General features: G+C 42.1%; 2 protein-coding genes and 1 long non-coding RNA gene across 4 annotated transcripts; 2 read left to right on the top strand and 1 right to left on the bottom strand.

Moving 5' to 3' along the window:
- Positions 1–4,453: 4,453 nt before the first annotated feature.
- LOC122225539 lies at positions 4,454–13,180 on the top strand. Its single transcript, XR_006205234.1, has 3 exons — positions 4,454–4,527; positions 8,080–8,294; positions 12,409–13,180. It is a non-coding gene; the product is annotated as an uncharacterized LOC122225539 (long non-coding RNA).
- Positions 13,181–13,623: 443 nt separating this feature from the next.
- Positions 13,624–21,733, top strand: FGF23 (fibroblast growth factor 23). Its single transcript, XM_042948392.1, has 3 exons — positions 13,624–13,819; positions 19,901–20,004; positions 21,209–21,733. Exons 1-3 carry the CDS (start codon positions 13,624–13,626, stop codon positions 21,644–21,646), a joined length of 738 nt encoding a protein of 245 aa, XP_042804326.1. The 3' UTR covers positions 21,647–21,733.
- A 13,705-nt stretch (positions 21,734–35,438) lies between these two features.
- Positions 35,439–61,499, bottom strand: TIGAR (TP53 induced glycolysis regulatory phosphatase). Of its 2 annotated transcripts, XM_042945557.1 has the most exons (6): positions 61,013–61,281; positions 53,507–53,544; positions 48,968–49,089; positions 41,559–41,636; positions 38,352–38,462; positions 35,439–37,497 (listed from the first exon to the last, which is right to left on the bottom strand). In XM_042945557.1, the coding sequence occupies exons 1-6, from the start codon at positions 61,189–61,191 to the stop codon at positions 37,066–37,068; spliced, it is 960 nt and encodes a 319-aa protein (XP_042801491.1). In that variant the 5' UTR covers positions 61,192–61,281; the 3' UTR covers positions 35,439–37,065. The 2 variants fall into 2 exon arrangements, with proteins under 2 accessions (XP_042801491.1, XP_042801492.1); XM_042945558.1 differs by lacking the exon at positions 38,352–38,462 and having other exon boundaries at positions 61,013–61,499.
- Between the last annotated feature and the right edge of the window lie 10,590 nt (positions 61,500–72,089).

The raw sequence follows: 72,089 nt of genomic DNA, 5'->3' as shown, positions 1-72,089 counted from the left end.
TGATCTCTCTCCCTAGAGCCATACATCTCCTGATGTATCCAAACCCAAGACCACACTCATCATCTCTCCTACCAAGACTTTGTAGTGTTTTCTTAGTCTGGTGATGATGCCATCAGCCCCTGGAGGCACTCAACTCAGAAAACCTGGGATGATCCTTGGCTCCTTCATTTCTCTGACCCCCAAGTACAATCATTTATTTCTTTCAGTTCTTCTTTCTACATTTTTCATAACCTTATTTTGTCTAGCCCCAAATGGCCTCTGCCTTAGTTCAGCCTGTTATCATTTCTCATCTAGAATATTCTGAAAATTTTCTGACTCCCTACATGTTGAGTTGTTTCCCTCAAATCTATTCATCACACTGCTACCAGAGTGATCATCATGAAACACAGGTTTGACTATGCTGATTCCCTTCCCAAAATTGCCAGAGTGTCACCATAGGCTGAAGTTACGCTCAGAATGCTTTAATGTGTCACAAAAGTCCATTTGTAATCCAACTGTGCCCTCCTTTCGCCTTATTTATCAATACTTCACACCTTCTTTTATGTTGTGGTCATTGCAATTCTCATAGCTCCCAAGGATGTTGTGTTCTTTTATCACTCTGTCCTTTCAATGTGATCTCCCCTTTAAAAATAATCTCCTTTGGGGGCACCTGGATGGTTCAGTCGGCTGAGAGTCCAACTTCAGCTCAGGTCATGATCTCACAGTTTGTGGGTTCGAGCGCCACGTCGGTTCAGAGCCTGGAGCCTGCTTCAGATTCTGTGTCTCCCTCTCTCTCTGCCTCTCTCTCTCTCTCTCTCTCTCTCTCAAAAATAAAGACATTAAAAATTTTTTTTAATAAAATAAAATAATCTCCTTTCTATCACACCTTGCCCACATGGCTAATTCTTACTCCTTTAAAACTCTGCTCAGCTGTCGCCCCTTCTGTGAAGCCCAACTTGACTTCCCCTGGCCAGTTTTGAGGATCTTCCTCTTGGCTCCCAGAGATCTTTGAACACACTTCTTTCATGACACAAATCACAGTAGCTTTCTCTCTAGCAGGTGACTGTCTTCACTATACTGTGGGCTTCTTAAAGGCAAGGATAATATCTCTTCACCCATTTATCTCTGAATCTAGCACAATGTCTATATAAGGCATTTACTATATATTCATTGAATAATTGGATAAATATACAGTTCATCTCACCTTGACATATCTTTATGGGGTAGGAACAGAAATATAACATGCACACACTTATCAGAGGCTGTTGGGTACTTTGAGGAAATACAAGGAATTAAAGGGAATGTTGAGAACCAACTGTGGGTCAAGTACTTCACGTATGAGGTCGATAGTATATCCCAATTTTACAGACATGTTAACTAAGCACAGAGAGTCCAAGTTACTTGTCCAATATGGCAGCCAGTAACAGGGCAGGCAAAGATTGAATACCTCCTGTCTATAAGACATAAAGTCAGAGCTCTCATGCCACATGGCCCATCAGAAGAACCCCAGTAATACCGCCTTGCCTTCAGGATTCGCCACTGTAATACTAAGAAGACTGAAGAACTGGGTACAACTCATTGGCTGACAATGAGACCTTGAGTCAGTCAATTGTCTTTTTCAGGTCTCAAGTTTCTCATCTATAAAATGAAGGTAATAACCCGTCTCTCCTCCCTCACAAAGCTGAGAGAGCTGAGATGAAGTTAAAGTGAGGTCATATGGCCTTGTTTGAAAGACACCAAGGGAGTGAGCGTTACCTCGATGGTTGCCATAAAGTCATAATGAATGAATTCCTCAAAAATATGAAAACAAGCCCAAAGGAAAAGGCTATGTCCTAACCAATGCCTCTCTTCAGGGAGCGTTGCAGTGCTGTGTGGAAGGAAGCCCTTGAGTGTGGACAAGGCTGGTGGGGATGGCTTCCTCCATGAGGTGAGTCGCCCCCGTTCTGAAGGAGGGGAGTCCCATGTTTTGAAAGACAGAAGGGAAAAGGAAGGGAGAGACTATGGCACAGCTAAGGCAAACCTCAGCCCCAGGAACATGGTAATGTAAAAGGGAGTTGAGTAGAACAAATCTGTCTTCCTGGAGTGGGAAATCTGAAATAACTGGAGACAAAGAGTAATCTGCGTGGAACCACACAGCCTCTCGCTGCTTCCGATGCCATTTCACACCCTTTGCGCATCTGTCCCAACCTTGGGAAGGAGACTGGGCAGGAGCCATTATTCCCACTGACAAGTAGGGGACTGGAGGATGTGGGGAATGAGTGTCCAAGCTTAGCTGGTCAGGTCACAATGCTAGCAATGGGCTGCGGCTGGGATTTGAACCCAGGTTTTTTGTTTGTTTGTTTGATTTCTGTTTGCATCCCAAGGTCATTGTCAAGCTGAGGAGGAATTGGTTCCTTCATTCAGTAAAAACTTCTTAAACACCTAAAATATACCAGGCATCAGAAATAGCTCAGAAATAACAGTAACTCCGAAAGTCCCCCGTAGGGAATTCTGATAGCAAGTGAGAGCCACGTAGGAAATACCTGATGCTGTGGCAGGAGGTTGGGGTTTGGAAAAGAAATAATGACAGTAAACATTTACCATATTGCCAAGCAGGGCTACGTGACCACTTGACATGAGATTATTGTATGTGTCATATGATTAAATCCTGTCAGTGACCTGAGGCAGGTACAATGATTATCTCCTCTTTCCATATGAGGACACAGAGGCCCCACAAAGTGCAGGAACAACAAAAACGGCAGGCCCGGTGTGGGGCATAGCTGGGCTCCTGACCCCGCCATCTAACCCAGGGCTTGCATTAGCTCCACACCTCCGCTGTCGACAGGGGACGGGCTGTGGTGGCCAGAGAACAGAGAGCAAGGGCTGGAGGTGTGAGGCTGAGCTCTCGCTCACTCTCCCCTACACACCCAGCTCCTCCCAATCAGGCAGCCAGAGCATCCTGTCTGCCCCCCACCCCCACATCTCAGCAACCATGACCTCCAGCAGGCTGAGGGGATGCCTGCCTCCGGAAGCCCCAACATCCTGCGTTCTGCTGAACCCACAACGTGTCAGGCCACTCGTCCCAGCTGCAGCACACAGACTGGCCTGACAGGCTGGGGCTGAATTACAGCCCCTCGGCTAGAAATAGCCCTCTGAGAAGTGCGTGGTGGCTACGTGTCCACAGGGAGGGAAGGAGGCAGGGCAGGGGAGCCAAGGAGTCCCAGGATCCTGAGATAACACAGGTCCGGATGTGCAAAGTCCCAAACACGGTGGGCTGGCCTGGGTCACAGGCTCAAAAGAGGTGAGTGGGAACCAGGATGTCTGCTCCCCGACGTGGGCTGCGTGACAAGCCCCAGGCATCCTGCGAGGGTGGGCTGGGTTCCGCCAGGCAGCCTTTGAGCACCAATCAAATCAGTCAGACTCTGTGTGTCTATGTGTGTGTGTGTGTGTGCATGTGGGTGCATGCAACAAATGTGCACACATGCACACACGGACACACACACACGCACAGCTCCTCTGCAGCCAAAGTTTCTATTGTCCCTTCCCTGGACAGAATCCTCGCTTTAGAAGCATCACTGTCTTCTCTCTGGTTTTGATCAAAGGTACAAAGTGGGATGACAGAAGACAGCTACCTGGCAAAGCCCTGCAGGCAAAGTAACCAGGGGCTCTAGACATTGTCCCTTCTTCCCTCATCTAGAAAAGAACAACTGTCTTCTGGTTGAATCCCTTTATTCAACGAGGAACAGAAATGAGGTCCCTAACAGTTAAGATGAGCTTGCCAGAGGCACACTTCCCTGACGCCTGCCTCCAAGGTCCGCTCTTCCCACCACATGACATGAGTCAGTAAGTATAACACCAGGGCTGGAGACAAAATAGTTGTGCAAGGAATGATTCCAAAGCCTTCACTGTTAACACTAAGAAGAATTAATGTCCCTGAGCTGGAGGAAAGTGAAACTATGGGAAACCACACTCTCCTACCGCTGGGCCAGCACCAGCACTATGGAAGGAAGGGTGGATCCGTTTGCAAATGGCTCATCCAGTGACCAAATGCAATTTCCTCTATTTCCACAGCATCTCCCCCTCTGAGGGCACACACAGCCACCACACCTTTCTCCACAGCTCCCTGGGTGGCCAGTGGCATGGACAGGGCATGAAATACCTGTGCAAAGGAGATGAAAAGAATCACCAGCTACTCATAAGGCAGCCTTGGAATCTAGATGGCCTAATCCCCTTCCAATCAATTTATTCCAATGAATAAATGTAGATGTGCTGTGGTGGAAGAGAGTCTTGCTGAGAGAGTCAGAAGCCTGATCTTAACCCTGAGCTCAGGCACTAATGCAGCCATGTGACCTTGGGCAAGTCATCTCCAGGCCTCAGTTTTCCTCATTGTAGAAAAAGGCTACAGTGAGGATCTCCAAGGCTCCCAACATCCATTATGAAGTCCTATGTTTCTATGACCCACATAAAGAGGAAAGTGGGGGAAACTAGTAGGGGAGGGAGGGGAAGAAAATGATGTGGAAAAAGAATAGATTGAGAATTCACAAAACTCTTAGGCTCAGAAAACTCCAGGTGAGCTTCTGATTCAGAAAGACATGAAGAGGAAACATGTGGGGGTGCCTAGGTGGGGAGAGCTCATGGGGGAGGGCTCACGGGGAGAGCTCAGTCACTCGGGCAAGAACTTCACTCCATGACATCTGGCCAGCCAAAGAGAGACCTGCTTTCCTACTGACTTGTAGCAATAGACAAAGTAGATGTTTCTAAAAGGGACAAGTCAGATACCCATTATGAAAGTAGTTTTGAAAAGGTTTAAAGTTCTATTTAAACATGAAGCAAAAAAAGAAAAAGAAAAAAGATTTTCTTGGAGGGTAAGGAGTGATAAAGAGAAAGAGAGTCGAGAAGGCCCCTGGAAGTGTGAATATATGCAGGATTTGGCAAGGGGGGAGTACAAATGGACAGATTTTATGCCGAGAATCCTTATTTCAAAAGCTGTGTCTCCCACACTTCCCAGCTCCTCTGTCTGACCTAAGTCTTTGGCTTTGCCCGGAGTGGAACAAACATAACCCTGTGCTTATCACTCAAAGTGAACCTTTTTTGAAATCATTTCACACAGTCTGGGCCTCTCCCAACCCAGAACACATGATGTCTTATCTCCCTCAGTGGAGGTGGAGGCCAGGAGAGGGTTTCCAGTAAGAAGAAGGGCGGTAGCGGAAAGGAGGAGGGGTGAGGAGTGGGGAGGGAAGGAAAAGGGTCTGGAAGCTGCAGCTACTGCCCCTCTGTTCCCTGGTCTCAAGCTGTTCTCCGACCTCCCGGTCACTGGGGCTCCCCGGGGAAGGCACTTTCACCTCCTCTGACCTGCCGCCTAAGCTTCTTGTTCGGGCACCAGTGGCGAGGTGGCACAGCATGGATTCGGGTCATCTTACAGAAGGCATCTGTATTTCTTTCTGGATGGAGCGTATAATGATTCTATTTATATATTGAGATTTACATTTGAGTACATCTGTTGCGCTGAGACTGCTGTAATAGTGACCCATGCTATAAATTATAAAATATGTATCATCATATTATGATATTAAATATTAGATTAAAGCATTTGCCTCCCCTGAGTTTATACCTAATCTGTCCACCGACAGAGAATTTAAACCCCTCCCATCCCCATCCGCAGGTAGATGGTCAAGTGTAGCAGGTGACACAGCAGACAATTTGTGGAGGGCTAGGGACTGGAAGACAAGACCCTGTCCTTCCTCCCAGAGAAACCCCCAGACATCCCACATCCCACCTCCCCAGTTTACAGCTAGAGAAACTTAGGTGCAGAGAGAGGAAGTGATGTCCCTAAGGTCATACAGATTTAAAAAGAAATGAGTTCTAGTTCTGATAGGGAAGCTTGCTCCATGTGACAGGGATGGCTGAGAGATTTGCTTGTGTCTTATTTAAATAAATTAAAGTTAACTAACTAGCTGGGCACAGTGAAATACTTGTTGTTTTAGCGAATTTCGTGGATCTGATCCTGGAATGAATTTTTAGTGCATTTCACCGATCTGATCCTGGAATGACTCGTTCCAGGTAGTGACTAAATTTTATCACCTGTGGAGACACCATTGCTGGCCATTTTGAAATTTTTTAACGTTTATTTATTTATTTTGAGGGACAGGGAGAGCAGAGCAAGAGAATCCCAAGCAGGCCCTGTGCTGTCAACACAGAGCCTGAGGCCGGGCTCCATCTCATGAACAATGAGATCATGACCTGAACTGAAATCAGGAGTCAGAGGTTTAACAAACTGAGCCACACAGGCACCCTGGTCATTTTTTAAAATATACTTTATTTTTTAGAGCAGTTATAGGTTAACAAAAAAACTGAGCAAAAAGTACAGGGTTCCCCTATACTTTCTTCTCCTCTCCCCCACCTTGCACACAATTTTCCCTATCATCCACATCTGTCATTAGGGTGCTACATCTGTTACAGTTGATGAACCAATACTGACACATGATTATAAACCCAAGTCTGTAGTTTACATTAGGGTTCCTGCTCTTTATGTTGCACATTCTACCGGTCTTGGCAAATGGTCATATCCTATGTCCACCATTACGGCATCATACAGAGGATTTTCACTACCCTAAAGATCCCCTGTGTTCCAGTTCTTTGTTTTATGTGCCCTCCCAGTGCCCAGCTCCCCTGACCGTGTAGTGGCTCACACAGGGCACCACGTGACTCCTACCCACACAACAGCACAGAGGCCCCGTTGTATGTGGTCAGCTCTGGGCCCTTGCAGCCTACGGAGCCCCACTCACCATGAAAAGCCTTGGCTCCTGAGGGATGCTCCTGGCTGTAATGGTCCTGAGGCTTTCTTGCTTCTTCTCATCCTCAGTGTATCTTCTGTCAACTGTCACTGAGCTCTGTCTTCCAATTCTTCTCTCTTTAGAATTCTGATACTCAGTATGGTTGTCGTATACTCTTGAAAAGCTTCAAACTTCTAAGTAAACAAGTACCCATATATGCTTAATGGGAGCATATTTTTAATTAGATATATGCTTATGTTTTCATTCAATACTCTCAAGCATTTGCTATTCTTATGAAAGATTTTCATACTGGGGCACCCGTGTGAGTCAGTCGGTTGAGCGTCCAACTTTCGCTCGGGACGTGATCTCACGGTTCATGAGTTCAAGCCCCACATCAGACTCTCTGCTGTTAGTGCAGAGCCCACTTCAGGTCCTCTGTCTCCCTCTCTGTGCCCATCCCCCACTCTTGCTCTCTTTCTCAAAAATAAATAAAAACATTTAAAAACTACTTTAGGTGTAATAAGTTCAAAATTATTGGTGGTGAAATTTATTATTTATTATAGGTGGTGAAATTTATTGTCATGCATTTGAAAATCGAGGCTTATTTTCAAAAAGATCAAGTAAATAGCACTCAGGTGCCTATACTTCTCATCAACAGTCACTACCGAGCCATCAATGTCAATATTTATAAATTTACAAGGTCACTGGAAGCTTGGGGGTTTCTTTGGCAAGAGTGGCAGGAGAGGAGGCCATTGCCAGCTGAAACTTCTAGAAAAGCACGTCAACATTTTCTATGGTTTTGAACTCCTTTCCAGGCCTTGATGTTTCACTCTTGAGCTCTAGGCACCCTTGGAAAAGGGCCTGCCCTGAAGACACATCCTTCCAGGGGCCTTTGTTCTAGAAATGCTACCATGACAAAAGTAAGCTGGAAATTTTGTCTTGAGGAGGAGAAACTGAAACAAGTCATCTGGAAGGGAAGAAGGGAAGGGGAGGAGATTGGCCCCATGTGGCAAACCAGTTCTGGACTCTCCTGCAGTGACCAGCTGGTCTACCTCACAGGACTGTCGTGACTATCAGATGAGACATTAGATGTGAATGTGCAGGTTGCAGGTTGTCAAGTGCTGGAAAAATACGAACTATATTCTGCTCAGTGCGTTGTAAGCTCCTTGAAGATCAGGACTGTAATTTTTCCATTCTTAGGCTCCCCTAAAGATTTTCTACATAGCACTAGCCATAAAATTGGCTTTCAAACATTTATGTGTTGACTGAATGGATACATTAGAACAAGAGAGAATCTGCACCCTCTAGATGCAAAGACTTATGCAAGGCTCTTTCCTCACCCTCTCAGGCTCCTAAGGAAGCTTCTAAGGAAGAACAAGATGCGGGAATGGTACTTTTATGAAGACTTTTATGTGGCTCCTCCACACACAACTTTGAGAAGAAACAACCATTTGTCCAGGATGACTTGGATATCCATCTGTCCGAACCCACGGAGTGAACAAGAAGAAAATGGTGAAACCATTCCCGCAATGATGGAGACGAAGTCATGAAGAGGCAGGAATGGTGAGGGAGCAGCAGCCTATGGTCCTACCATCTATAGATGGAGTCTTTAGACAGAGTATCAAAAAAAAAAAAAAAAGGGAAAACACTGAGTCACCCTGAGATTACTCCTCAGCTCCTGCTCTTCCTTCACCTTGATTCCTCCAACATTTTTTTCTTCATAGCCTAGTAAACAGGATAATGTTTTCTGAAAATTTTTGCCGAGTCTTCGCATTGAGAGAGATATGATCTTGGCAAGATACTCCTCTTTAGTGCCTTCTCAGAGGGCTCTGAGAAAAAGAAGTCAGAAGATATGGGAATAGAATGAACTTGTGGGAGTAGAGTCCCCAATTCATATTTAAGCCTTTTCTTTTAAAGTTTAGTTATTTATTTTGAGAAGGGAGTCGGGGAGGGGCAGAGAGAGAGGGAGAAAGAGAATCCCAAGCAGGCTTCACCTTGTCAGTGCACAGCCCAATGCAGGGCAGGGTTTATGATCCCATAAACCTTAGATCCCACAAAATCTTAACCAGAGCCAAAATCAAAAGTTGGACACTTAACCGACTGAGCCACCCAGGCACCCCTGTACTTAGAGCCTAGATCCTATGATTGTGAATGCAGGGACTGGGACAAAAGGCCCCCACAAAGTCCCCAGGGCAAGTTCTACTGAAGGCAGAGCAGGGGCTTCTAGAGTGAGCCAGAGAAGAGCAGGTGTGTCCCTACCTGCTTCTTTCCAGGCAGCTACCTGGGAACCAAGGACAGTGATACTCAAAACCACAAAGTGCTGGCCTCCTCCCTGATCTCCCTGCTCCCATCTGGTATCAGTGTTTCACATTTGGCTCCCAAGGTCACAGTAGCTCCCAGATTCTCCGACCTGAGCTGTGACAGCTGAGTCCCCCTTAGGTGGAAGGAACAGGAACCAACTTACTCTGGACTCACATCTCACCCTCTGAAACTTCTAAGGAGATGTCACACATATCAGGCTCAGGAAAAAGGCTGCTCAGGGTCACAGTGTGCTAATGTGGTGTTCGTTACTAAAATTTCCTAGAGAGGCCCATTTACATCTTAAACTGCGCAGTTAGGCTGGAAATCCTGAAAGGAAATAAAAACTGAGCAAGCCACTGAAGGGGGGCTTGGTCTCTGTGCACTAATTCCAGTGTATGGCTGGGACTCAAAGCAATGCTTTGGATGTATCAAGTATATCCAGATTTAGTACAGATTTCTGCCATTATTGGACTCAAACTTGGCTTCCCAAATGTTGATTCCTGAATCCTACTACATATCTTTGAGTTCTGGAACCTGCTTGCCATTTGGAGAGAACTTTGGTCCCTCCTCTCAACTCCTGCCACCATCCACTGAACACCTGAAGAGTTGTGCATGACTGGGTTTGCATGTGTATACTTGCTACAGCTTTCAAGACCTTTGATTCCACAAAGCAAGGCCACAGAAAATTATCAATGAATTCATTACAACAATAGGGCAAATCATTATTCCTATAAGAAGTTTCCTTTCATTGAACAGAAACTGTGATTGCTCTGCACTGAATCTGCTTGCATTCTCCTGAATCCTGAGTGTAATTTCCCCATGTTCTCCTAAAATAGACCTTGTCTTTTTCAATATGCATCCCCCCTCCCAGCCCAGCATCCCCTATATAGGTGCACGCAAAGGGACCCTCATTTGAAGCATAACTAATTGATCAACTGTTTGTGGATTGTGATCCACCTTGTCACAAACCTAACCTTTAAGATCATCCCAGTAGCCTCATGTTGCCAAGAAGTTCCCAACTAGCTTGATTGCTACTGAGCAGACCTTTCAGCTCCACAGAGAGGAGTCACCAACTGATACCAAACTGGGTACCTCTGAAGCCCCTAGTAAATATGTTTGGTGCATGGGTGTATGGGTGCATGGATGCATGCATGGATCCATGCATGGATGGTTCATGCACTTGGTCAGACCCACCAAGACAACATACCTGGGCAGTCTGTCTTTAATACATTTTTCTGAGAAGTTTTATAAGGCCAGAATATTAGAAGCTCAGAGTTTGAAAGAGTCTCTGAGTTCATCTATTCCAATCCTCTGTCTGATATAGGAATCTTCTTGACAACCTCTTATTTCTTGAAAAGTCCTTCAGTATCATTAACATCAATGAGGGTGGCAGGATCTCCCAGGTAGCTTTGGGGAAAAGTTCAATAGTTGGGCTTCACATTCAGTATGTCTAAGGTTAGTGTTGGGGTAGTTATGGTGATTCTAATGGGCAGGCACTTTTGAAACACACTGGTAGGGAATTCAGCCAGAAGCTGCCATGTGTGCACACAAATGAATAAATCCTCTCCTCCACTCTCAATGTTTCCATATCTCAATGGAAAGGATTATTCTAAGATTCTTGTACCCCCCTTTGCTTTTGCCAAGTGGAGAATGCTTCTTATTCCTGTACCCCACACCCCATTCCCATCAGAAATAAACTTATCATCCTCGGCTGTCTTCTACCTTCAGATCCAGTTGCTAGGCATTCAAGGCTTCTTCTTGGAGGGAAGTATGGAAATGGATTAAGTTGCCCCATCAATTCTCTTTCCTAATAAGACAAATTGAATCAGCCAGGGAGGTGCCCCCTCTGATCACTGCAGGAACAGAGTGAATAACCACGTACTCTTCCTGAGACACCTGCAATTGTCTTCCCACCGTGCTCTGGCAGATGTTGGCAAGTGCCCCTTCCCTGTCATCCTATCAGGCCCCCTCAAGTCTCATTTCCCTCAAAGCCCTCCTTGGCCACAGCATCCACCCACTGTGCTCTCACCCTTTTCTGAAAGTCATTAGCATTTCCCTCACATCCTGGTAATTTAGCTCTTCTCCCACAGTGCTTTGTATTGAGCAAGGTTTTCCTCTACTCAGTTATACTGTAAGCTCTTCAAGGATGTTTGTTCTGTTTTTTATTCCTGGAACTCCTTCCTTTCTTCTCTCTTGCACAGAGAAGATTCCCAGTATCTGCTGATTGTTTCACAGGTACTTCCCTTCTCTACATCTTGCAACCAAGAAAGGAAATATGGGGTTATCAATTAGCAAGTGTTCCTGAATGATCTGTATTTCAATTCTGAAACTTTACTATTCCTTCAATTCGCTAAGATGTGGTACTCTAGTTATGAATCATTCTGTTGCCGTTATTAAAGAAAGCTGTCTTATATGGCCTAGATCATCTACCTAACTTGGGGAGATAGCACGCCGTATCCTGGAGACACATCCTGGGTAAAGGCCTGTATTTACTAGAGAAATTGCTATTTGCACTTTCTTACCCAGTCCTGGTTCTTGTCACCTTTGCTCTAACATGTTGTGTGGGTTTGTACATCTAGCAAAGTCCTTAGGAGGTCTGGGTCTGGGGTCAGACTTCCCAGATTCAAATCCAACCCCTTCCACACACTGGCTGTACATCTTTGGGCACGTTACTCAAACCACATGCATGAGTTTCCTCATGTGTGTAAAAGGAGGTAACAGCATCTCCTCAAAGAGTTATGAAGACGGAATGAGTTGTTACAAGTAAAGCCCTTAGTAAGCTCTCAAGAAGTGTTGGTCATTGCTGGAGAAGCAGTCTAGGGAAACACATGGCCTTATCCTAGCTCTCCCATTTATCTGCTTTGTGACTTTGATTTTTAATTTTTTTAAATGTTTGTTTATTTCTGAGAAAAATAGAGAAGGAGAGAGACAGAGCACAAGCAGGGGAGGGGCAGAGAGGGAGAGAGAGAGGGAGACACAGAATCTGAAGCAGGCTCCAGGCTCTGAGCTGTCAGCACAGAGCCCACTACAAGGCTCAAACTCATGGACCATGAGATCATGACCTGAGCTGAAGTCAGAGACTTAACCAACTGAGCCACCCAGGCTCTCCCTTATCTGCTTTGTGACTTTGGACATATGAACCCATGATTGCCATTTCACCATCTATACAATCAAAATATTGATAATGCCTGGTGGAACTATCTCACAGGGTTGCAGTGAGATTCAAATGAGCTAATACATATCAAAATATCTTATAAACTATCAAAACTTACACAAACGTAGGATAACAAATGGCATCTCTTTTGCCTGCACCTGTATGATTGTACATCCTATTATGCTTTGTGTGATACCTTCTTGTTTCTGCCTCCTCCATTAGCTTGTGAGCTCCCTGAGGCAGAGACCACACCTTGCTCTCTCATCTATCAACCATGAAGTCCAGCCTGACACCAACATGCATTCAGTGAATGGAAAATTGGAAGAGGAGCAGTCTCCTTGTGGGTTTATTTTTCTGATATGTGTTCCAGAAGTTTGCTCCCCATTGGACCGCAGGTGCTGCCACTATCGCCTCACATCAAATGTAGCTTCCCAGAGGGCACACCTGTGAGCAGGGTCTGCAGGGAAGTGTCCAGTGTCCAGTGTCCAGGAGCCAGGCACCCAGGAGACACTAACTGCAAGGACACCCTGTCCACTCTGCTCCTGATACCTTTCTGGGTTCCAATCCCCTGTGCTCAGTCCCCAGTCTTCCCAGCTTCATGAGGTCTCTGATTTAGTCTGTGTGTTGTTGGAGGGAACATAATACCAGTTTAGTTGCCCTTAGGCAGTCCAAACCAGGAAAACTGAGAAATCAAACCTCAGAATTTCATAGAGTAGTGGTGACCTCAAGGCCTGGTTTCCTTTCTTCCTATTTTGAAATCTTCCCAAGGTGGCAAGTTTGGTTTTTGCACCTCTGTTCCCAGCTCCCATATCTTCATGAGGAGGGGTCTCAGAGGGTGCCCTCTGCCTGATGGTTTCCTGTATTATTTTTGCAACTTCAAAACACCCACCTGGTGCTGTGCAGGGAGAAAGCCCCGGATACATAGCTGCTGATTGGAATTAAAAGGACGGAGAAAACCAAAATGAGTAGACTCAATGGGAGATTAATTGCATAGGAGTCTGTTGACTGCATGACTGAAGCTGGATTTTTTTCGGAACCGCTGACTGCCTTCACATTTCCTGGTGGAAGTGGGGCAGGTCAACAGACAACCCAGAGTCGTAGATAACTTTTGCCCACACATCATTCACTTTTTGGAGCGTTGGCTTGAAATTGAGGGGTGTGTGTGTGTGTGTGTGTCTGGAACGACGTGCCTTCCGTGAGCCTCCGAGGTCTCTGCCTTCTCTTCCAATGGGCTGGTTACAACACAGAGGATGTGGACAGTGGAGTTTTTCCTGTTTGATGTCACACATCTACCCTTTAAAAATCCGAGGGAAAAAAGGAGGGAATCCAGCCTAGGATCCTCACGCCAGATACCCACAAAGAAGAGGAGAAAAAGACCAGGGAGTCAGGGAGGCAGTGTCAGGTTTCAAACTCTAGTCAGCCATTCAGAGCTCCGTGATGTCAGGGACCCGCCTTGGGCTCCTGGTCTCTGTCCTGTGCTGGGTAGTCAGAGCCTATCCTAACACCTCCCCGCTGCTGGGCTCCAGCTGGGGTGGCCTGACCCACCTGTACACGGCCACAGCCAGGAACAGCTACCACCTGCAGATACACAAGGACGGCCATGTGGATGGCACACCCCATCAGACCATCTACAGTGAGTAGGGGTTTCATCTGTGCTGGAAAGAAGGGGGAGCTCCTCTGTCCACCCACCTCCAAGGGGCCTGGGGAGGTCTTGGGCTAGACCAGAGGACTAATCCAGCCTCCTAGCTTCTTGCCTAGAATCTACGTGTGTGTGTGTGTGTGTGTGTGTGTGTGTGTGTGTGTGTGTGTTTAAACCTGGGGAGAAGATTCTGCCACCTCCCCAATTAGTGTTTACTTGTTTCTCCCAATAATTTACTTTTTTTTGAGAAAGAGAGAGGGTGCAAGTGAGCAAGGGGCAAGGGGGGTGGGGGGAGAGAAAATCCCATAAGGCGCAAAGAGAGAGAGAGAGAGAGAAGAGGGGCTCATGCTCACCCAAAGTGGGACTCGAACTCACAAAACCGTGAGATCATGACCTGAGCCAAAGTCAGATGCATAACCAACTGAGGCACCCAGGCACCCATAAATAATGTCTTAACTATAATCCCTCTTCCCACAAGGGCAGCTACTCTTGCTTTGTCCTACCCAAAGAGTCCAAAAGTGTACAGAAAGAAAGGCAACAAAGTGGAGAGGGAAAAAGCCAGACAGGCCATTGACATCGAGTTTGGCTCATAAACTTTGGACAGGGCTAACAACAGAGGTTGTCAAGAAGATTCTTGTATCAGACCAAGGATTGGAATAGAGGAACCCAGGGGTTCTTTCCAATTCTGAGCTTCTAATAGTCAGGCCTTATAAAACTTCTCAGAAAAATGTATTAAAGACAGACTGCCCAGGTATGTTGTCTTGGTGGGTCTGACCAAGTGCATGAACCATCCATCCATCCATGCACCCATGCACCCATGCACCAAACATATTTACTAGGGGCTTCAGAGGTACCCAGTTTGGTATCAGTTGGTGACTCCTCTCTGTGGAGCTGAAAGGTCTGCTCAGTAGCAATCAAGCTAGTTGGGAACTTCTTGGCAACATGAGGCTACTGGGATGATCTTAAAGGTTAGGTTTGTGACAAGGTGGATCACAATCCACAAACAGTTGATCAATTAGTTATGCTTCAAATGAGGGTCCCTTTGCGTGCACCTATATAGGGGATGCTGGGCTGGGAGGGGGGATGCATATTGAAAAAGACAAGGTCTATTTTAGGAGAACATGGGGAAATTACACTCAGGATTCAGGAGAATGCAAGCAGATTCAGTGCAGAGCAATCACAGTTTCTGTTCAATGAAAGGAAACTTTAAAAAAAATTTTTTTAAACGTTTATTTATTATTGAGAGACAGAGAGAGACAGAGCATGAGCATGGGAGAGGCAGAGAAAGGAGGAGACACAGAATCCAAAGCAGGCTCCAGGCTCTGAGCTGTCAGCACAGAGCCCGACACGGGGCTCGAACTCACAAACCGCGAGATCATGACCTGAGCCGAAGTCGGACGCTCAACCAACCGACTGAGCCACCCAGGCGCCCCAGTGAAAGGAAACTTCTTATAGGAATAATTATTTGCCCTATTGTTGTAATGAATTCATCAATAATTTTGCTCTGGCCTTGCTTTGTGGAATCAAAGGTCTTGAAAGCTGTAGCAAGATACATGCACATGCAAAGCCAGCTGGGCACACCTCTTCAGGTGCTCAGTGGAGATGAAAGGAGGGATCAAAGTTCTCTCCACATAGCAGGCAGGTTCCAGAACTCAAGGATATGTAGTAGGATTCAGGAGTCAACATTTGGGAAGCCAAGTTTGAGTCCAATAATGGCAGAAATCTGAATAAATCTGGATACACTTGATGTGTATTCATTTTTTTTGATGTGTACTCATTTTTTTTGCTCGTTTTTTTTTCAATGGATATTTAACAGAATCTTTCACTGAAGGGAACCCCAAAAACATGTCCTTTGGAGCATGACATGGAGTAGACAGTGTTCACCGGCTGTGGTGAGCCATGTGAGGTACAGTGTGTGTTGCTCAGCCTATGTCATGAAGCAGACAGCCTGAGTTGTAGAACTCAGCCCCAGAGAAGGCACTGATACTAGTTGGGAATGAATTAAAATGACTGGGAAGAAGCAAAATGAATGGAACTGATTTCAGATTTTTTTTAAAAATAGAAATTGGTTTTTGTTTTGCTAGATGTAGATGGTGTCTAAGCATGTGTCTCTAGAAATTGACACAAAGCTGCGTGGGGGCGGGGGGTCAGGGGGGTGGGAGGGAGACTTACTTTTCCCAGTTTATATAACTCTCTGTACTATTCAAATCAGTTACTGTGTGTATTATAAAAATAAATGTAGACACTAAGATCAAAAGTAACTTAAAAAGTTAAGGGGAAACACAGAGACATGCAGATAGGTAGCACAGGTAATTCACAGACTGGTGAAGGATTTGCTTTCACCCTGCTGGAAGGTGTGTGGTGTTTCCCCCTCCTAATTATTACATATTTCTGGTGAAATCTGATTCATTTGATTATTGTGCTTTAGTAAATTCCTGATTAATAGTTGAGTGTCCAACCCATCTTTGAGTTGCTGGTCATCGTGAAATTACCTGCCCTATAAGATTCTATAACTTCCCTTGGGACTCACAGCACTGATGTCAGGGAGACTCTCTGACCTCTATGTCTCCTGTCCCACTAAGAAGAGGGCCACCTTCTCACTCCTCACCAGCCTTGCTTCGTAGAAACAGCAGAAGAGATGCTTAGTACCCCTGGTTAATATCACTCCAGAACTCCTGGTATATTTCCTTCTTCTGTCTTCCCCACTGGCACTTTTCTTTACCCAAAGCTGAATTATCCTCGGGCTCTTTATTTATTTATTATTATTTTTTTTAAAGTTTATTTATTTTTGAGACAGAGAGAGACAGAGCATGAACGGGGGAGGGTCAGAGAGAGAGGGAGACACAGAATCGGAAGCAGGCTCCAGGCTCTGAGCCATCAGCCCAGAGCCCAACGCGGGGCTTGAGCTCACGGACCGCAAGATCGTGACCTGAGCCGAAGTCGGACGTTCAACCGACTGAGCCACCCAGGCGCCCCATCCTCGGGCTCTTTAAACTTACAAACTCTTCTCTTTCTTTTGGGGAGCTCGAAGCACTTTACATCTATCATCTCATTTATCATTTACTGGCTATGAGAATAGAACAGAGCCAATAATTTTCTACTTATAGAGCAGAGTGGAGGCAAGTGGCAGTAGTAAAATTACTAGCATTTAGAAATGTTTTTATTGTGGATAAGAATATTATCTCATGACATCCTCAAGATGACCAAATGAGATAAATGAATTCCCTACATATGAAAAACAAAGGTTAAAGAACTACACTGGCTTAAGTTCACCTTGAGGACACCCTGACCCCAACCCCATGCTTCTTCCACATGCCAGTCCATTGATCCCACCTGGCTGCAACAGGTAGTGGTTCCAGTAGCCAGTGATTTGTGCCTTCCTTCTGCCAAATTCTGCTCTAGAATCTGTGCAGCCTGTGAAAACCTGCTTTCTGAATGGGCAAAGGGAAGGCAATCTGTCTCTAACATTTTCTGCACTTTCTCGCTAGCTCATGTTGGTTTGATTCAAGTCTGTGCATCCTTTGTGGTGGTTGCTTGCTGTTCCCCTGCAGGCGGTTTCCTACTAGGACCAGCCCTGGAGCTCAGGAGCACAGGTGGCATGCACACTGCCCCCACTGCCCCCAGCATGAAGCCCTCGTGGCTGCCAGAGCTCCCGAGTGTCATAAATGGTAGACCAGCACATGCCACGTAATGCCTGCCATTTCCCAACGCTTTTTGAAGAAAGTCCCTTTTCCAACCATGATAGCATTTGATTCTGACTGGAACCCCACAAAGTAGGCAGGACCACTACTATTATTCTCTTTACCCAACTGAGCAACCCAAGGCTAGAGCAATGACTTGTCCAAGACTACCAAGTCAGTAAGTAGCATAGGTGGGACCAGAATCCAGGTACCCCCGTTCCTGGGTCAGCGACCCTGCCCGGACACACTCAGGGGCAGCGTGACTTGGGGTTCCCATGGGTCACAGCATGTGTCTGGCACTTGGTTTCATCTTCTCAGGCTTGTGATGATTCCTGTTGGAGGCAAGCTGCAGGGTCATGGAAAGAGGATGTTAGAGTCACCATCCTGTGCTTGAATCCTGCCCTTAGTTCCCTTTTCACATAAATTGGGATGCTGCTACAAACCATGTTAATGCTAACATCAACAACATCATAGTTGTTCTGAGAATTTAAAATATGTAGAGTACCTAAAAAGTGCAACACTAAGTCTATTTTTTTCCCAAAGTGGGTGGGGCAAAAGCTTATATTTTACACATTCCTTTTGTTTCCCTCAGGGCTTGCCATAGAGTTAGCCATATATTTGAGACACATAGGCAGTCCTTGTTATGGAGCAATTTAAATACCCCCGGCACTTCCCATACCCCACCCCGCTTCCAGAAACTTCCCTCAAGGCTAACCCTTAGCAAAGCTTGAAAACAAATTAACATTTCTCCTCAACCATCTTGCTTTCTCTTTTTTCTGGGCTTGCTCCTGCCCTCTTTCCTTCTGTCCCACATCATTCTAATTTCTGTCCACATGAGGCTCTATACTCAGCTAGTGTCTAAGTATTGTTTGCTACTCTCCTCAGAAGTCTCTGTATTGAGCCGACACAGGGTAAGAGGGGGAGACATAGGTGTAAGTCATCCCATGAGGCTCCACCACTTACTGGGCACAGGTGCTGGACATTTACAATATCTCCACATGACATTTCTGAAAAAGAAACTTGAATACCTGCCTGGGGGCTGTGAGGCCAAAGGAGAACCATATGGGAATTCTGCAGTAGGCAAATGCAAGTGACCCCAAAGACTTAAAGAAATGATTTCTAAGCAGAAGATGTCAGGTAATTAAAAAGTATTTGGGGTGGAAGTCTTGTTGAATTGTACTCTTGCCACAAAACAGAAAGCTTTAGATCATACTTAATCAGTCCTTGCTACAATGCATCGCAAATGGTTAAAATTGCAAGTCCCAATGAGGGCAGGGCGTCATCAGTTATTGAAAACATAGGTAGTACATGTGGATGTCAAGCTCTTGTTGGAGCCTGGTTGTTGAGTGGGGGCATGGAAAGACCATGAAGGACAGCACTGGAGGGGACACCACCAAATAAGAAAAGGACACAGAACAGCAATGAAGATCCAAGAAGAAATCACATTCATCCGTGGTATCTATTCGACATAGAAAGATAAACCCTCGGCTCCTAAACAGCTCACTCATAGGGAAGCACTTAGTAAACATGGCTAAGGCAAGGTGAATGAAATGCATGCTGTAATAAAGGTGTGGGCATTAGTTCTGATTAGGGAGACTAGGAAAGTCTTCATAGAAAGTGACATCTGAGCTTGGCCTTGAAAGATGAATGACTTCAATAAGCAGAGAAGGGAGGGACAGATCGGTTCTAATACAGTTCTTGACACATAATGGGTGCTGGGTGATGTGTCACTGACTACTGTATACTTTCCTGGGTGGAGCTCAGGCTCTACATGCAAGCCAGATCCTTGAAAGACATCGCAGCATAGACTTAAAAATTACAAAAGCCCAGAAGGCATGGGAGAATGTGATGACCACCACAAACATTAAGAGGTATTAACCAGGCAATGGGGAAAATAAAGAAACATGTGTCCAGCACAGGAGTTTGGAGTGCTCTGTACAGACAAGAGGAGAAAGTAGGAGGCAAAGAGTGGGGGCGGGTAGTTTGGAGGGGAGAATCCAAAGAAACGAAGCTGAACAAGTAAGTGCAAGAGGAGTGAAGTGAAAGGAAATCATCACCACCCTTAAAATCAATCAAGGGAGGGGCACCTGGGTGGTTCAGTTGGTTGAGCATCTGGCTGTTGGTTTTGACTCAGATCATGACCTCATGGTTCATGGGTTTGAGCTGCATTGAGCTCTATGCTGACAGTGTACAGCCTGCTTGGGATTCTCTCTCACTCGCTTCCTCTCACACACATGTGCATGTCTTCTCTCTCTCTCTCTCTCTCTCTCAAAATAAATTTTTAAAAAATTAAAGTCAATCAAGGGAGGTTTCATGGAGGTGGGTTTTCAAGAAGTGCCTGGAGATAGGAATTGGATGTGCAGCCAGGTTTCGACCTGGATGGTTTTCTCCACAGGTGCCCTGATGATCAGATCGGAGGATGCCGGCTTTGTGGTGATAACAGGTGTGATGAGTCAGAGGTACCTCTGTATGGACTTCAGAGGCAATATCTTTGGATCGGTGAGTTTCTTTTTGTGCTGGTCGCCATTTAGAGATAATTCATTTCTTCACCAGAACATAAAATCTTACAGCTTAAAGATTCCATTTTCAGTGCTTGGTGATATTGCCACCGAGTGATGTAGTCAATCTAAGTAGGAGATGCTCAGGTTTATACATGGGGGTTTGAACCCAGATAGTCTGGTTCTGGAGCCCGGGCTCTTGGCCTCTAGAGTGACTGCCTGTTGGCACCCACTTTTGTACCTTCACAGCACCTTGTGCGTAGTGAGAAGCCTACTCTAGTGAGAAGCTATTGGCGTCTTCCCGATTCTTTCACTAGACCTTCTTGACCTTAGGCGGGTCCCCTCTCTTCTCTGAATGTCAGTTTCCTCACCTGGAAAAAGTGAAGTGGGATCTCTCTGCAGTTAAAGATCTCTCATTAAGGATCTCTGTCTGCCCCAACTGTGGTTGCTGGTGGGTCAGATCGGCAAGCAAAGGATTTCCCAAACTACCGGTTGCAGGCATATTCCAAAGGGTTTTGATATCATACAATGGTAGGACCGCTCATCTCCGGAGCCTCTTACCACCAGACAGACCCGCCAGAAATACCATGATGGCAATGACTTTCTGTTGTGCTCGCTGCTATGTCCCAGCACCTACAACACTATCTGACCCGGAGTAGACAACTCTCTGTGGGACAAATAGAGGCACCGACTTAAAATATCTGCTGACCACATTTAAACCTACTGATAGTCCTCATCTGGTAAAACACTCCATGGAGTTAGAGGATTCAATGAAATCGTGTGTGAACGCCCTAGCAGGCATTCGGTGAAGGCCTGTACTAAGTTAGTGGCAGAGCCGGGGCTCAAACCTAGGTCATCGGTGGCCAGAGTTCACCCAATCTCGGATAGGAGTGCCCTCCCTTATGTTTGGCCCTACAAACTCCAGCCCCCTCCTTTCTCCAGGTAAGGAGGCAGACCCAAGCCAACTTTCAGCCGAAAGAGGGTTGAGAGGCAGAGGCCCAAGTGGCCTCCAAGTTGGCCCTGCCTCCAGAAACGGGCCCAAAGTGCTGCCCGCTGTGGCCAGCCCAGCCCCAGGGACCCCGTGCAGGCCCCGCAGACCAGGGCCACCGCTTCCCCCGCCCAAGGGAACGAGGGGTTCAAGACGCCTCCCAGACCGAGCCCCCGGAGGCCGGGCGGGCCTCACCGCTCTCGCTTTGCCCCTCCAGCACCTCTTCAGCCCCGAGAGCTGCAGGTTCCGACAGCGGACGCTGGAAAACGGCTACGACGTGTACCACTCCCCGCAGCACCGCTTCCTCGTCAGCCTGGGCCCGGCCAAGAGGGCCTTCCTGCCGGGCACCAACCCGCCGCCTTACTCCCAGTTCCTGTCGCGGAGGAACGAGATCCCCCTCGTCCACTTCAACACCCCGCGGCCGCGGCGCCACACCCGCAGCGCCGAGGACGCCGAGCGCGACCCGCTGAACGTGCTGAAGCCCAGGCCCCGCATGACCCCCGCGCCGGCCTCCTGCTCCCAGGAGCTCCCAAGCGCCGAGGACAGCGGCGTGGTGGCCAGCGACCCTTTAGGGGTGCTCAGGGGCAACAGGGTGAACGCGCACGCCGGGGGGATGGGCGTGGAGAGGTGCCGCCCCTTCCCCAAGTTCAACTAGGGAGACCAGGAGCGGAAGCCGTGGCCGAGCCGTCCTTGCGAAAGCCGCACGGCCTCCGGCCTCCGGTGGGACCTGGGCCCTCTGCGGTCCCGGAGCGGGAGGGTGGGGTGAGGTGTGCGGGAGCCTGTTTCTCTCTCCACCACCAGGAGGGCCCCGGGAATGCGCCTTTGAGGCCCGAGTGGTGGCGGTTTCACTGCCTTCCCCACCCCACCCACACCACCTTTCTGAACTTAGAAGCCCAGAAAGAGAAACTAGAAGTTTCGCCCTCATTAAGGAGCGAGGGATTCATTCATTCCCACCACCCTGCCCCAACCAGGCTGGGCAGTTTCTCTCCCCTGTGCCTCTCTTCCTCGTCAGTCTAGCATTAAAAACCAAGCAATGGCTTCCTGAGCTCACTGCTGCCAAGGTGACGGGAAGAGCGAGTACCAGTTAGCTTCTCCACTGCTCCTTACATTTAGGTTACCTGCCTGGGCCCTGTTGGCATTTGAGTTTGCAACGCTGACCTAGGGCACTAACGGAGGAACTGGGCAAACGGCTAACAATCCTAATCTCAGGCCTTCGCCCTTCCTTAGAGCATCTCTGGAAAAGAGCTGTCAAAAAGGTTGGTAGCAGGCTGGTGAAAATGGAACTAGAATGCTCGGAGAACTGAGGCAAGAAATCAGGCTAGGAAATTCAACCTCCCTACGGGGCAGGGACCCCTTGCCACATTCTTTCCCCTTCTATGCAGCCAGAGCCTGGGGGCCCTGCCTGTTCCCAAGCGGTCTGTGATACCGCCCTATGGACCCCATCTTTGGCATTAGTGAATGTGGCCTGAGGAAGCGCTTTGGCATGGGCTCCTGAAAATCTCCCCTGCTAGGAAATAAAAATAAATATTTTAAATGGAAATAAACTGAAACTCCCCTAAGAGGCATGCGATGAAGCCTACTTCCAGGTCGAGTAGTACCGCATTTGGGATGACTTACAAAACTGTAGTAACACGAGGGGGCCTTGGGACAACGGGACCGCTCTGGGTTGGGCTTTCTGTGGACTGGCAGGCTGTGTCCTTATGTCTAAGGGAAGGGGTATCAAGGGCTCAGGGGGAAAGAAGTCCAGTAATCAGGGGACTCATGTGTAGGCATTCCACAAAGACCAAGCTGCCAGCTCTTCACTATACTCTCTTCACAGCTCTGCAGCAGTGGCTAGAGTTAGCTAAAACTGCCGGGCTGGCAGGAGTCCACTCGGAGTCTTTGTCCACTTGCAAATCCTGGGGGCATTACCTGAAGATGGTTCTCAGTCCCGGGAAAACCAAACCTCACTTACCAAACAGCCGAGGTGCCAGACAGGTGGCCCTGACGGCTCAGCCTCCCCCTACACGGCCTTACCACCTGCTTCACAAGGGGGCCCCAAGTTCCTACCTCTGTTCCTCTCAACCTACAGAGCAGGATGCTAACAAGCAGAGGAGATTTAAACAAGTTTCTTCCCACTTTGTTTTCTTTCCACTGCCATCATGCACCCAGCCTTAGAAATTGATCCGTTATTTTACTTATGAAACATTGGACCACTGTTTTCACCTGAACTTGAAGGACTAGTGCCCATTCTGAAACACTAAAACTATATATACTACTATATAGCAGTGCATGGCAAATATTTTCTCGATAGTTTTCATTTCCTTTCATTCATATTATACTATATAAAAGCTATTGGAAGCTCCCCAATACTGACTAGATGTAAAATCTCAAAAGGACTTTGGTAGAAAATTGGTTGTGATCTTATAAACCCAATACCATTTATTAGGGGTTTTTCCTTTGGTAGGAGCCAAGGCAGTCCCCATAAATTTCTATGTTCGTTAGCATGTGGCAATATTTATTTATTTATTTGGAAATTTTGCCTATCGCTCGATATTTATAGATATTTATAAAAGTGTAACCCCACCTCTTTTCTTTCTTCTGTTTAAAAGAAAAATAAAATTTATCTCAGCTTCTCTTAGCTTTTCCTTTCTGTATTACTACATGAAAGCATGTCGGAATATGATAACGAAAGGGATTATGGGAGGGCAGCATTGTGAAAATCCAGATATAGCAATATTGAATTGGAAAAGAGTATCAGAGTTTTAAAATATTCAGTCCTTGCTATTCATAAATGGACTCAGCAGTTTTGGTTAATTCAGACAGAATTACTGAAAACAAGGAAACTTTCCTATCAATATTGAACTTCTGATCACTCTAGCTCTAAAGTGTTTTCTTTAAGGAGAGAATTTTTCACTTGGAAAATACCAACAGACGTAACCACATCAATATCCCAGTGAACCAGCTAGTATGTACTTGACACAGACACAGTGTTCCTGCCCTGAGAGTCCAAGCCATGGACTCTATGTCTTCTCTTTTTGACACTGGTGTCCCCAGAATTTCTTCTTTAGTCTCTATCTGACCAACTACCAAAACAGGAAGCAAAGATGACAATTACACATTTATATCACAATTATATACAAATACACATTTGCATTCTAATTTACCTCAGCTCAAAACTAGTTTTTCCACTGCCTGATGTTAGCCTCTCCCTTGTAACAATTAACACAGAACTTAGTATTTCTGAAATAAAAGGCAGAAGGGGTAAGAGATTCTGTTTCATTTCTGGCCTGAAGGGCTTTAAAATCTGATAACCCAATAAAATGGAACAGTACCAATATAACCATTTTGCAATAAATAGGCCTTCATTCCATTATAGGAGAATTGAACACTGTAGAGAAAAGTTAACATGTGGACATATCCCCTGCACAAACTTGGAAGAGTTCTTTTCTGTGTCCATGAAAGCTCTCCCTAAGGAAAAGGAAATTTAAAGCTTTTAACACAACATAATTAGCGGAGTAAGGATGGGAGAAGGCAAGTGAAGAAATCTGTACATATCACTTTCGTGATACATTATATAATCTGGCTGCTAGAAGCTTCAGAGATCTAAACATAGGCAGGATGCCCAGTATTTAAAGCCCAATCTTTATCTTGTCCACAGAATTATAAATCCTTGCAGGATAAAGATAGCATCATAACCCTCATACGTATTTGTACAGATACTTAATGTTTATACAGAACTTGTATACATCTTAACTAATTAAGATGTAACCACATCTTAACTAATTTAACATGTAACCACATAGCTGCCACTTCCAGCCATCACAGGGTAACTGGTAATGGATGTGCTGTCATGCCAAAACAACTATAAAACAAAATATATGGGGCAATTGTTTCCACATATGGAGTGGCACAAGACTCTGATCTGTGGGAGAAAAGAAACAAGTCCCATGATCATCCCCCTTCTCTGTCCTCGGAACACATGACAGGGAGATGGAACCCAGGCAGGGTGGCACCCGCACTGATCTGAAAAAGCAGCTGGACGCTGGGGGGCAGGGTAGCTGACAAGAGAGAGGTCTGCATGAGCGCTCACTGCAGGTCTCTGGCCAAGGACGGGGCTGCACCTGCGGCAGGGCCAAATTCAGCAAGACCCTACAAAGACCACCTGCCACAGAACTGGGAGATAAGCAGTGAATGATACCAAAGGCCATAAAATGCTGAGAAGTATCAGAAATCCAGCTAGGCCAGGGCACAGGGGCTCACTGAGCGCATCACCATTTAACTGAGATGTAGAAAGGCCACATCTTAGAAGGAGTGAGCCCCAGAGAAAAGGACGCACCCTAAAACTAAATTTAAAATGGAATGAAATAGGCCTGCTGTAACAGAGAATTACACCATGCCTGACAAGGCCACAATGGTCTGCTGCTAATTTAAGTGTCTTCCTGTACAAATGAGATGCCATTTAAAGGAAGATGACATAAACCAGACTCCATGCATGTTCTCATCCACACTCTATGAGAAATAAGGGAAAATGGCCCACAGTCAAGAGAAAATGCAATCACTAGAAAGCACCCCAGATCTTGGAATTAGCAGGCAAGAGCTTTAAAGAGCTATTATAAATATGTTTAAGGGTTTTCAAGGAAAGTATATCAAGGAATACATAGATCAGGAATCTCAGGAAATTTTTCAAAAATCTAGAATTGAGGGTGTCTGGGTGGCTCAGTCACTCAAGGCATCCGACGCTTGATTTGGGCTCAGGTCGTGATCTCATGGTTCATGAGTTTAAGCCCTACATTGGGCTCTGTGCTGACAGCATAAAGTCTGCTTAGAATTCTTTCTCTCTCTCAAAATAAATAAACATTAAAAAGATTTTAATATCTAGAATTGAAAAATAATAACAGAAGAGAAAAATGTATTAAATGGGCTTAATAGATTGGCGATCTAAGAATAAATATCCATTTAATATAAACAATTAATATAAATTATCTAATCTGAACAAGAGAAAAAAAGTTTTAACAAATGTCCAGAGTCTCAGCAATCTGTGGGATAGTATCAAACTGCCCAAAACATGTGTAAGTGGAGTCCCAGAAGGACAGTAGCAGAAAAAGTTTAAGAAATATTTGAAGATATAGTAGCCGAAATTTCCCCAAACTGGTGAAAAGTGAATGTACTAATACAAGCTCAGAAAACCTCAAGCAAAATAAACACGAAACCACACTTCCGTGTATCAGTCAGACTGCTGAAAAACAAAGATAAAATCTTGAAAGCTGTTGCAGATTTTACATACAGGTAAACAGCTAGAAGTATGTATATGTACATGTATATATGGTATACTTCTTTCCCTTGGTTTCTTTACCACTTAAAGCAAAAATTACAATGTGGTACTATGGGGTTTATGATATAGGAAGGTGGGTACATATGGCAAAATTATCCGAAAATGGGAAGGGTAAACAAAATGGTTGCAGGATGATAGCACTCTATGTGAAATCATCACACAGTATGACCTGTATGGGGTAAGTTATGAATATTGCATACTGTAATTCCCAAAGGAACCACAATAATAATAACGCAAACAAGTATTGGCAAAAAGCCAACGGATATATTAAAAGGGATTACTAAAAAAATATTCAATAATTTCAAAAGGCAGAAAAGGAAGTAGAACAAAAAATCATATGGAACCAAAAGAAAAATGACAGTATAAATAAATCCACTCATATCAATAATTACAGCATATAAATAAATAAAAATACCCAACTATGTGTTGTCTATAAAGATGGATGGAAAGGTACTGTATTAGTTTGCTAGGGCCAACATAACAAAATACCATAGACTGGGTGGCTTTAAACAACAGAAATTTATGTTCTCAGAGTTCTGGAGGCCAGAAGTCTGAAATCAAGTCTGGCAGGGCCTCTCACTTTGGCTTAGAAATGGCGGTCTTCTTGCTTGTTGTCCTCACACGGTCCTCTCTCCGTGCACAGCCAACACTTAGTGTCTCTCATTGTCCTCTTCATTTAAGGACACAAGTCAGATTGGCTTAGGGCCCACTCTAAGCCAGTTGGCCTCATTTTAACTTAATCACCTCTTTTACAGGCCCTATGTCTAAATACAGTCACATTCTGAATTATGTGGGACTAGGACTTCAACTTATGAACTTGGGGAGGAGGGAAAGGGGCACAATTCTCTCAGTGAGTAAGCAAGGAGGCAAAGAAATCAGCAAGGATAGAAATATCTGAGCAACACTATTGATGAATCTCATATAATTTACATTCAAAGGCATTAAACCCAACAACTACAGAATACATACTCTTTCCAAGTACATATGAAATGTCCATCAAGATATACGCATGAAATGTCCATCAAGATATATACGCTGAGTCAATAAACAAGTCTCAACTCAAAAATTCAAAATCTTACAGAAAAAGTAAAATGATTGAATACATAAAAAAAATGAAGAAAAGTCCAGTCTCTCAGGCAAAATTCCAAAAAATTTATGTAAATACTCTGTCCTCAAGGAGGGGGGCATAAACCCCCACTGTGCACACTGACTTTCTCCCAAAGGGTACAGTATGGAAAAGGGGGAAAAAAGCACAACTTCACCATGGAGAAACCTCACAAGCACTATCTCAGCCAGGTGATAAAGGTCAACATCAAAATCAACATCAATAATCAAATGAAGTAAGTAATGTTCATAGTATGTACTCTTGATATGTGATAAAAATAATACTTTGCCTCCGTGTTCTTCTCTCAAAAAACTATAACCCAACTCTAATCATGAGAAAAAAATCAAATTCCTATAGAGTTCTGACAAAACATCCAACTAGTGCTCCTCAAAACTTCCAAGGTGATCAAAAAACAAAGTCTGGGCACCTGGGTGGCTCAGTGGGTAAAGCATCCGACTCTTGGTTTTGGCTCAGGTCACAATCTCTTGGCTTCATGGGTTCAAGCTCCACATTTGGCTTTGTGCTGGCAGCTTGGGATTCTCTCTCCCTCTCTCTCTGTCCTTCCCCCACTCAGGCTGTCTCTCTCTCAAAATGAATAAACTTAAAAAAAAATCACTATTTAAAACAAACAAAAAAAGTTTAATAAACTGTCACAGCTAAGAGGGGCCCCTAAGGAGACATGACAACTAAATGTAACATAGTATGAAATGGGATTGGGAATTCTGGAACAGAAAAAGATACCAGGTAAAAACTAAGGAAATCGATAATGCATCAATAGTGATTCATTAATCGCAACAAGTGTACTATATTAATGTATGATATCAATAATAGAGGAAACTGGGGCGCCTGGGTGGCTTGGTCGGTTAAGCGTCTGACTTCAGCTCAGGTCCCGATCTCACGGTCCGTGAGTTTGAGCCCCGCATCGGGCTCTGTGCTGACAGCTCAGAGCCTGCAGCCTGTTTCAGATTCTGTCTCCCTCTCTCTCTGCCCCTCCCCTGTTCATGCTCTGTCTCTGTTTCAAAAATAAATAAACGTTAAAAAAAAAATTAAAAAAAAAATAATAGAGGAAACTGAGTATAACATACATGGAAACTCTTGATATTACTTTTAAATTCTTCTGTAAATCTAGGGGCACCTGGGTGGCTCAGTCGTTTAAGCATCTGACTTTGGCTCAGGTCATGATCCCACAGTTCGTGTGTTCGAGCCTGTGTCGGGCTTTATGTTGACAGCTCAGAGCCTGGAGCCTACTTCGGATTCTGTGTCTCTCTCTCTCTCTCTCTCTCTGTCCCTCCCCTGCTTGTGCTCTGTCTCTCTTTCCCAAAAATAAACATTAAAAAAATAAAAAATAAACTTTTCTGTAAATCTAAAAAGTTATTTTAAAAACAAAGTCTATTCACGGGCACCTGGGTGGCTCAGTAGGTTGAGCATCCGACTTCAGCTCAGGTCATGATCTTGCGGTCAGTGAGTTCCAGCCCTGCATCGGGCTCTGTGCTGACAGCTCGGAGCCTGGAGCCTGCTTCAGATTCTGTGTCGCCCATCCTCTCTGCCCCTCCCCTGCTCCCCTTCTGTCAAAAATGAATAAACACTAAAAAAAATTTTTTTTAAAGTCTATTCAAAACATAAGAGACCCTTAAATATGGAGAACAAACAGAGGGTTAGTGGAGGGGTTGTGGGAGGGGGGATGGGCTAAATGGGTAAGGGGCATTAAGAAATCTACTCCTGAAATCATTGTTGCACTATATGCTAACTTGGATGTAAATTTTAAAAAAATAATAAATTAAATGAATACTTCAAAAAAAAAAACCCCAAAGTCTATTTAAAAATGTGTATGGAAATACAAAGGACATGAAACAGCAAAAGAAAAGGAAAATAAAGAATCCAAAAATAGACCCACATTTACACGGTCAATTGATTTTTTAACAAACGAGAGCCAAAGCGATTCAGGGAGAAAGGAAAGTCTTCTCCAATGCTGATGGAATAACTGAATATTCGTGTCAAAAACCATCAACCTTAACCCCTTATACAAAAACTAATTCCAGATAGATCAAAGACCTAAACATAAAACAATCTCCACAAGCCAGGGTTAGGCAGAGATTTCTTAGAAAATAGGAAGCCATAACCATAAAACAAACACAATGGTAAATCAGTCTTATGAAAACTCATAACTTCTCATTAAAAATACTACTTAGAAAAAAAATATTATGTGACAAATATAAAAAAGAGTATTATGGATACACAAAAGTATATGCTCACGCACGCACACATATAGCTGACAAAGAACTTGTATCTCTACAATATATAAAGAGCTCAATATCAAAAACACAATTTTAAAAAAACAGACATTTTGCAAAGGAAGCTAGCTATACATATAGGTAATGAGTATGTGACAAAATGCTCCATATCATTAGTGAACAAGAAAATGAAAAATTACCACCTCTGCAAGGTATTACTACATATCCATCATCATGGCTAAAATTGAAGACTGAGGATATCAATGTTGGTGATAATGGAAAGCACCCAGAACTCTCATTACTTCACTGGTGAGCATTAAATGATACAACCACCCTGGAGAAAGGTCAAATTTTTTGTATATTAAGCATACACCCACAACTACCCTCCTAAATGGTTACCCAAAAGGAATGAAGTCATATGTTCACAAAAGACATGGTTAAAAAAAAAAAAAAAAAGTATTCTTAGCAGCTTTCTTATAATGGCCCACAAAGTAGAAGTAATCCAAGTGCTCAACAACAGAATAGACTGTGTATATACGCTGGAATTTAATGTAACAATAACAAGGAAGACAAGATTAGCAATGAGCACACCTGGCATCCAGATTTTGGTTTCTAAATGCCATTTCCGCTAAAAGGAACGAGGCTCTTTGGAGAAGTGGATTCCCAGGACTGGGGCTGGGAAAGAATAATCTGAGTAGAGAGTACCTTGTTATGCCGGAAAGTAAAGACGTGCTTAAAGAATGATGGGAACAGATTAACAGAACACAAGAAGCATCCTGAAAGGATTCCCACAGGACACATCTGGGACAATCTTGAGCACAAAATAACAACAGGACTGGATTCTGAGTCACTGAATATCCCTGAGTTTATAGTGATATAAATAAATAGGTAGGGAAGATGGGAAAGTTCTTTCTTCACTTAAAATACCAACTAATAAATACAGAATCAAAAATGGAGTTAGAAAATAATCAGGTGGAGGGGCACCTGGGTGACTCAGTTAAGCATCCGACTCTTGATTTCAGCTCAGATCATGATCTCAGTTTGTAAACTGAGCCCCATATCCGGCTCTGTGCTGACAGCACAGAGCCTCCTTGGGATTCTCTCTCCCTCTCTCTCTCTGCCCCTCCCCTGCTGGTATATGTGTGTACACATTTTCTCTCTCTGTCTCTCAAAATAAATAAATAAAGATTTAAAAAAATAATCAGTGGAGACTAACAGAGAGGGTAGAAACTCACGAGGAATCACATAAATAGCAACTTTATGGTGGACAGACTTGGTGATACATCACATATGTCCTGATGAGACTCATCAAGGACACATCCTCTCTAGGGTAATTCCAACAAAAAGCACAACCTGAATCTAATAATGAGAAGTATCAGGAAAAAACAATTTTTTGTGTACACACACACACACAAACATTTTTTTTTTTTTTTAATAACAAAGTCAAGAAAGACAAAGAAAGACAAAGAAATGGCTCCAGACCAGAGAGGAATGAAGAGACCTGACAGCTAAATGCAGTACATGGTCCTGGACTGGATGCTGAACTGGGGAAAAATTAGCCATAAGGAACATAAATGGAATAATTAGAAAACTTTAGATATGGTCTGTGGACTAGATAATGGACTGTATCCATATCAAATCTCTGTGGCTTTATATGAGAACATCCTTGATCCAGGGAAAACACAAGAGCCTGAGGTCCCACCTTACTCTCAGGTGTCAGGGGGGAAACACACACACACACACACACACACACACACACACAGTGAATGACAAAGCAAATGTGGCAAAATGTAAGCAAGTGGGGAATCTTGGTAAAGGGTATACAGGAATTCCTTGTATTATTCTTGCTACTTTTCTGTAGGTTTGACATATCAAAACCAAAAGGCTACCAAAGCAGATACACATGGACATACATTACTACAATTATTCTCCATTTAGTATAAGGAAACAGCAGCTCAGGCTATTAAGAGACTTGTTCAGCCACAAAACTACTATGAGCCAGGACTAGAACTTGCACACAGGTCTTCTGACCACATACCTTTCCTGTGTCACTGACTGCTCCCATCAGATATTAATCAATCAACAAATGCTCTCCATAATCCTGAGCATAGGCCACAGGGTCACACCACCTCCCCATCCCCTTAGTCCTCCTCTGCCACCACTCTCCCAACTCCCCCTGCAGGTCAAACACGCAAAGCAAGATCCCTCCTCAGGGTCTCTGCACTCTCAACTCCCTGCCTAGGGTGCTCTTCTCCTGGAGACCAGCAGAGCTCACTCACGCCCTTCACAACTCTTGAAAACACCTTAGAAAGCCCCCTCGTACTTACCCTTAATAAAGCAGCATCCTCCCTCCCATCTTGATCCCCTTACCTTGCTCCATTTCTCTGTCCCATTGACCACACTCTGACATGTTACATATTTATCTGTCTTCCCTGAAAGACTATACACTCCTCAAGGATGGAGTCTACTTTTTGTCCATTTCTAGATATTTGCAGCTCTTGTAACAGTTCTAATAGTTCTTATAACACCTGGCATGTGTGTGCCATGCTTGAAAAATATGTATTGAGGGACCAGATAAATGAACAAATGCATGGGATTCCAAATAAATGTGCAACTGAATTTTTCTGGAAATTGATTCTTAAATGTATATGGAAGAATATAGGTGCACAAATAGCTAGGACAACTATAAAAATGAAACAAGAAAAATGGCACAAAAATAGCCACATATAGCAACACAACAGGAAAGAGTCCAGAAATCAACCCATACATATATGGTCAATTAACCTATGACAAAGGAGTCAAGAACACGAATGGGGAAAAGATGGTCTCTTCGGCAAACAGTGACGGGAAAACAGCACAGCTACGTGCAAAAGAATGAAACTGGACCAGTTTCTTACACCATACACAAAAATAAACCCCAAATGGATTGAAGAACTCAAAGTGAGACCTGAAGCCATAGAATTCCTACAAGAAAATATAGGCAGTAGTTTCTTTGACATAAGCCATAGAAACATTTTTCTATGTGTTTCCTCAAGCGAGAGAAACAAAAGCAAAATATAGTATCTTGCTGGACTACAGCAAAATAAAAGGTTTTTGCAGAGCAAAGAAACCACCAACAAAATGACAAGGCATCCTCTCCCGAGTGGGAGAGGATATCTGCAAAAGATAATCTGATCGGAGTTTAATATCCAAAATATATAAAGAATATATACGACCCAACACTAAAATAATGAATAATCCAATTAAAAATTGGGCAGAAAACCTGAAGAGACATTTTTCCAAGAAAACATACAAATGGCCAACGGATACATGAAAAGATGTCCAACATCACTCATCATCAGGTAAATACAAATCAAAACTACAATGATGGGAAATGCAAGCTGGTGCAGCCACTCTGGAAAACAGTATGGAGGTTCCTCAAAAAACTAAAAATAGAACTACCCTACGATCCAGCAATTGCACTACTAGGCATTTATCCAAGGGATACAGGTGGGCTGTTTCGAAGGGACACCCCCATGTTTATAGCAGCACTATCAACAATAGCCAAAGTATGGAAAGAGCCCAAATGTCCATTGATGGATGAATGGATAAAGAAGATGTGATATGTATACACACACACACACACACACACTGGAGTATTACTCGGCAATCGAAAAGAATGAAATCTTGCCATTTGCAACTACACAGATGGAACTGGAGGGTATTATGCTAAGTGAAATTAGTCACTGCAAGACAAATATCATACGATTTCACTCATATGAGGACTTTAAGAGACAAAACATGACAATAAGGGAAGGGAAACAAAAATAATATAAAAACAGGGAGGGGGACAAAACAGAAGAGACCCATAAATATGGAGAACAAACTGAGGGTTACAGGAGGGGTTGTGGGAGGGGGGATGGGCTAAATGGGTAAGGGGCACTAAGGAATCTACTCCTGAAATCATTGTTGCACTATATGCTAATTTGGATGTAAATTTAAAAAAAATTAAAATTAAAATTAAAAAAAAAAAAACACATGGCTGGGATTAAAAAAAAACAAAAAAACAAAAAAACCCAGTAGGTCCTTCTAAATATTTAAGAAATGTTGAATACATGAATTATATAGTAAGCTCTTTTATAAAGAGAACTACTTTTTTTGTTCATATTAAATTCTCAAGATGTAAAAAAAAAAAAGGAATTACAATGAGATACCACCTCACACCTATCAGAATGGCTAAAATAAAAAGCACAAGAAACAACAAGTGTTGGCAAGGATGTGGAGGAAAAGGAACCATTATGCACTGCTGGTGGGACTGCAAACTGGCACAACCACTGTGGAAGACATTATGGAGGTTCCTCAAAAAATTAAAAATGTTGATTACCATGTGATCCAGTAATTCCACTACTGGGTATTTACTCAAAGAATATGAAAACACTAACTCAAAAAGATATCTGCACCCCCATGTTCATTGCAGCATTATTTACAATAGCCAAGACATGGAAGCAACCCAAGTGTCCATCAACAGATGACTGGATGAAGATGTGGTGTATATATGCAATGGAGTATTACTCAGCCATAAAAAAAGAGATCTGGTCATTTGCAACAACATGGATGGAACTAGAGTGTATTATGCTAAGTGAAATAAGTCAGAGAAAGACAAATACCATATGATTTCACTCATGTAAAAATTAAGAAACAAATGAACGAAGGGAAAAAGAGACAAACAAAAAAGCCAATACTTAAATACAGAGAACTGGTGGTTACCAGAGTGGGGGGAGGGGATAGGTGAAACAGGTGAAGGGGATTAAGGGTACACTTATCATGATGAGCACTGAGTAATGTATAGCATTGTTGAGTCACTATATGGTACATCTGAAACTAATAAAACACTGTATTACACTTTAATTAAAAAAAAAAAAAAAAGAAAAAGGAAAAAGAAACCAGAGGAGTTATTCACCCTACAAGAGATCCAGTTGCAAAGCTACAGTAACTATGATACTGTTATGGGAATACATAGCTCACTAAGAACCAAGTCCACAGACTCCAGCAAATATGGGCCCATGGGGGTATGAACAGAGTAGAACCACAAATCATTTGGAAAGTAGAGACACCTAATAATGATGATGGGGTAACTTTTTCACCACCCGGAAAAATAATACAAAATTGAATTCTTACCTTATGCCATACAAAAATGACCTCCAGATAATCTAAAGATTTAGCATTCAAATAATCATCTAAAGCTGTAAGAAAGCAGGAGGCCTACCTTTAAGAAGTAGGAAAGGCTTCTTAAAGACAAACCATAACAAAACAGGATACAGGGATCTGACTTAATAACGCAAAAACACTGACATGAAAAAAAGCTTGATAAACATATGTAAAAGGCAAGTAAATTGTAAGATGTTACAATGTTACCTCTGCAACTCACTAAGAAAAAGCCAAATTGTCCAACAAAGAAACCAAGCAAAGAACATATATATACCAGTGATTCATTAGTGTGGGGATCCTGTCAATACACACAAGAAAAAACACCCAGAGTCATCAGCAATCACACAAAGGCTCATTAAAACAGTGACATTATACTCTTCACTCATCAGAGTCACAGGATTTCACTAGACAGTATCAAGTGCTAACAGAAATGAGGAAAATAGGAACTTTCGAGTATTGCCAGTAAGACTGAAAATCAGGACAGCCATTGTGAAAACCCATTTGACTCTTGTCAAATTGGAGACGCACCATTTTTTATGACACAGTGCAAAGAGAGATGCAGAAGGCTGTTTCTAGAAGGACATAATGAACACACCCAAATGTTCACTCGTAGGAGGCAAAATGAGCATGTGCCACATTTATTTAATAGAATACAGTGATATAAGTGGATCCATACATACCAACATAGATAGAACCCCATGATATAGTAAGTGAAAATACAGAATACAGACTGGTGACATTTATGTACATTTTAAAAAACTCTGAGGCAACACCATTTCCTTACGATTGTGGGTAAAAACATAAAGAATGGATGCACATACACAGTCGCGTTGCGGTGGTGGCCTCTGCAAGGTACAAGGGGGCACTGAGGGAACTGGTTAAAGAATTTCACTTACATCTCAGTGTGTTACTTCTTTAAAAAAAACGGAAGAAGAGGGTAGTTATTACTTCTGGATGGTGAGAATGTGGACATTTACTATTGCTCGTCCTTTTTAATTCCCTTCCCAAGTTTTCCCTTGTGGAGTACTCCCTCTAGTGCTCAACCACATGCTCTCTGCAGGCAAGGGGCAGGGGTGGGCATGCTGAGAACACTGTAACACTGGATCTTGACGAGAGACTTAAGTGCTGTCCAAGGTGAATTTTGACTGTATGTGATTTTAGCCTTAACTGACAAACTTGACTATTAATACTCTTGTAAGTTTAGACTCACAGCATTCATGAGCATGATAACTTAAAAAAAAAAAGTGTAAAACACTTCAATTTAGGTAAGGACTTTTGAGCGGCCAATCTTATGTACAAAATTTAGTTAAATAAACTCCCGCTTCTCCAGTGCCATCTGGTGGAAAAAAGAGGCAACTGTACCTTCCACAAAAACCCACAATTGTGGTTATCAGAGCAAGAGCAACATTCTTTCCAAGGAAGAGTCTTTTCCTTCTGAGGTTACTGTGTACTACACTAGTAACCATGTACGTTCTTCAGAGCCTTCCTCAAACTAAATTGTTCAGCCTGTAAGTTAGATAAGAAAAGGCTGTTCTTCTATCTTCTTTTGCTCAGATTCCTTCTTTAATGTGTCTTAGTCAAATGATGTTTTAAATTCTTCCTCACCAGACCAATCTGCAATCATAATCTCTATTCATCCGTGTTTCATACCCTCCGGGGTAAAAAATTCCAACAGCTGATTTCTAGATTAAAAATTTTAGTGTCATTCTGCTTTATATAAACTGAGGGTGGTTAAGAATTTTTAATTTAAAGACTTAAAATACAGTGTGTTCTCACTATAAATATGCAGTGGGAATTATAAATAGTTCCTTCTTTCAAGCACTGAACGAGATAGTAAAAAACATACAGTATCTTACCAAGAGCCAACAAAACAGGCTAGATTTTTTCAGATATTAAAAAAATCAACATAAAACAAAAACAAAAAACCATAGTAACAAGGTCATTAATACCTCAATTTGCAATACCGAATTGGTTGATCCATAAACAATCCAGAGATGTAACTGAACAGGGTGGTAAAATTACTTTGGAAAATGACGACTGTACTCAGGACAAAATAAGTCAGTCCTAAATGGTTTCTTCCCTTAGTGTTCTCTGTGGCCACGATTCCAGTCAAACTTCATAACCTGCTGTCATAGCTTTTTAACGGTTTCCAAATCAGCACTAGCAGAGGATGGAAATAAAGCCAAAGGCACTCCCTCAGAGGTTCAAAACTGCTAGATTTTGATGTAGACTTAAATTTAGCAAGTTTCAGTCATTCCACTTAGATGATCCTGTAGATACATGCAAACACACTGAACTGTTGGCTTCCCTTCTTGTCCCTTCTCAAAGTTTATGATAAAGAGACTAATCCCTGTATTGGGACTGACTGACATAAATTCGGATTTGTTCAGAGTTGTGGGTAAGGAACACTTAAGGTCAGTCAGAAAATAATTAAACAGGCTTTTCATGTAAGCGCCATGACTCACAACTAAGACACTGGCGACTAATCCTGGAGCACTGCTGTCTGAATTAGATTCAGAGGGACAGTTTTTTCCTAAGGGAAATATCTCTGCCAGAGAAGTTTCCAGACAGTTGCTTGGAGCTCCTCGGGAAAACTGTTCATTTTCACCTGCCTCCTGCAGAATCAGCTGACAAAGAATATCAAAAAAGTCTTTTCCACGCATTTTTACCTACAAGAAAAGAAAATACAAATTAAAATAAAGTGCCACTAATGATAGTCTAAAACATACACATAAAACATAACTGACTGAATTTTCTAATATGTCAATGTAAGTACTACATAAGCAGATGAGATGCTGTTTCTATGCACTCAATCAGTAGTAAATGCCCAGGTATTTCTGGAACTATGGAAGCACATCTAGGGGCAAAGATGAGTAAAATACCATTTCCAATTCTTTCCTTCAGAGAGAGCACTTACAATCTAATTAGGGAAATTTACAAGTAAAAAGAAGCCCATAAAAGAGTGTGCCTAGGAAAGGGCACCTAGAGCCACCACAACAAGGACAAAAGCTCTTCTTGCCTTTACTAAACAGAAAGTCTTTAGGAGAAAATTATGAAAATAAAAAATGGTGGTGGGGGGGCGGGGATCACCAACAATGCAGTTTAAAAGCAGGACACTTCAAAGAAATTCAAACACAGTGATGATGTCACTTAGGGAGCACCGAAGATTTTGAGACCGCAATTACTTTGCCTGCCACTCTCACTGAACGGCACTGCACTCACCTCCTTCCTGCTAGTACCACTGCGGGAGTTACTGCTTCATATTCAAAGAGTTTTCTTCAAGTATCACCTTAACACACATCCTTTAAATCCATTATTGGCAATGACTGCCAACTTAATAAATAAGAAAGACAGCTTAAAAAGGAAAAATAAACACACCATATAGAATTGGTTTATGAACCAAACAACTTTCAAACCACTCAGCTGAGATTTAGAGACATCTCATTTATAAAACAAACTCAGTATTAGGTACTCTGACCTTGGCAGGTTCATGCACGTGGCAACCTGCCCCAGGGCTACGTACCTGGTCTAATGTCTCTCCTCCAGGTGGTGTGAACACAGGGCATTCTTCCCCAGCTGCTTTGGCCATCGCCCTTAGCTCACTTAGTGCCCTGCCTTCTGCAACCCCGTATTTCTGCAATGGTCCAACAGACAAAAGTGCCTCAAATCAATTTGCAATACAACAAGTAAATACATGTTTATGACAAACTTGGAATAATCATTCTGGCAAGAAGCCTGGCTTCCTTTCACTGACTTCATTCTATCTTTTAAACCAATAATGAGAATATACTCAATAGAGGGCCGTGAACCCTACAAAATACAGCTGACACCTTGAACTAGACACTGTGTCTAGATGCGTTATATGGAACAACACACTCAACTAGACAGTGTGGCTTTATTGGACAAATAGATCTGCACAGATTCCAGGACCAGAGACTAATGTATGCAGCAACCAAGTCAGCCACCTCACATGCCATCTCATCTGGTCCTAATAATAGCACTCTGAGATGGGCATTTTCATCACCATATTTATGAATGGGAGAGCAGAATTTCAGAGAGGTTAAGCAACTAGCCTATATTCCTATATCTAATAATCAGCAAATTTGAAATTCAAACCCCGATCTGTGTGATTTCAAAGGTCATTAACTTTTTAGATTCCTAAAGAATGAGCCATAGCAAAGGACACAGAAGTCACAAATGAAATACAAACGGCCAAGAAACTCCTCAGGAATCCATAATGTGAAAATTAAAATGGTACCTTTCGGAAGCTATTAAATTGGAAGACCAAAGAGACTACCAGTAGCTACTGTTTATGTGAGAAAAACTCTCCCTCATCATTCATGGAAGTACAAACTGGCACAGCTTTTCTGGAAGGAAATTCAGCAGTGTGTGCTATAGGCTTTTCAAAAAGTACACCCTCAACAATTTCGTCTCTAGGAAATCTATTAGGCATGTGTATAAAGAACCAACTACAAAAAGATGTTTATTTTAACATTATTTACATCAGTGGAAAATCGAGTCACAACCTAGGTGTGCACCAGTAGTAGCAGCCAAGCAATATCCATTTACTGGAATAATACAGTCACTAATCAGGTGGTCGTATCCACATACATGTTTGGGCACTGATAGACACAGGGAGAAAATCCGGTTAAAAACCAACATATAGAAGGGGTATACTTAGAAAAATACATACACAACCAGACAGACAGACAGACAGACTGACAAACATGAAAAAAGCCAAGAGCACACATACCAAAATGTTCACCATATTTGGCATGGTAGAAATTTTAGCTGTATTTTTTCCCAAACTATTCTTACTTTTAGTTCCCCACAATGACAACAGATTGCTTACAGAATAAAATATTTAAAGATAAATCATTATTTATGGTTTATACTGATGATGCCTCAAAATTCTACCACCACCAGACAGAAGTCCAACAATTAATTAAATGTTATTTATAGGAACATATGCACATTTGTCAGGTGCTCTTCCAATTCTTAACTTCAAATTCTTTTTCTTTAAGTGTATTTATTTATTTTGAGAGAGAGAGAGTACAAGCAGGGGAGTGGCAGAGAGAGAGGGAGAGAGAATCCCAAGCAGGCTCTGCGGGGCTCGAACTCATGAACCATGAGATCGTGACCCGAGCCAAAATCAACAGTCAGACGCTTAACTGACTAAGCCACCCAGGTGCCACTCAAGTTCAATTCTTATATCTTTAATTATAACTGGAACAACCTCTTTTATAAAGGAGAACATTAAAAATCATTAGCTCTATGACCATGGACTGGACCTCTGTGTGCCTTGGTTTCTGCAACTGTAAAAATGAGGTTTTAAATCTTAGGGGTATTGTGAAGATTGTCAAACCTGCAGTTCTGAGACCCTTGCCAGAGTGTGGTGGGCACTGTGCAAATGCTCACTAATACTACTAAGGCTGGGCAGTAAGTACAAGGAAGGAGGGGGCAGATGGAGAAAACAGATCATATCCTACACTATGCTGACAGCCAGGCTGGAGCTTGGATGGGCTCCGAAGGTAAAAGAGAAACAGTGAATTGTTTTATACAGGAACGCAGCAACCAAGTTTTCCAAAGATTACTCTGGCTGCAGTGTGGAGATTAGATCAGAAAGCGAGAGCAAGGCAGAAGGCAGGAGAACCACTGCTCCAGGTGATCCAGGTGACAGGGGACACTGAATACAGTAGGATGGCAGCAGTGGGTTTGCAGAGGGATGAACGATTCAAGAACTATTACACAGTGGCCAAATTGACAAGATGATGGTAGGATGTGCAAGTGGGAAGCAAGGAAGTCAAGAATGCGTAGTTTGAGTGACTGGGTAAAGCAGGAGCTACGTGGAGAAAAGATGCTGTGCTCCACTGAGCTAGAAGTAGATGTGGGGCACACACACAGACATCAAAAGTAGGCAGTTTGATATGTGAGCTCAGGCAAGAGATCTAAGCTAAAAATATATATTTGGAAATCAACTGAAATCACAGGAAAGGATGCAGTGATTCAGGGAGAGAGCACACAGAAGAATGGCCCGGACAAGGAGACCGTCTCTCTACTGTGCGATTGCAGGCCTCGTCCAGTGTTCCACTGAACTTGTAATGCTTGTATTAACACTGCAGCACTAGTTCTCAGGCACAGAGTGAGCCTTTCCAAGCAGCACCTCTGCGGGAACTCTGGTATGTATTTTGGACAAAAACAGAGAACACAGGCAAATTATGAAAAACAATTCTCAAAGATGCCCTAGCCATCGACACATCTATCCAGGTACAAAAGAAATCACAGGGCTGACGGAGACATTAGCCAGCTCATGGGCCCATAGTGAAGAGCAAAATTACTGCTCTGGGAGGACAAGCTCAGATCTGAAATTGAGATGTGGCTTTAGCTAAGTCACTATCTCAGCAAGTTTCATTTCTGGTATATAAAATGGACATAAGCCAGTCTATTCAAGCTTAAAATTGGGAAGTAGGATGGGGAGGCCAAGAAGAGAACTTTGCACTTTACCTCACACTCTTCTGTACTAGTTCTTATGAGAAGACCTTGCTTTTATAATTTGGGAATTTAATAATTAAATATGATACTATCAGTGAGAGTCTGTAACAGCCACTGACACATAGCAGGTTCTTAACATGTTAGCTGATTCCACATCCCTATCAGGAATGCGTCTGACAAACTGAGCTGGTTTACTGATGACTTATTGTGAAGAACAATATGTAAGTACGTTACTTACTCTTTCTCGAAGCCTTGAATCATACTTTACTGTCATATCTTTGCAAACTTTGCTCTTCTCCAATATCCCATGCACAGTCTGAAAATGGAAAGACAATGGTTTCTTTTCTCACAAAAAGAGTCATTCTAGCCAAAATGTCAAAATACATCATAGTATATAAAAAAAGAACTAGAAATAATTTTCCTTTGTGCAAGTTGCCTCTCTTCACACAGATCTGGGTATTTCCTTGTGACCGATCTTCTAGTTTGCAGGTCAGCAAATCAGAGCCCAAATCTAGACCACGGCTTGTTGTCATAAATGAGGATTTATTAGAACACAGCTATTTATGTATTGTTTGTGGCTGCTTTCACAGTACAACAGCAGAGTTGAACAGTTGTGACAGAGACCATACAGCCCATAAAACTTAAAAAAACTTACTATTTGGCCCTTTACAGAAAAGGTTCTGGTTCATTAATTCTCCATTCAGGTGTTGCTACATTGCTGTGAAACCCATCTATTGAGTCTTAATTTCAGTTATATTTTCAGTTCTAGAATTCACACTTAGCTCTTGTGCATAATTTCCAGTTCTCTGTTGTAATTCCATATGTCATTTTTTAATCTGTGCATTCAATAGTTATTTTAAAGTCCGTGTGTGGTAACCAGCTATCAAATAAATCCTGAGGCTTGTTTCTGTCATCTTTTGTTTGGGCTCATTTTTGTTCATGTTTCCTTCTCTCCTGGTGTGCCTGGTTATTTTTGATTAACAAGAAACACTGTATTTGCAAAACTAGAAATAATTTAAGTCCACAATGTGACTTGTTTTTTAACCCTCTCCCCACAAATTAAACATTATCATCATTATGGTTCTATATTGTCACTATTTGTTTACATTTACCCTTACTTTTACCAATATCTTTGCTCACCCATCTTTTCTGAAACTCAGACTTCCCTTCTGGAATTATTTTCCTTCTTCAATTATCCTTTGAAAGTTCCATTACAGCCTGTTTGTCTGAAATGTGTTCATTTCACCTACACCCTAGAAAATGTTTTCCTGGGTATAAAACTCTAGGTTAGTCTTTATTATCTCTTCAGTGCATTAAAAAAAATTATTACTGATACTGACAAATTTGTTGATAGTCTAATACTGGACATTAGTGGATGACGTTTGTCCTTAATCTTTGGACTTTGCAATTTTGTTATTTAAGTGTAGATATGGGTTTCTTTTTATTTATCTCCACTGGGATTTGTCACACTTTTTAGATCTGATAATGTGTTATCTTTCAAAAGTTCTGTAAAATTATCAACTGTGACTTCTTTGACCCCTTTCTCATTCTAACATCTCCTTCTGAAAGACACCAGACCTCATATCATGTTCTTCATTTCTTTTAAACTCTCAAATGTTTAATCTATTTATCACATTGTGCTACATTTCAGTTATTATTTTACATTTACCTATGAGCTAATGATCATTTCAACTATGTTTAATCTGTAATTTAGTAAATCCACTGATGTTTTCATTTTTGGTTTATCAACTTGTTCTGTGTTTTTAAATCAATTTCATTGAGGTATAATTTACAACAAAAAAACATACCTATTGCTAAGTGTACAGTTCATTGAGTTTCGAAAAATGTATACGACTATCTACATACCACCAAAATCAAGACATGGAAGAATTCTATCACTCTAAAAGATTCCTTTGTGTCCTTTCTAGTCAATCCCTCTCACTCCTGGCCCCTGACAAACATGGACCTGCTCTACATAACTGAAGATTAAATTTATCCTTTCTGGAGTCTCATATAAATGGAACCATACAATATGTACTCTTTGTGCCTGGCTTCTTTTGTTCAGCATGTTTTTGAGACTCCTCCATGTTTTTGAGACTCCTCCACTCCTCCTCACGTTGTTGCTGAGTTGTATTCCACAGCATGAATGTATCACAGCTCATTTATCCATTCACCTACTGATGAACACGGGTGATTCTGCTCTTTGAACAGAAGCTGTTCAAATGAACAAAGCTATTAATTATGTGTACAAGTCTTTGTGTAAACATATGTTATTTCTCTTGGATAAATTCTTAGGACCGAGATTGCTGGATCATATGATTAGTGTATACTAAAGTTTCACTGTTTTCCAAAGTAGTTGTTCCACTTTACATTCTCACGAGCAATGTAGGAGTCCTAGTTGTTCCACATTCTTGTGCATTTTCAAATGTTCATGTAATAGAATCTCACTATGGTTTTAATTTGCATTTCTGTCAAGATCAATTATGCTACACATCTTTCAATCTGCTTATTGACCTTCCATATTCTCTTCTTTGTGAAGTGCCTGGTCAAATTCAAATCTTTTGCTCATTTTAAAGTGTTATTCTAATTACTAAGCTGGAAAAAATTTATAAATATGGCTATATACGTATTTATCTACATAGATAGATTTGTCAGATACATATATATTATATATAAAATAAGATCTGTATCTTGTTTATGCCTTGCACTAAGAACCTTTATAAAGATTTTTCTCTTGTGTTTTCTTATAGAAGATATATAGATTTAGCTTTTAGATTTGTGCTGAGATCAAGTGTAAGTTAATTTTTGTGTGTTATATGCAGTAAAGGTCAAAGTTCATGTTTTTCTATATGGATAGTCCATTGTTTCAGCAGCTTTTATTGAAAAGAATCCCTGTCAAGTGCTGTATTACCTTGGCACCTCTGTCAAAACCCAATTGACAAAAAAAGATTCTGACTTCCAGGGAAGATGATGGAGTAGGAGGACCCTAAATTCACTTCCTCCCAGGAGTACTACTAGATAACATTCACATCAGTATAAATAACCCAGAAAATGACCCAAAGACTGGCAGAACAAATGCCACAAGTAAAGGTAGATAAGAGGCCACAATGAAGAGGGTAGGAAGGGCAAAGACACAATGGGGAATTAAACAGACCCATGGGCCAGCCATGCGCAGGAGGGAGGGAGCGGAAGGACTGGAAAACGAAGAGAAACACACAACAGTAAGCCCATGTGGGGAAGACAAATCCCCATTACATTTGGCTTTGAAAACTAGAGGGGTTGAATTTTCTGAGTTCTTAGAATCAGCCGGACTTAAAACTTGGAATTTTAAAAACCAGGGGGTGTGGCTCTGGGAGAGCCTGGAGGACAGAGGACATAGAGAGACAGCACAACCAACAGCCCAAGATACAGCATAGAAGCAGCAGTTTGAAAACTGCCTGGGGTATACAGGAGAGAAAGTTATTTACTAATCTCAGAACATGTCCAGAGGCGCAGCAGTCACAGGGACACTCCCCCAGGAAGAAAGAAGCTGGCATGCAACATTTCCCTCCCCTGCCCCACAGAGTACACACATGGCCAGCTGTGAGAACCAGTGTGGCAGACATTCACTATCTAACTTGCTAACACTGCCACCCACCCCCCAGCACCCCCTCAAATTCAGCAGATTTCACCCCCTCAAATACACTCCTGGCCCGAGCCCATCCAGGGCACTGTCACAAGCCTGGCAGTGTGCAAGTAGCTCCTACAGTGGCCAGCACCACTCCAAAGTGACTCTGGCCCTAGGGAGAGGGAAAATACCACCAGCACCACCCCCCCACCAGACTGTGGCCCTAGCAGTGGGCTGGAGGCAGACAACTAGTCTGACCGCAGGTCCTGTCCACCAATAAAAGCTTCTCAGGGGACAACACAGGGAAAGTGCCCTGCAGTTTGGTGCTACCACACCTCTGGAAAATGCCTGGTCTGACTCAACTCAGGCCCAAGGCAGCCCCAAACTGGCCCACTAGCAATAAAGGGACCAAACCCTGCCCACAACAGACAAAGAGAACCTCTGCAGATGACTGGACTGGCTCAACCATAACAGCCAGGTGCACATAGCACACATAGTAGACACCCCTGCAGTGTCAGGTTCTAGCAAACAGGGGACGCTGCACTGCAGGGCACTACAAGACCTCTTCTTCACAAGGCCACTACCTTCGAGAGCAGGAGACACAGCTGACTTTCCTAATACACAGAAACAGACACGAGTTACACACAAATGAAGAGTCAGAGAAATATGTCCCAAATGAAAGAACAGGACATAATCACAGCAAGAGATAAAAACAAAATGGAGATAAGTAATATGCCTGGTAGAGAATTTAAAATAATGCTCATAAAGATACTCACTGAACTTGAGAAAAGAGTGGAGGACATCAATGAGACCCTTAACACAGAGATAAAAAAGAACCAATCCAAGATGAAGAACACAAGAAATGAAATTTAAAATACACTAGACGGAATAAATAGGCTCGAGGAAGCAGAAGAACGAATCAGTGACCTGAAGACAGAGTAATGGAAAATAATCAACCTGAGTAGGTGAAAGATAAAAAAAATTATGCAAAATGAGAATAGATTTAGGGAACTCAGGGACACCATCAAGCATAATGGTCTCATTAATGGTCATCAAGTATAATGGAGGTCTGACTCCTTTCAGACCTAAAGACACATGCACACTGAAAGTGAGGCAATAGAGAAATATTTATCATGCAAATGCATGTCAAAAGAAAGCTGGGGTTTCAATACTTATATTGGACAAAACAGACTTTGAAACAAAAACTGTAACAAGAGACAAAGAAGGACACTACATAATAAAGGGGATAATCCAACAAGAAGATACAACTATTATAAATATTTATGCACCCAACATGGGAGTAGCCAAATACATAAAGCAGTTTATAACAAACATGAAGTAATCGATAGTAATACAATAATAGTAGGGTACTTCAACACCCCACTTACATCAATGGACAGATCATCTAAAAAAAAAAATTAACAAGGAAACAGTGGCTTTGAATGACACACTGGACCAGGTGGGTGTACCAATACAGAAACAACATTTCATCCTAAAAGAGCAGAATACACATCCTTTTCAAGTGCACATGGAACATTCTCCAGAACAGATCACACATTACATCACTAAACAAGTCTCAAAAATTCAAAAAGATCAAAGTCCTACCAGGCATCTTTTCTGACCATAACAGTATGAAACTAAAAATCAATCACGAGAAAAAATCTGAGAAGAACACAAATATATGGAAGTTGAATTACATGCTATTAAATAATGAATGAGTCAACAACAACAAAAAAAAAAATCAAAGAGGAAACTAAAAAATACATGGAGACAAATTAAAATGAAAACACAATGGTCCAACATCTTTGGGATGTAGCAAAAGCTGTTCTAAGAGGGAAGTTTATAGCAATACAAACCTACCTCAAGCAAGAAAAATCTCAAACCACTAAACTTACACCTAAAGGAGCTAGAAAAAGAACCACCAGGAGCTTAAAAACAGCAGAAGGAAGAAAGTTATAATAAAGAGGGGAAATAAATAAAATAGAAACTGAAAAAAAAAAGAGAGAATCAAACAGATCAATAAAACCAAGAGCTGATTCTTTAAAAAAATCAACAAAACTGATAAACCTTTAGCCAAACTCATTTTTAAAAAATAATAATAAAATAAAGAGAGGACTTAATAAGACCAACTGACAAAAAACAATTGAGAGGAAAAAAAACCAAAACCCACAACAACAAAAACAACCTGGCCATGTAGGTGTGGGTCAATTTTAGACCCCTCAATTGAGACTCCTTTTTTCCTTTTTTTAGTCTTCTTTCTTCCTTAATTTTGGAATGTTCTGTTTCTATAACTTCATGTTCACTGCTCTTCTACAGTGTCTAACCTGCTGATAATCCCCTCCTGTGTAATTTTCATTTCAGAATACTGTTATCTTTGATCTCTAGAAGATGAATTTGATTCTTTTTTATTTCTTCTATTTCTTTCCTCATTATGTTCCTCGAGCACAGATGAGCTTCACTGTTTTTTTTTATGTTTATTAATTTATTTTGAGAGAGACACAGAGAGCGTGAACCAGAGACGGCCAGAGAGAGAATTCTAAGCAGGCTCCACACTCAGCACGGAACCCAATCAGGGTTCAATCCCATGACTATGAGATCATGACCTGAGCCAAAGTCAAGAGTCAGATGTTTAACTGACTGAGCCTCCCAGGCACCCCATTAATTAATTAATTCATTGTTTAAGAAAGCTCAATGCCCAACATGGGGCTTGAACTCACAACCTGGAAATCAAGAGTTGCATGCTCTACTGACTGAGCCAGCCAGGCATCCCAGCTTCACTATTAAGGTGTGATCTTTCTGAAGTGTCCACTGTATGCTTGATGTACTTAACAAAGTCTATCCACTTTGGGTGGAAGGAACACAAATGATTCCCAACCTGTGTGAACACTTGAAATTGTCTGGCTTCTGGTTCCCCAGGGATTGTTCTCTCCTGCCCTCATGAGGTTTCACCTACGCATGTGCAGACTATAATCTACCAAGGATTTAAGGGGCTTCCTATACATACTTCTAGAGTTCTTTCTCTGTGTTGCTCCCTCTTCCAGCACTCTGCCCCACGATCTTTATTTAACCTCCCCAAATTCCAAGCTTTGTCTCCTCAACTCCCTGAGACCACTGGCTCTATCTGGCCTTTCCTGCCAGCATTGGGAAATTACTTCAGGTGGAACACCAGGACAATCCAAGGGTTGATGTTACTTGTCTCACTTCATTTGGGGACCACAGGCCCACACTATCTGAAGTCCAATGTCTATAAACAGTTGTTTCACAAATTTTGCCCTGTTTCTCTAGTTGCTTTTGCAGGAAGACTATATCCTAACTCTGTTATTCCCTCATGGTTGACACAAAGTCCCCTTCCATTGAGTTTTTAGACATTTATTTGGTTCCTTTTTAATTCCCTGGGGTCATTTTTATAGTACTCTGATCCCTAAAGATATTTCAAACGTGTCATTTATTTCTCTACAGTAACATAGTTCTTTTTTAACCATGTCTGGATTCTACTATTTGATGTCTTTGTGAGTTAAATTCTCCTACCTGGTGTTCCTGCTGGCTCTCTCATAAACCTTCTTTGTCTTTTTAAAGATATTTCGTTAGGTATTTTTCCCACGCTACTCTAATTTAAAAATTACCAAGGGGCACCTGGGTGCTCAGTCGGTTAAGCATCCAACTTCAGCTGAGGTCATGATCTCACAGTTTGTGAGCTCGAGCCCCATATCAGGCTCTATGCTGACAGCTCAGGGCCTGGAGCCTGCTTTAGATTCTGTGTCTCCCCCTCTCTCTTCCCCTCCCCCACTCAGGCTCTGTCTCTCTCTCTCTCTCTCTCAAAAGTAAATAAAAACATTAAAAAAAATAAAAATAAAATTACTAAATCAAAATAAAGTACAAAAGTAAAATGAAAAGAAACAAGTTCTGTTGGTGGGGGAAGGAGAGGATTGGGGGTGTTATCTGCATGTGATTTAATTTCCTACGATTCTGGTAGCAGTTTTCAAGGTTATGACTGTTGATACTCTTGACTCATCAGTCTAAACCTTGACTGTAGAACTTACCTGCCTTGTCCTTGTGAGGTCACTGGAGAAAACATGAGTAAATTTCACATTATTAAGAAATATGCCAGCAGCAGCTGCTTGTTTAAATCCAGTTTCTGAAAGAGGCTCATCTACTCCTTGTCCTGTAATAGTAAGAGAAGGAACAATAACATTCAAATATATATACATAAGGGATGCAAATAAAATCACATGTAAGAGAATATAATTTATCTACACTTTATTTAAAATATTTCTTTGGAGGGGCAAGTGCATGGCTCAGTCAGTCAGGCCTCAGACACTTGATTTTGGTTCCGGTCATGATCTCATCGTTCGTGACACTGAGCCCTGCGTTGAGATTCTCTCTCTCCCTTTCTCTCTGCCCCTCCCCTGCTTGCACTTGCTCTCTCCCTCTCAAAATAAATAAATAAACATTAAAAAAATATATTTCCTTGGTTATTTTTCTACATAATTTTTTTTTAATTTTTTTTTTTTTAACGTTTATTTATTTTTGAGACAGAGAGAGACAGAGCATGAACAGGGGAGGGGCAGAGAGAGAGGGAGACACGGAATCTGAAACAGGCTCCAGGCTCTGAGCTGTCAGCACAGAGCCCGACGCGGGGCTCGAACTCACGGACCATGAGATCGTGACCTGAGCCGAAGTCGGACGCTCAACCGACCAAGCCACCCAGGCGCCCCTCTACATAACTTTTCAGAGAACTGGAAACAAGTAAATTTAAGCTATAATCCTATAAAGACTCAGGTATTCAAATGTTTCCCAAAAGAATGTCTGCCTAATGGGAATAAGATGATGAGAATTCAGTTGTCTCCAGCTCTCCCCTCTCTTGTGTGTGTCTGCCCACCCCTTCGTTACCTGTATCTTATTAATGCTGGCTCTAATCTTATGTTCTCCATGCAGGTGCTTCATTTGAATGGTAGGATCATAACCTAAAAAGTTTCCTTTCTTAATCTCCATTGCCCAAATGTCCAATATTGTATTATTCCCTCTCTTCCTTCTTCCCTTCCCCCTTCCTTCCTTCTCCTTTAAAAAAAAGGTTGCAACCTCCATTTCCAGGAGAAAGGCTGATTAAACACTCTGAAGGGTCCTCCCATAACAAAAGAACCAAATAGGTGCGCTGTGTGTGTGTGTGTGTGTGTGTGTGCACGCGCGTGCGCGCGCGCCCTGCTCTCAGGGTATAAGGAAACTCTCCAAGAGGAGATGCAAAGCAACCAAAATACTCTGAGTTGAAAGTTAATATAAACATTAGAAAACAGAGATGACTTGGTAATCAGCACAAGCAAGGGAGTGTTTGGGGGAGGGAGACTGCTACATGGAACAGCGAGGTAGGAGAACTGAAACTCCACATTCCTGGATGCCAGAGATCCTATAAGGAAGCTAGTATAGTTTCAGGTCCGTAGTAAAATCAAATGCAAATTCTCTTCAGAGCAAATCTGACTTAACAAAGGCTAAGAAGTTTTCTACTAATTTATACTTAATAATAATTCAGCCAATGGAGGCGCCTGGGTTAAGCATCTGACTTTGGCTCAAGTCATGATCTCCAGGTCCATGAGTTCAAGTCTCTCATTGGGCTCTGTGCTGACAGTTCTGAGCCTGAATCCTGCTTCGGATTCTGTGTCCCCCCTCTCTCTCTGCCCCTCCCCCACTCGTGATCTGTCTCTCTCAAAAATAAATAAATAAATGTTAAAAAAAATTTTAATAATTCAGCCAATGACTTAACATACAAAAAAACAATCCGCCATGAACAAAAGTCACCAGAAACAACAAATAACAGATTCAGAATAATTAATACTTTAGACATTGAAATCAGCATATAAAGACTATAAACTGTGACTAAAACATAAAGACAGAGTAACAAAAATAAGCAAGTAACAAGAAGCCATCCAAAACAACCAGACCGCTTTCTAAAAGAATCAGACAGATCTTCCAATAACGAAAAATAGAATTGCTGAGGAGGGAAACAATCCTTCAGTGGATGAAAGGAGATTCAGTAACAGAAAGGCTTAATGAACTCAAAGACAGGGCTCAGGTTTTTACCCCAGATGCAGCACAGATAAAGGAGATAAAACACATCTCAGATATATTAGAGACACGAAGGAGAGAATGATATTCCTTAACATATTTCTGACTGGAACTCCAGAAAGAAGAAAATGAAGGAGAAAAAATATGAAGAGATAATGGCTGAGAATTTTCCAGAAATGAGAGAAGATATAAATCTACAGATGAAGAAAACACCAAGCAGGATAAATTAAAAGGGGGAAAAAAAAAAAATCCCCTCTAGGTATAAGAAACTGCAGAATACCAAAATCAAATAAAAGATTTTAAAAGCAGTTACAGAGAGAGACAGATTGCCTACCATGGAACATGATTTGGCTGAGAGAAGACTTCTTAACAGGAGCAATGGAAGCCAAAAAAAAAAAAAAACAGCACACTAATATCTCCCAAGTGCTAGGAGTTCTGTCAGTCTAAATTGTCTAGGCTAAAAAAGGTTGAATAGAATTAAAATAAAATTGTCTGGAATGGAAACAATTAAAACTCTCTTTACCACCAACCAATCTGCACCATGGGACCTTTTAAAGAAGATACTTCAGGAATGCAGGTCTGAGATGCAAAAGAAACTATGAGGAGAGAAACTGGTAAATATATATGTAAATCTAAACAAACATTATCTAAATAACAAATTAAATAATACCTATGTCATGTGGTTAAAAAAGGATAGGACTAAGATACTAAGCGATAATCATACAAGTTCTTTGTATTTGGGAGGGAAAAGAGGTATAGATATTATACTTCATTACGTATGAATGGTAAAAATTTAAAGGTAACCATTGAAAGAATAGGTGGGGGTTGAGAGAGGGGAAGGAGGAAGAGGAAGAGGAAAATCAACTATGTAGTTAGTATCTATGAAGTAACACTTAAGGCAGCACAGAAAGGTTAAAAGGAAAGCAATGGAAAATATATACCAGGCAAATTCCAACCCCCAAACAGCTGGAGAAGCTATATTACACTCAGAAATGCAGGACTTTATGACAAAACGATTGTGAGGATTACTATAAATAATCAATGATCTAATTCACTGGAAGACAGAATGATTTTTAAACCTGTATGTACCTAATAAAATAGTCTGTAACTATACAGGAGCAGAACACATAAAGCACAAATTGATAGAATTTCTGGTATTAAAGGATAAATTGGCCATCACAGTGGGATATTCCACATCTCAACCATAAATTCATATTTAGGTCATGCAGGCAAATCTGTAAATTGACAAAATTAGCAAAGCACACAAGATTTAAACAATAAAACAGAGGTTGCTTATTTGACACCTAACTCCAAACCCAACAATTAGAAAATACAGATTTTTGTCAAGCATAGAATGGTAGATTTATAAACACTGACCATGTTAACTGATTTCAAAGAGATATCAATAAACCATCTTGTCAGAAAGAATACAAAATATAATTGGAAGTCAACCAAAAAAGATGAACCAAAAAAAAAAGCTTAGCCATTTGGAAATTTAAAAGATAGTTCTAAATAATTCATGGGTCACCGAAGACAATTTAAGACACCTGGTGCCGATACTTACAAAATTACTACATTATCAAAACTGTAGGTATGCAACAAAAATGGTACTTGGAAATACATGTCTTGAATGCTGTAACTTAAAGAACTAAGCATTTAACTGACAAAGTTAGGAAAAGAACACAAATGTGGAAACAGGTGTGACCACAAACACTTTTATTCCGGCTCCACTGTCAGCGTGGAATGAAATGAGACAAGTACTAAAGAACCAGGTGTTAAATCCAAAGGCTAATTTGGGTGGGGCACGTGTCACCAGAAAACAAAGGGTCATTTAATTATCAGACTAATTTTCAGAAGCGGGAGTCAGGCACACTGGGTATGAAAATCAGTTTCTGCAAACTCCAGATGTCCCTAACCAAAAAAATAAAATGAAATGCTTTTGTAATCACCGCACAGAAATAGTACGTCTGACTGAGAGTTCACCCAAGATATACACGCTAGACTTGCTGGATCACAGGGAGATTAAGATCTGAACCCAAATTAGCAGAACAAGGGAGGAAGAATCTGTTCAGAATAAAGCAACAATCCTGTATGAGAACAGGAATTCGCTTTTTAAACCTCTTCTTTGTTACTACTAAAAATAATATAACCACCTTAGCAGAAAAATACCATTAACTAACTAGCCAGCAAACTTCATGTTTCCAAATATGAAATCATTTTAAATCACAGCAGTTACATTTTAAGACCACTAGACCCAACATAACTCTTTAATCAGCTGACTGGGCCACTTTGAAGCTACCCATAAGCAACTTGGAATCCTGTTCTTTACATCCAGTTCCCTTAAGAAACTTATTCCTCCTAGTTACCATCTGCTCTGATCGTATTTCTGTAACCATGATGCTTTAATTCTTTAATACTGCTCACAATACAGAGCTGTCCCCAGGCACCCTCCCCCACCAACTCTGATTTGCTTACATATCACATTAACACTAGAGGAGACAGCTAAAATAAAGTATACTAACCTTGAATTATTTTCTCCTTGTTAAATCTTGTTTCTCCACTAAAATAGAGAGAGGGGGAAAAAACCTTTATTACCAAATAGGTTATTTTTGAAATCAGAAAAAAAAAAAAAAAAATCATCAATGAAAGGTAATGATATTCACAAAGGGAGCATATGAACCTTGTAGCATACTTCACAATCTAACCTATAAACATAAAATTTGTTCTAAATTGATATTTACAAGCATCTACTCTAATGTACTTAGTTGATTTGGGCTCAGAATTTCATACTGACCCAAATTAAAATGTATATATCATGAATCAATCATAATTGTAAGTAGAATATTCTATCAATATGTATATATAATTTTCATTAAATAATCTTGTTGAAATAAATGTTAACTAAAACTCCTTTCACAAGCAGCAGGAGGAAACCATGAGAGTTGGTTTATTGCTGGATTGAAGGAGCAAGTGCGAGGGAACCCGAATGTGGTGGGAAAGAAGTGGACAACCTTTCAGATGCCCTGGCTTCTTCTGGTTCCTACATCTCCACCTGTTCCTTTTTGTAATGCTGACAACTATCTCGGAGAGGACACTAAAAACTGAGGTTGGGGTACTATGCTTTTAAGAATTAAAAAACCAAACCAATTTCAAAGCAACTGTTAAGAGTGAAGGACTGGAAACTTTGTCATAAAATAACCATCAACTGAGACTGGAGGGAACACAAAGTGGAAGGGGACGGGGATGTGCTATCTGGACGAGACCGGACAACAGTAAAAGCAATCAAATTCCTGAAAAGCTATCAAGAACTGAGTTCAAAATTCTTTGAGCTCTTTTTATGTGCTAAGTACAGTGCTAGGCACTGGAAAACAGAGATGGGAAGGACTGGTGGCTGCCCCGGGGGAAAAAGGAGTTGACTTGTTCTGTGTAGACACTGAACACAGAACTGGAAGGGTGGGTAAAAATAGTAAATAGGTTTCTTTGGATCAAGTTGTTTCCTCATTTGGTACCAAATGTCTACAGCTCATATTGATATATTTCTATGTCAAGGGGAGATGAAAATCCTTCGAAGTAAATTTCATTGCCATATAGCAGCCTGAAGAACAAAAACTGCTTTGGCTATATACTTAGGAACTTGGTTAAGCTTGAGTGCCTCTGTTCTTTGTCTGTAAAATGGGGATGATAACAGCCCCCATTTCACAGGGCTCTTGGGGTAACTGAATGAATATAGATAAAGTGTTTAAACACTGTTCAGCTTTTAGTAAGCACTCAATAGTTCTGTTTATAGGTCATTTTTGGACAGAGCTATACAGAAATCAAAGATTCAACTTAATGCATTTAAAATATTGTAAAAATCGTGAAATAAACAATGTAAACAAATAATATACTATAAAGTCAACACCCTGGTGACCCCACCCAAGTTAACAGATCACCACTGCCAGCCTCCTAGAGTGGGTCTCTTTCCAACCACAATGTCCTCCCACCCCCAGTGGATCCACTACCTGGCATTTATTTAGATGCTCATTTGCTTTGCCTTTCTTCATAGCTTTCCCATGCAAGTACAGCATAGGATTAGCTTGCCTGTTGTTGAACTTTATAATGAGTTGCTTCTTGCTGTATGCAGTCCTGTGTTGCTACCATTCCTCAACATTGTTTGGGAGATACACCACTGTTGTGACCGGTGGCATACTCTTACACTCTCATTACTGTGTAATACTCAAGAATTTCCCAGTGTTATTTATGTTGTTGATATATTTACATTGTTTCCAGTTTGGAGCTAAGCTGCTGTGAATAAACATGTTTGTATAGAGCACATCAGATTCTCTAGGGCAGTGGGTGGCAAAGTGGGGCCTCTGAACCAGCATCACTGACACTGCCTGGGGCCTTTTGGAAATGCAAATTCTCAGGCCCCACTTCAGACTCCCGAATCAGAAGCTCAGAGGTTGTGGCCCAGTTCATCTGTTTTAATAAACCCACCAAGTGATTCTGATGTACATTCATGTTTGAGAACTACTCAAAGACCAGCACACGATCTTGGTAGAGTTGTACTGGAATACAATCATACCCATTTGTTTACATGTTGTCTATGACTACTTTCACACTATAATAATGGAACTGAGCGGTCCAGACAGAGTGCATGGCTTGTAAAGCCTAAGCTACTTCCTACCCCTTAATTAAGTTTGCAAAGCCATACCTAGTGATCTAGGCCTAGCCCTAGAATTGCTAAGCCACAGAGTATGCAAACATTTAGATTTATCAGACAATAGCGAAGTGGTCACAGCAATTTACAACCCCCAGCAGTGTTCCACATCCTCTCCAACATTCAGTAATGTCAGAGTTTCCCATTTGTGCCAATTTGGCACAGAACAGTTCATCTCAGTTTTATCTGACTATATTTCCCTGATTACTGTGAAGGCTCAGGCTCATCATCCCTGCTTTGTTTTAAACAAAGCACTAGTTTAAAAAAAAAAAAAAAAGCCTTTACATGGATTGATTTACACAGTCTAGAAAGGAACTCCATCAAATCTTAAGAGTCAGAATCACAAACCCGGGCCTCTGCCTGGAACCTTGTCCCTCATTTACAAAAATAGTTGTCTGCCAACCTCTGCCTAGAACAGCGTTTCTCAAACTTGAGAGTGTATCTGAATCCCCTGGAGAGCTTAATGAAAACAGAGACCACTGGACCTGACCAATATGTTCTCACTCTTCCAGACCCAATACAGACAAACAGCCTGCTCCCTGAGGAAGCATTCCCTCCCAGGCACCATTCCCCACCAACCTATCCCATTTAAACACACCCAGGCTACACTCCCATTTCCCACCCCCCCCCCACTCCCCCCCCCCCCAGTACTGTCAGTTACCACCCATATGCTAATTAACCTTTTTAGATGTGTGTCTAACCAGGTTCCAGCTCCTTAAAGGCACAGCCAGAGGTTGCCTTGCCCTAACATACTCATTGCCTAGAGAAAACCCAGGGAAGTAACAGAACCTCAGTGTACGTACTCTGCCAATGGAAGGTCATCTGGAAATATTAATCAAAATAATAAATCTGTTTGCCCTTTAATACAGCAACCATAATACTGGGAATACTTGCATTCAACCTTATTTAAAACAGTATCTGCCACAATATTTTTTCTAGTAGCAAAAGCTGGTAAATAACCTAAATATCCACTAACAGAGAACTGGTTACATTAACAAATAAATGGTGGCATATATACATAGTGGAATACTAGGTAATTGTGTCCCCTAAAAAAGAGAATGATTTATGGAAAGGTTTGGAAAAATTACCAAAATATATTAAAGAGCAAAAGCAAAGTGCAGAATAATCTAAAAAGAATGCTATCTTTTTAGAAAGGTGGAAAATAAGAATAAACATTTGGACCTGCGTGCACATGTGCACACAAACACCAGAAAGATATATAAGAATTGTTCTGATTTCTAAACATGTGGATGTAACTTTAAAAAAATGTATGACAAATATATGAAGATTTTCATTACTATTTACCACTGATCTGCCATTGTCATCATTGTGGTTGATATTAATAAAATATGTCTTTTACTCCAAAATTCATTCGAAATCATACACAGTGGATGTGAAAGAGGGTATTAATCTCTACCATTCAGACAGATAAAGTATCCACGGTGATGATAGAGAAACTGCCGTTTAAAAAAAATTCTTTTTGTTTATTTTTGAGAGAGAGAGAGAGAGAGAGAGAGAGAGAGAGAGAGAGACAGGGACAGCACACAAGCAGGGGAGGTGCAGAGAAACGGGGAGAGAGAGAGAGGGAGACACAGAATCCGAAGCAGGCAGAGCAGGAATCTAGAAAGAGAATTTTTTCCCAAAAACTTTCATAAATATTTAGTTTTACAGCTATCAGCTTTATCAAGAGGTTTGTATAAATCCTTTAGGCAACTGTTTAAAGTTTGTTTTGGGAGTGGGAAAGAAAATTAGGTGGCTAAAATAGTTTTACTATTAATCTACTTCCCTTAACCAAAGTGTGGCTTGTGATAGTGGCAGAGAAGGTGGAAGGAGCTGAAAGGTCAGAGGAATATATTTTGAAAGAGTCAGGAATAACACTACTCATTTTCAAAATCTCCAGTGTGATCCATTTCCAAAACAGAACACCCGACTCTGCAAGAATCTAAATGCTTATGCCAAGAAGTTAAGTCTTATGACCAGCCATTTATAGGTCCCACAAATATGCATCATTCATTTTGTAGGTTATTACACTATTCTTCACTTTAAAAGATTTTATTTTGTTAGTTCTCGTTTATATTCTATGGCATTTCTTTAGAAGTCATTTAGAAAGCTTAATTTCCCGATCATATTCTTTTAAAGAATTCAAATTCAACAGATGAGTACTGTTTGCCACAAGACCAAGGCAAATCATGGGAAATTAGTACAGATTTGGGGCATGTTTTCAAAATAGATATGCTTCAGTGTACATGGAAATGCAAAGCCTCACCTGATATTTAATCAAGAATACAGCTTTATCTTAATTCCTCTCTACCAATTAATTCACTCGAAAATATAGAAGATTTCGAGGGCTAGTAACATGGAAACCGTCACTAGATGGTCGGAGTGGGGGTGGGGGACATAACACACCCAACTCATGATATATTTTTATTTATATGTCAGTCCTAGTGGTAAATGCTCTCCCAATTGATCAATCCTATTCTCAGAAAACAAGTATCACAGTAACATAACTAACATGTATCTTTATAAAAATTCACAGGTGCCCTAACACTTACTTTGCTTGCTTTATTTATGACCAGAACAATTATTGGCATTCAACAAAAAAGTAACTGCCAATAGAGGTAGCATAAGAAAAGCAAATCAGTTTTGCTATCATTAAATTTACTAATTTATCATCTTTAGGTCATTAAAAGCGAATTAAATGAGGTTTGTAAAATTTTTTGTTTTAAGAGCTAGTTAAAAGTGGAAGTGAAATGGGATGGTTTTCCAGGCAACTAATTGCAAACAGACACAAATAATATTTCAAGGAACTGGGGCCTTCAATGGGTTATGTAGGTGATGGAATTCCCAATCTACATATATTGGGGTTTTCAACAATGCTGGACTAGAAGATCAGAAGTTATAGTTTAATAATACTAAAAGACTTGAAATTTGCAATCTTGGATATTCTATTCCAAAATGATACTTGTGAGCACAAGTATGTCGAAGATAAACGCACAGGTAGTTACAGCATAAGATTCATAAAGGATTTGGTTGAACTTACAGAACTTGCATTTTAAAAGCTTTCTGGAATTATCTGAAGAGGCACTGTTCACTAAAATTATTCATCTCTTTAAAAATACCGATCATACTATCAGTTTCAAAGCACTGGACTATCTTAGTTATACAGAATCAGATAATAGAAAAGTCAAGTGCTATTCCCAATATTATGCTAAATGACCCACCCTGTGGATTCATTATATTTAACTATGGTGATTATTAATCAAGTTTGCAATCGTTTCGTTTCCTGAAAGCGTCATTAATTCTTAGCTTGGAGAATTTGGAAGAGGAAAGAGGGATGATTCAGGCAGGAAAGGCAGCTCACCATAACCCTATCAATTATTTCAACACTTTAACTCCACTTTCCCATGAATAAAACAGAACAAAGCAAACTAGTCTTAACACTCTTCACAATTATATTAGCAGAAATAAAAAGTAGCCCCTAAAATGGCTGGTGATATTCAAGCAATCTACAAACACTAGGTTTTAACTCAATAAAAAAGGAGGCAGAGAGGACAGTGATTAAGAGGATGGGATGGGCTGTAGAGTCAAGCTCCTTTGCTTCAATTCCACCACCCCACCAGCCATGTGACTTCAAGCAAGTTACAGGACTTCTGCACCTGTTTCCTCACCTGCAAACTGAGAAGCAGTCCTCACCTCACTGCACTGTCAGAACTTAATTACAACAGTGCCTGGCACATAATAAGGTATAAAGACTTACTTTTAAATTGATTCCTCAAAGGATTTCTATAAGGAATCAGTTTTTTAAACCAAGCCCTTTTTTAAGAAGCACGGAGGAGACAAAATCCAAATTCATGTAACTACTGTCCATAAAAATCTAAATAGAAATCACCTTACTATCAAGGGATGGTTCAATCCAGATTTCCTGCGACTTGTGAACTTCAATTATATGTCAGACACAGTACTGGCTGAGTTCAGGCATCCATAAGGTGCTCAAACACTGGGAAAAGAAGGGCTCTACTTCCTGCTCTGCTACCAATGAGCTATACATGACCTTAAGTAGGTCATCAAATGATCATAAAGCAGTCTATAAAATGGAAGGGTGGGGAAGAGACAGAGAGGAACTCAATTTCTAGTTTAGTCATCAAAATCCTGTGAGTCTTACAGGGATAATTCTGATGATTCCTAAGATTATCCTCCCATAAAGGAAGAACAGGACAAAAAAAAAAAAAAAAAAAAAAAGATACCAATTAAAGTCAGCTCGACAAGGTTAAGTCCTATTACTGTTCCTTGTGAACTCTGGAAGTCAAAAACCGTATCTTATTTACCTGTATAGTCCAGTCCACGGGCACCTAGCACATATTCAAAATGCGGGTCTGATAAAATTATACATACATCCTGAGGACTGACTACATTTTTATTACAGATGCTCTTACAGAATTAGAAGTTATTTAGTTCTTGAGACACATTTCTTCCCCTCCGTTGCACTACGCACTCTGCCTCACACTAGTGAGGCAGGTATTTTCACTACCCCCATTTTATGTATTAGCAAACTGACGTCGTAAAGATTACGTTAACGGAAGCCGCGGTTACAAGGTTCCTCCTAACCAGAGCCCGGATTCTAACCCAGGTCTATCCTGCTTGAAAAATCTGTGGTCTTAACCACCCTGCACTGCACTTCCATTAACAGTCGGCAAATAAGCGTTACGAAGGAAAAAGATAAGAGACATGAAGACGTAGCAGCTTTCAGCTCCACCGTGGAATGTTATGATAAAAATATTTGTTCGGAGTGATGCAGGTTGCAGAAACGAGGGTGGAGGCCCTCCGCCGCCGCCAGCAGTGTGATCTCGGGAGGGAAGAACTAAATCTCAGGTCCACGCCTGCGGCTGCCCTGGCAAGCGAGGGGCGGGGGTGCAGCACAGATGGAGAGAGCGGCGGAAGGCAGCCAGCACACAAATACGGGCCTGGGACGAGCTATCCCGCAAACTCTTTAGGATCCGTTGGGGGGGGGGGGGGCGGGGAGGGGGAGCAACCAGCCGCGCACGAAGTCCGGAGCCAAGGCTGGCTTTTTTCAGCTTTAACTCCGCCAAGTGGCTGCGAACCTCGGCCGTTTACTCCTCCGGACCTCAGCGTGCTCATCTGTAACGCCGGACTCCAGATATTTACGACCCGCCTTCCCGGCTCAGGGGCGCCGGGGGAAGAGGGGTCCAACCCTCCGAAGGGCGAGCAAGCAGGGAAGAGGAGGGGTGACAGGTCAACGGTCTCTTCACCCACTCCTCAACAACTCCCTGACGAGAAGGCGACAAGGGCACCCTGCGACGGCAATACTCACTGCCGCACAACGGTCAGCGCGAAGCGGGTCATCTTCCGGGCGCCCGGAGGGAGGGGAAGTGATGGCCCCAGCGCAGCTCGCGTGCCCAGCACCCTCCGGCGCGAGGCTTCTCCGCACTGCGGGACACCTCGCCCACACCACTTCCGCCAAACCGGCCGGCCGGCCGGCTCCGCCACCATAGGCCGAGGCGGCCGTCTACGTCATTCCAGGAGCGCCAATCAGGGCGGCGAGAGGCCGACAGGGCGGCGGAGAATGGTAAGCAATGAGGCCCCGCCCAGGGCCGTGGCGCTTGCGCCCCTACGCGCAGGCCTGTGATTGGCGCGCGGCAGGTGCTTGCGGGGCCAGCCCTGGAGTCCGCAGTGGCGGCGGTTCTTGCCCGGGCAAGTTTGGATCCTGGAGACTCCGGATAGATGGGTGAGCTGGGGCACGGATGTGGAGTTGATTTCATTTGAAGCAGGAATGCAGCTAGTAGTCTTACTTCCGGAGTGTACAGCGCCAGACACATTGGGTCGTATGAGGTTTTACTGTTAACCCGTAATACTGGGGATGTAGGGTCAGCAAGTTCTGTGGATTTAGATCCACTTAGTTCCTCTCCCCGCCTCGACAGGCACAGTCCTGCAGCAAACTGAAATCAGATTTTTTTTTTTTTTTTTGAGCGCTCTTCCAGACTGGGCCTCATTCTTGGCCTGCTGAGCCCGGTTTTACCAAAGACTTCTGCGAAGCCAGTTTATCAAGAATCCCCTTACCTTTAGTATCTAATCAAGCTCCTCTTCCTCCACCCTTGGTATTTAATGGAGCTCCTCTTCCCCCTCAACCTTGATATCTAACCAACTTCCTGTTAATAAGTTTCCATTCCCTCCCTCGCCCTGACCCCTGGCAATAAACCCTATTGGTGCCTGTTGTACTTGGAGTTGAATTCAGTCTCTCTGACACATTGCAATAGTCTTGACCCCAGTTGCAATGGTCTTAAGGTTCCCCTGTCATTTTTGAAGAGCATCTGGTGAATAATGTTTCTTTTACAGCTTTCAGGGTCTTGAGAGAGCTACTTAACCTCTCTCTCAGTTATATGATAAGTAAAATGGGATAACAGGTAAAGCTTACTCGTGTTAGCTTTACAATGACAAAGTTTAATGATGTTAACTTTTACATTGTTTTCCATGCATTTTTACTTAACTTCTCATATATGATAATGCATTTCTCCCCAATTATATATGAAAAGTTGGGTTTAAAGAACTTAAGTGATGCATGGGATTTATAGGCACACATTTCAAATGTTTTACATGTGTGATCACATTTGTCTCTCAGAACAACTCTGAGGTAAACAGGGTATCTTCACTTAAGATACAAGGAATCTGGCCTAGAGAGAAACTAAGCAATTATTCTAGGCTTACAGTTGGTCAGTGGTGACACAGGACTGATTCGGAGATTTTCAAACCTGCCTACACATTGGAATCATCTAGCACCTTTTGAGTGCCGCACCCCAGAAAATTAAATCTGAACTTCTGCAGGAAGGATCCAGGCATCGGTATTTTTTTTTTTTTAATCCCCAAATGTTTCCACTGTACAGCCAGCTTTGAGAACTAGAACTTTAAAACAGTGCTTCTCGAACTTGAATGGGCATACAAATAACCTGGGGATCATCTTAAAATAAGATTCTGATTTAGTAGATTGGGAATGGAGGCCAAATTCAGCATCCCTAGCAAGATCCCAGGGAACAGTCAGTTTTGGAATGAGAGAGGAGGGATAATTCAGAGTTCTAAAAGGGGGCCCAAATTACCATAGGGATACATTGCCTACACATAGTAGGTAGTTCATATAAATGTTCTGAATGCCTGAATGAATGAAGCAGTCCAACAGATTCTCCTGGAAGTTTGAACTAGAAAAAGGAAATTAATTAGGTAGAGAAACCATAAGATTTAACTATAAGGGAGCATGCAGATTGAAGCTATGAAGAAACAAACCACAAATAATACAAGCTTGAGAACAGATTTACAGAGTAGGGAGTAAGAACAGGCAAAGGTAATGGAAGAAATCAGAAAGAGAAAAAAAAAAAAAAAGACAGAAGTAGACATAAGTGTGTAACACGGAGACTACCTGGCCCCTAGTCCCACAGGCTGCCATAATACCAGATACTTTGAAGGTTCTATTTTTACAATAAAATCTCTTTCTCTTTAAGGTAGTCTGAGTACATTTCTTTTTTTTTTTTTTTTTTTTAACATTTATTTTTGAGAGACAGAGAGACAGAGCACAAGCAGGGAAGGGGCAGAGAAAGAGAGAGAGACAGAATCTGAAGCAGGCTCCAGGCTCTGAGCTGTCAGCACAGAGCCGGACACGGAGCTCAAACCCACAAACTGTGAGATCATGACATAAAGTAAGTACTGACCATGTTTCATTCTCTCCCTGGCTCCTATCAAAATGTTTAAAAGACAATGAGACTAAATTAAAATTTATTAAATGAATGAATGAGGTATATTTGTTATGATCAATTTGTCAAATGAATCATACATCTAAAAAATTAGCTGATGAATGGGAGAGTATTAATCTAGGAGAAATTTAGAAAATTATAAAGCACCAATATTAACATAAAGAATTTTCCAAGAAATGTGCATAAAAAGAATGTTTCATAAACTTTAAGAATCAGAAAAAGAAAATAGGTGAGAGATGAGGATCCTGGAAAGAATGGACATAATCTTGCATTATTCACTCAACAGTTCTGGAATTGCTCTTCAGCTTCTAAAATGAACAAGGAATTTGTTTAAATTTTGTTTTGCTAGAAGTTTTAAATAACCACTGATATACTTTTGTTGGCAACCTATCAAATCACATATGCTCCCCCCCCTTTTTTTAATGAAAAATAGTGCTTTGTTATGGTATGGCATATGACGGAATTCTGAATTAGGATCAGCCAAGGTATGCTGAGGTAACAAATTAACCCTGAAGTTTGCCATGGCTTAACACATAATAATAGTTTCTCTGTCATGTAACATGTCTAACATGGATCAGAAAGGGGCTTTGTTCCACGTAGTTACTCAGAGATTATGGCTGACAGACATCAGTTGCAACACATAGATTCATGATTCCTGGGGCAGGAGAGGAGAACAACTGAAGGTCTTGAACCAGTTCTTAGATGCTTCCTCCATGCATTGTCCAGAGCTATTGACATGGCCCTATTTAACTGCAAATGTGACAGGAAATGTGGGGAACACATAAAGGCCTGCAAGTGGACAATGCCATAAATACTGTGCATGTTGGCGTATCCCAGGATTCTGCCCTTAGCTCTCTTTTTCTCCTTAACTATGCAGTCTCCTAGGTGATCCTATCCAGTGTATAGATGTTATTTATTTCTCTAGTCTGCAAGTTCCCCCAATCTCCACCTACATTTGTCCAGTTACCCACCCAGCATCTTCACTTGGAGCTCCAACAGGCCTCTGGGGCTAACTTTTCCCACACAGAATCTTTAATGTTTACCTCCTAAGACCACTCACTCCTCAAGTTTTTCTCATCTCATGGCAGTACCCAGTTGCCCATGTAATCCTTGATTCTATACCTTAACCTAACACTCCCCATCAAATTCACCACAAATTCCTGTAGCCTCTGTAATGCAGGGAGTGCTGGACTTTTAGTCATGTTTTCAAATAAAGATTTAATTATAGTCTTCACTGAAGATGCGCCAAGTGTGAAAGGGCTTGATCTACTCAGAATGTAAGATCAGGGAGGAAAGAGAGCATGGGTTTCCCAGGCACTTAAATACTTTCAACAATAGCATTAAGGGTGAAATTAATTATACTGGTACCAAATGCTGGCCTGTTGGTTAATAGGAGTCATGAAATTTCTATTCTTCTTGTTTATAAGTTTTTTAACTAAAGGGTTTTTCTTTTCTTATTCTGAGATTAACACTAAAAGTAATAGACTTATATCTACAGTACTTCAAAGATCTTTGAAGATGCACATCTTTGAAACTTTAGAGACTCATTTTTGTCATCTAGTCCGTGGTCGTTTTGTGTAAATGTCTCATGTGTGCTCATGAAGAATATGGGTTCACTCGTCATTGGATGCAAAGCTCTTTGCATGTCTAATTAAGTTTATTTATTGTGTTGTTCAAATCTTCATAAGTCAATACATAAATCTAAAACTTAAAAAAAATTTCTATGGGGTTTATCACCAAGTTATGTGTTGAGTCCATCACTCTTCCCTCTTCCTTGTGACCTTACTACATCCTGTCCTGAGCTTCGTTGTCTCTTGCCCGGATGATTGTGAGAGCTTGTTAACACAGCTCTGCTGCCTGTGCTCTTGTATACCATACACCGTCTCCTACTCAGCTGCCAAAGTGATGTCTTTATAATCACATCGTGCCAGCCCCTTGCTGGAAAATTCTCTAATGGAGTCTTATCGCCACTAGAATAAAGTCCCACCTCCTTATCCAACCTCCCACAAGGCCAAGGTGACTTGGGTCCCCTCTAGATCTCTAAACTCATTTCCCTATTCACTCCCCCTCCCCACCAAGCTCCAGCTATAATGCTTCTCTCTGTTCCTAGACCATGACATGCTCACTCATGTCTCAGGGTCCTTCCATTTTTTGTTACTTCTGCTTACAAAGTTCTTTCCCAAGACATTGAGTGCTTTTCTCCTTCTCAGCTTCCCAATCCTAACTCAAGTCACCTCATCAAGAGGGCTTCCCTCAAGCAAAGTAGCCTGCCAGTCACCATCTATCATCGTATTTTATCTGGAACTATATCATTTATTCACTGTTTTTACAGGTTTATCACCTGTCTCTGCTAGAATATAAATTCCTTGAGGCTAGGGACTATCATGTTCTTTTTCATGTCTTCAGTGCCTAGAACAGTGCCAGACACAATTTACGAACTCAATCAATATTTGCCATCATTGGAAATCATGTTCCTAAAGAATATCTAATAATATGGTAACATTCCCCTGATAGGTGAATAAATGGAAGGTGGGGGCGGTGGCGGGAAGGTTAAGATAGAAAACTATTCACTGAGACTGATTTTATAAGAAAAAATTCAGGCATTTAAAAAAAGACAAGAAGAAACATGTTATTTGTGTCAAAGATTTCTCTAGGCAATATTTATAATGTTAAAAATTCTTGTGCTCTTTTATTACTAAAGGATTTTTTTCCATAAATATATGTGAGAGGTCTTTCACAAAGAAAATTATTCAGAGGGCGGATGAGAGAGAATGTATATATTGTTCTTTGTATGTAGCCACTCACATGCTAAGGCAAGCCAATTTAGTATTATTACCATTTAATAGAGTAGAGCTGAATATTCAAAAAGAAATCTGAGTTGATGGGTATGTGTATTCTTGATTTATTCTGTTTACTTTTACAGACTTTGGCTCTGATTATGTCACTTTATGATTCTAAGATAAAGTTCTTTAAGACGAGAATAGAGACAAGAAAATTTTAAGACTAAAACTGGACAGACAAAACTGACATCAGATACCAGTACAAACTGAGAGACTCCAGGACCAACTGAGAATTGTGGTTTTGCAATTACCCAAGTTATTTCTAACAACACTACTTTGCTTTGTCCCACTATTGCTTTCAAGTTGGAAATTATAGTGGTTTATGCAAATTTAATAAAAGAGAAAGTCTTCAACTTTTACTGGCAGGGATTTTCTTGCACCACCCACTGTCATAATTGATTACATGCTGTACCCTGATGGAAACACAGAATTTCTAGGCCAACACAAAATCACAAATACATGGTAAACCATCTGCTTTGTCCAGTGACTGAGAAATAATAATGTGACCGATGATCCGAGTGAGAAGGGGCTGCCAGTCCAACTGTGCCCAGTCCTCCATCAGCTTGATGTCTGAAGGTGGAGGGAGATTTGTTTTGGCAGCCGCTCTGCCAGCATCTGACATCTGTCACCCATAGTTCTCCATTATTGCTCGTTCCAAAAAATCATATCTGTCAGTCAAATAGCTTTTCTACTGATGGACAGTCGAAGGATGCCTTCTCAGCCTGACGTGCTTCTGGGGAACTCCCCTTTATTTGAATACATGTATCCACTAATCCCTTTTCATGCCTTGCCTTTGAGCCTGTCACTTAGTGGGGAAAAGAAGTCTCCCCAAGCCCAAGTTCATTGCTATTTGGAAGAATGGCAGCAGCACGGAGGGGATACAATGAAGGTTATAAATGCTTACAGTTTCACTGCTATGGTATCAAGAGTACTCTCCTCTAGCAGGATCCACAGAAAAACAACATTTCCCCCTCCACCACTGACCTTTTGAAAAATTAACATATGCATATATAACACCTTTAAAAACAATTCACACAGTATTGATGTGTTTGCATGTATCGGACTAGCCCATTCTTGTTCTTGCTGTGTAGTACACTTTACATAGACTGCCTCACTTAATCCTCTTAATCCAGCGAGGTCTCCTGTTTTATAAAAGAACAGTCTCAGAGCTCATACAGTGGCAGCCTTGGGATCCAAAGGCAGATCTTCTTGCTTAAGTGAGACTCTTTCCACTATGGCACCCTGACTCTCCCCATCACAATACACATGACAGTCTGTATGAAACATACAAATGTATGGTACAGTCAGTAGTACTCCAGGCAAATAGGAAGTACTAGGGAGGTGGCGAGTGGGAAGGTCAAGGCTCTTGCTTTTGCCACAGCCTGGACAAAATGCTAAGAAAAAGAGAAGACTTAGGACCCTAAAATCTTGGTCTCTTGGTCCTAGTATCTAGAAAGATGTAGAGTGTGAAGCAAGTAAGGCAGTAGAAAATGCCATAGCAAAGCAAATTTTCCATAGTGTCTTCATTTTGATTTTACAGAGACATATGGAAAATGTAAGTTATGATTGCTTTTTCTTTTCCTTTATTATTATTTTTTTTTTTTTAGTAATCTCCACGCCCAACATGGGGCTCAAACTCATGACCCCAAGATCAAGAGTCACACACTCTTCCAGCTGAACAAGCCAGGTGCCCCTGAATGATTGCTTATACGATATCTAAGGCATCAAGACCTTCCAGGAAAGTATTGACCAAAATGCCCAGAGGCTCATTGAACTGAGCCATGAATATAAAGTTGCAGAAGCCCAAGTTCTCGGACCACTTCAATGCCTCCCCTGCTGGGCAACCCTAACCTAAGAGTGTCATGGACCCATGAGGGTCCCCAACTCCTGCATCCCTGGTAGGATGGTATTTTTTGAAACAGTACTCAGTGTTTTTCCTCCAGTATTTGTCCCCTGCATTTTTTGGTACTTTATCCTGTGTCCCCTTTTTCAGGAAAGGGAAAGTGACAATAAAGAGCCTAGGAAAAGAATCTCTCCCCCAAGGATAATGAAATAATCTTGACAGAAACAAAGGCTTACACAAAGGTGATGAGAAGGCTCCCTTCCCTGAATGAACTAGGATTCTCCATATTGGTGGGTCCCTGAGAAATAGGGACAAACTAGTGACGTGATTTTTTTAATTCATTAATTTTTATTTTTAAGAGAGAGAGCAAGGGGGGAAGGAGGGAGGCGGCGAGGGGCGGGGACAGAAGACCCGAAGCAGGCTCTGCATTCATGTCAACAAGCCCGATGCAGGGCTCAAACTCAAGAGCCATGGGATCATGACCTGTGTCAAAGTCAGACACTTAACTGACTGAGCCACCCAGGCACTCCATGGTGATGTGATTTGTAAATGACATAAGTTTTGGGGCTTGGGGGGAAAGGATCCCATGCTCCTTTCCCAGGAGGAGCTCCCCAGGTCAGGGGGAGAGACCCCCAGAGAAGCGGTAGCTGTGCAGTGCCCTGGACAGAGCCCACAATAATCTTTTAGTTCCAAGCCCCAGCATCATGTGGGAACAGCAGAGTATTTCTTTTACATCCAAGAGCAGCAAAACGTCACCAAGAAAGGCCCATTTGCAATGTCTGCAGTTTTCTTTAAACATTATAGAATATATGGCCTGTATGGGTGATTCAGGTAAGCTATAACCCAGATACCACAAGCATTCTGTCTTGGTTGGCTCCAGCTGCTGTACCAGAACACCACTGACAGGGTGGCTTAAACAGCAGATGTTGTTGATCTCTCACCATTCTGGAAGCTGGACATCCCGGGCTGGGTACTAGTACAGTCAGGTTCTGGAGAGAGCCCTCTTCTGGGCTGCAGACCACCTGTTTCTCTTTGTATCCTCACAAGGTGGAGAGAGAGCTAGCTAGCCCTCTGGCTTCTTCTTTCAAGGGCCCTAATCCCATCCGTGACCCAATCACCTCCCAAAGGCCTCACCTGCAATACCATTACACTGGTTATAAAGAGTCAACATATGAATTTGGGGGTGAGGGGGGACACAAACATTTAGTTCATAACACATCCTAATCAAGGATGTACAATCTAGGGGTGGTCCACAGGTATCCTTTTTTTGTTTAATGTTCATTTATTTATTTTTCAAAAAGAGCAGAGGAGGGGCAGACAGAGAGGGAGACAGACAGTCCCAAGCAGGCTCCAGGCTGTCAGTGCAGAGCCCCATGTGTGGCTCGAACCCACAAACCATGAGATCATGACTTGAGCCAAAATCAAGAGGCAGACACTTAACCGACTGAGCCAACCAGATGCCCCTGGTCCACAGGTATCCTAATCAGAAGAACCATAGTCCACAAGAACTTCAGTTATCTGAGTCTTGATTTATAATGGATACTTTAATTAATATCCTGAATTTCAGAAATGAGATTGTATTGGTGAAAATAGCCTGTCAACTCTAATAGTGCAAGTTAGTTATGGGCCTCACTGAAATCCAAATAGGTATATTAGACACTCCTCACCTCCGAATAAACAGAATGAGGGATCTAGGGGGACTGGCCTAAACCCTCAGGGTGTCATGGAACCTCATACGTTAAATAGCCCTCTGTCCAGCCATAGGATCAGGAGGCCTTCTGGTTCCTTTTGCTGACTCTAAAGGTCAGATAATCCTACCTTTGGAACATTTACCTAGAGGAATGAAACCTTCATGCAAGGTAGTGGTAGAGACAGAACCCTGTGCTGTTACAGCACTGGAGGACAGACGGTGTGAAGCATTTAGGGCCTTCTGTGTGTCTGCTAAATGTCTGCATGGATGTGCTGCAAAATTTAGCCCAAGGTTTGCTTGTAAGTGGATAGCAAGGTTGCAAGGGAGTGGCCAATACTCACACACTTAAAATTTTTTAATGGCTACAAATATCAACCAAGACTTTGAGAATCTACTTACTTCTGTATGCAGTCATTGATCCCGAAGGGGCTCTGCAGGCTTGAACTGGAGGCCTCAGGATCACTTCCACCCCACCCCTCCATCACACCCTGAGTGCTGGGGCTAGGCAAACCCAAACAAGAATGCAAACCTAGGAAGGCAGAAAGCACACTAAGAAGGGCCTGAGAGGCAGAGTCTTCCGGTCAAAACTAGTTTTAGGGAAAAACTATTGCATTCCTGCTCCTGTGAGCTCTGGTTGACAATCGCAGTGGCTACACTTGTATAAACCACATGTACTGAGAGGAACCTGAACAGAATCACTGTGAAGAATAACCAAGAAGCAAGGCAAAATGCTGGGAAAGAAAATGCTACTTCCAGGATATAAATCCACCAAAACTTCTCCTTAGACCGTAAGGCCCTTTTCTTTCTTCTTGGACCTTGTCTTCACTGAAGGTGACATTCCACCTGGTGATTTCAACAAGCAGTATCATCCAATCCACCCCACCTCGGCTGAAAGTCTCACTCTCTCAGCTCAATTCTCAGTAAGCAAAATACAAATAAGTCAAGCAGCCCGGCGTAGCAGGAGATATGTGGTATCTAAGTGAGCCACATCCGGGTTCTGGTCCTACTCTGATTCCTTATTGTGAGCTGTGTGACCTTCAAGTCACTTAGCTACAAAATGAAGTATCAGATGCATAGCAAGTTGTGAGGATTACATAGGATGCTCATGAAAAGCTCTTTTAAAATCTCACAAAAAGCACTTAGCTGCTAGTTATCTAAAAGCCTCCCTCATCTCAGTGCCTATGTTGGCTGTGTTGAGTAGCTAAACAATTGGTACCTGTGACATTAATTTTTCAAAAGACCGAATTAGGTGCCTGTCTCATATGCCACTTTAGCCTGGGGACTGCTACCGTTCATCAAGCTCTGGCTGTGTGCCAGGCATGAGGAAGTGCTCCAATGAGTTAACTCACGAGGTACTGTTATTATCTCACCCCATTTCACAGATGAGGGAACAGACTCACTGAGGGGAAAAGTGACATGCCCAAGGCTACAAAGCTAGTGGGTAGACCAATGGGGATTCCAGAGCAGGCAGCCCACGAGACCACCCTCTTCTTTGCCACCACGCTCAAGTAGCAGCCGTTGTGTGACTTCTCTGTTTCTGCCATTAACCACCAAGACTAAGCAGTGCAGGGACGTCGTTCCTGGAAAAGCAGGTACTGAAGAAACATCTGTTGAATGAAGTGTTTGGTGCAGAATGCCTGGCATCTAACCAGCCCCGTGCAGTCTGTTGGAGGAATGAGCAGTGTCCAGGAGCCCCACATGTGAAAGGAGGGGATAAAAAGTCATCATTTTAAGGGACAGGATACTGAAACAGCCATGGTATTTGTGCTTTTCCTTTTTGTAAAAAATTAATTTATTCAAGTAAATTTATTTATGCCCCACACCCAACGTGGGGCTCAAACTCATGACCCTAAGATCAAGAGTCGCATGCTCCTCTGACTGAGCCCCTGTACTATTTCAACAGATTGAAAAATCTTACAGGTGCATCTTCTCATGGGGTCATTGAGGTACCATGAAAATGAAAAGAGCCTACAAAAACAAACAAAGAAAAAGCTGATCTTGAACCCTGTCCACCTGGCCCACCTGCAGACCCCAGTGTGGACTGAGCACAGGGGTCTCAAAGAATTTCAAAATCTGGCCCAGCCCCTGGTTATCTGATCTAAAAACCCATAAAGAGAGAAAAGCAATTCTGAAGGCTCATGGGGAGTAGAGGTCTTTATTTGGGGCAGAAAAGTGGACTAAGGATCCCAGGCCTGTTCCACCTGGGACTTATAGGGGTCTTACATCATAGCAGAGAGGTTAAGACTGACATATTTTAGGCTGCAGAGTGGCAAACACAG

This window comes from Panthera leo, chromosome B4 (assembly GCF_018350215.1).
Source record: "Panthera leo isolate Ple1 chromosome B4, P.leo_Ple1_pat1.1, whole genome shotgun sequence".
NCBI classification, from domain to species: domain Eukaryota; kingdom Metazoa; phylum Chordata; class Mammalia; order Carnivora; family Felidae; genus Panthera; species Panthera leo.
This window is presented reverse-complemented; position numbering and strand designations above follow the sequence as displayed.

Excerpts from the sequence above, each read along its gene's own strand:
- FGF23 (XM_042948392.1), top strand. The coding sequence starts at position 13,624 with ATGTCAGGGACCCGCCTTGGGCTCCTGGTCTCTGTCCTGTGCTGGGTA. Across the intron at positions 13,820-19,900 it reads ACCCCATCAGACCATCTACA|GTGCCCTGATGATCAGATCG; the intron begins GTGAGTAGGGGT and ends TTTTCTCCACAG. Across the intron at positions 20,005-21,208 it reads GAGGCAATATCTTTGGATCG|CACCTCTTCAGCCCCGAGAG; the intron begins GTGAGTTTCTTT and ends TTGCCCCTCCAG.
- TIGAR (XM_042945557.1), bottom strand. The coding sequence starts at position 61,191 with ATGGTGGCGGAGCCGGCCGGCCGGCCGGTTTGGCGGAAGTGGTGTGGG. Across the intron at positions 41,637-48,967 it reads ACCTCACAAGGACAAGGCAG|ACTGTGCATGGGATATTGGA; the intron begins GTAAGTTCTACA and ends TTCCATTTTCAG. Across the intron at positions 38,463-41,558 it reads ATTCAAGGCTTCGAGAAAGA|AAATACGGGGTTGCAGAAGG; the intron begins GTAAGTAACGTA and ends GGACCATTGCAG.